Genomic DNA, 61268 nt, shown 5'->3' with positions numbered 1-61268 from the left:
TACATGTATCTTAAATAGAGTTTTTTTTTGTCTCCTTATTTATAAACAACAGTACAGATGACTTATATCCCGAATGTAGATATTATAAATGACATTCTGAATGATTTTAAAATATATCATTTACAGTAATTTAGGAAAACGAGCTGATGACAAAGTTTTTATAATATTTGAGGTTTTATTCTATAAAGTCAAGTTCCGATTATCTCATGCTTTTTTTGTTTATAAGTAAGCAAATTTAAAAAAAAAAATTCGATCAAAACGTCATGATTCAGAGGCTGACAGTGAATATGCAGATGGTAATCAAATGGGAAAATAAATTGTGACTGGTGTGGTCTGTATCACTTCACTTAAAATCAGAATTTAAATTCAACAAACTTTCTAAATGTAAATTGGATCCAGGAACGTAATTTGATATCCGGACACTAATTAGATAGTTTATAAAGAACGCATTCAAAAAAAAAAAAGAAAAAGAAAAGAAGGGAACAAACCATTAGCAGACAAAAATGTCAGATTTAAACACACTAATTAGATAGTTTATAAAGAACGCATTCAAAAAAAAAAGAAAAAAAAAAGAAGGGAACAAACCATTAGCAGACAAAAATGTCAGATTTAAACAGATACACATTTGTATGATAAAAGAAATCTGGTCCCAGATCCTATATCATATTAAGAATTAGATATTGTTGTCAATTTCAGAGAAAAATACGTTTTCACAGTAGCTTTACTTCCAATAACAGATTTTTATTCCAAAACTGTATCAAAAAATGTGTAAAGATCAACATATGTCCACTAAAAATGTTCAAAAACTAATGACAATTGATTTGTCGTGAAATAACATACCAGAGATCATTTTAAGATTTCTAGATTTTTATTTTATCAACATGTTCCCCTCATATCAATTAATTGGAAAATCTTCCTGCATTAAAAAGTATTGACGAGCCTCTGAAATGTCGAATCAGAGTCGACCTTTATAGTGAGTGTTGTCGTAATACAGTCAATATGAATGTGAAAAAGACGTCATATTACTACATTTTTTTGTACAATGTGATAGAGAAAGCGTTCATTTAGAGTTTATGAGCAGTGCATGTTATACAAATATCCAGTTAGGATGCTTACCTAGATTTTGAAATATGAGAAAACTCTAAATATTTCTCAATAATTTATTGCAATCGAGTCTGAATGGCATCAAACCTGATATGATTTCGTCTACACCCATTTGATAAAGTGGTACTTGGACGGATCGATTGGTATAATGCCGGTAGACGTATGGTTGAAGGATAACGGTAACGGTATTTCGATAATTTCAGCAACTCCCCCACATATCTTTGTCGCAATCTGGAAGAAAAGGCCAAAACAAAATTACCCATACAATTAATCATACTTGGACCTATTAGGCACGAAGCTAGAAAATGAAAGAAATTTGAAGGTGCTTTATCGATTATATTGTCTTCTTTTAACCTTTAACTACTAAAGTTGTCAAATGTGTACAGTGCAAAATTTATCGCGGTAAGCTTTTAACTACAAAGGTCGTCAAATGTGTACAGTGCAAAATTTTATCGCGGTACACTTTTAACTACAAAAGTTGTCAAATTGTATCATGAAAAAATGTATCGCGGTGCACTTTTAACTACAAAAGTTGTCAAATGTGTACAGTGCAAATTTTATCACGGTACTCTTTAAACTACAAAAGTTGTCAAATGTGTACCGTGCAAAATTTAATCGTGGTGCATTTTTAACTACAAAAGTTGTCAAATGTTGTCATGCAAAAAATTATCGCGGTGCACTTTAACAGTGACTGCAGTCAAAGGTGCACCATACAAAAGTGTAACGCGTTACATTTTTAAGTATAAAGTGTTTAAAGTGACCGACAGATATCGGCCTTCGTACGTTTCCAGTCAAAGATGTAGAGTAATACGTCATGATGTTGTCTTGTTATTTTCCGCCATTGTATCTCCTCTGTTTACTTCCATTAATCAACACTGACATAAAACCATTATTTGCCGACTATCTTGACGCACACTCCAGATCACATCAAACTAATGTCGATAATTTCCATAAATATCTGAAGGAATACGCGCGACTTTTGAAAAAAAAGAAAGAAAATGGTTTCTTTGAAAATATATGGTGGCATATTTCTGCCATCGAGTTGCCGACTTACGACTTAGATATGTCGACATATTTCTGAGTAGATGTCGACATCATACAAAAATATGCCGACATAAACCGAAAAATATGTCGACTTAATAGTTTACTTACCGAGATAATATTGCCGTGATAATTATCTAGGAAGTCGATGGCAGAAATATGCGTATTATAAATATGCCACCGTGCGATATAAAGCCGAGTTTCCGACTTCCTAGATAATTATCATGGTGTTATTATCTCGGCAATTAAGCTAATACGTCGGCACATTTATCGAATTATGTCGACATATTTGTTTATAATGTTGAGATCTTCTCGGAAATATGTCGACATCTTTAAGTCGTTAATCGGCAACTCGATGGCAGAAATAAAATATAACTAATTAATCCTAATTATTAATTGATAATTAGTTTTACCTTGAACCCGGTGTGTTGGGCGTTGCATCCAACGAATATCCCAGCGAATGCCGGAAAATTATCGCTTCCGTAGGTGTGTCCTCCAGTAAATGTCCCAACGGGCATGTATAAATGGCTGTCCATGTTCAGACAGCTGTGCAGAACCTGTTGGACACCATTCAATTATGTATGTTATTTTATTGTTTCTCGCTATAAAAACGATGGAGACGAAATGAAATGATTATTTTAATTAAAAAGTATGAGATTATCTGTAGTGTCTCGACTTTTTGTGCTTTATTTAGAGTCACGAAAGTTGACATCGCGGATTAAAAAAACAAAAACAAAAAAAGAAAACAGAACATTTTTTTCTTTTTCTCAAGGCGCATCCATCAGTTGACTTATTTTTACGCCCCTACGGAATATGATATTTTTTGTCGAATTATCCACAATATGTCTATACCGAAAATAATGAATGCTTGATAGAGTATATACAGGCTAGAGCAATCTCCATATAATACCTCGATTCCTTCATGCCATAGCTGTATATCATTCGGAGCGTTACAGTGCTGCATTAGGAAACCCTCTGTCTCCGTCGTCCAATTATCTAGGCACGTGACCTTTGAAGTGGTGTCGATTTCTGCAAGCGCGTGCAAAACAGATAGTTTGTCGCAGGGATGAATTGTTGGTCCTGCGTGAAAATGACATTGTTTTATTTTCATTCAACTGACAGGTAAACCACAAAAAAAGAAAAAAAAAAAAACCAATGTTCTACACTAATTCGTCAGATTTAAGCATTATACACATCTGTTCAACCAATGACTGATTACGGAGATAGAAATCAGCAGTCCAGGTTTCCGATCTTTGATTTCATCTTCGGGTATATCGTGTGCAGGCTTAGTCGTTTTTTTACACACACCCTCCTCCCCTTTACTCTGCAGCAATACATAGGTCAATGCATATGGAAATTGTCGGCTTTAAAAACCCTTTAATTTGTCACGAATTTCCATATTTTTTTTATTATTTATGAAGCCCTTCGACTTGAAAAAGAAAATTGTATACGAAAATGGCAGTGCCAAAGCGTCGATATGATTGGTTATCCGACATCCTACCAAACAAACCAAAGAACGACGTTTTTCATTGGTCAGATTTCCATAGCCATTTTCTAAGGAAAAAAATCAGATTAATGGATCGGGTTTAAAAACGATATCGAAAAACGAAACACTTTTTTTGCCTGTACGCCCACATAATTGACCGGAGCGGTGAGAAGACAGATCGCATTGGACCGGCGAAGTAATGATTAAAACGGTTAAGTCCAACATAAATGTTCCCTATATAAACCTAGAGATGATAAAATACACGTTAAATCTTTCCCCTGGGGCCTATACTGACTCTCGAGGAGAACTTATATCACGACTTCCTGATAAGGTAGTGATGAATGGTATTTTAATTCACGAATGGTTTGGTTTGGTTTGGTTTATTTAGTTTAACGTCCTATTAACAGCTAAGGTCATTTAAGGACGGCCTGCCGTGCGTGCGACACGCATACGTGTGGTGAGTGCGTATGTGTGTTTTGGGAGGCTGCGGTATGTTCGTCTTAAGTCTCCTTGTGATAGGCCGGAACTTTTGCCGATTTGAAGTGCTACCTCACTGAAGCATTGCCGAAGACACCCAGCAGCACACCCCACCCGGTCAAATTATACTGGCAACGGGTGAACCAGTCGTCCCACTCCAAATATGCTGAGCGCTAAGCAGGAGTAGCAACTACCATTTTTAAAGACTCTGGTATGTCTCGGCTAGGGGACAGAACCCAAAGCCTTCCTCACAGCGGCGAATGCTCAACTAAAGGCCAAAAGTGAGGCATTGTCAAGGGAAACATTAGGAAGAAGAAAGTTATTAAGAAAGACGAGTAAAGATAAGATCCCAAATTTAGTCGCCTCTTACGATCATGCAATGGGGACAGCAGGTACAATTCTTACGCCCTACCTGCAGGGCAGTTCACGAATGGTACTTATAAACGAAATAGGAACAATTCTAAAATGTTACAGGAAATATAAATCCGAATAAGCTTTATGCACATACATAAATCAATATAAAAAGCTTAAAAGCATTTGCTTGGCCTTTTCAAATAACAGGCTATAGAAATAGGTATATCATTAAATATCAACAAAAAAGTACACCAAATCAGCACAATTAGTCATGCTTGATTGATACTATTTTCATGTGAATTAAACATTTGTCAAATTAAATGAAACATTTAAGAAATTAAAAAGTAAATGATAATTTCTATGCTTAAAAAAGACAACAAAAGCTATTAATATTAATAAGACGTATGAATGAATGAATCTGTTAAAAGAGTGAAAACGTTGCGATCTATTGAGTATAAGCCCCCAAGTAAGAGGGCAAGGGTTGGTATTATAAACGTTTGATTAGTATTTTTTTAGAGAATTAAATATCTATGTGCTGAATTTTACCTAGTTTGTCTTACTATACTGTTAGTTTTCCGTATCATTTTTACACATTGGGCAGATATTTCACTTTGAAACGGAAAGTTTGTCTTTCTATACTGTTAATTTTCCGTATCATTTTTACACATTGGGCATATATTTCACTTCGAAGCGGGTAAAAATGGTGAACCCCCCTCAAAAAAAAAAAAAAATAAAATAAATATATATATATTGATAATATAGAAGTTTAGGACTGTATTTGTATTAGGAGTAAGTCGATTAGACTACATTGACTACATTGACTACGTTGACTATCAAGGTTATCCCTATGTTATCATGCCAGTTTAATGATACTCACTGTGGTATTAATTTGTTTAGCGGAATTATTTATTTATTACTAAATGGTTGTTTATCTAAGGGACCATTTACATTTGATAACTATGTGATAGATATGGCTGGAGGGAGTTTTGTCGGTAGGGATTGGCCCGACCACTCGGACTACCTCTAGCCATACCTATACGTAATTAATTAAAGTTACACTACTAATGATTTTGTTTAACATCACGGCCATAATAACAAAGTGAGAGTGAAAGAGAATGAAAGATATTCGAATTGAGAGAGAGATAATAAAGTTACAATATATATGTATGTGTAACAATAATAATGATTTGTTTAACACCACGGTCATTATAACAACGTGAGAGTAAACGGGAATGAAAGAAGATGTTCAGATTGAGGGAGATAAGGAGAATTTAATTACAATATACAATGTATATATATATACCCAATGTATATGTGTGTGTGTGTTTGTGTGCGTGTGTATGTACTTTTGAAAGAGCACGACTGAATTATAAACGTCGAGTGTGGAAAATTGATGTAAAGACAAAAACAATAACAAAAACAAAAACCAACCCCCCCCCCCCCCCCCCCCCCCCCCAAAAAAAAGAAGAAAAAACAAAACAAAACAGGTAGACATGAAAATAATCGAAAATAAATAAGTATATAATTTATATACGATGATGAAATGGCTCTAAGCACCAAATAAGACATATTACGATAAAGCAATAGCAAACGTAGGTGCACTAAAAATCACATTTTTACTAATTAATGCTAACACTCTAACTTTTGCTTCTTAAAGAGTTTATTTGATTGTTAAGTTTGACCAAGCCAAACTGTCAATGAGCCAAAGCTGAGTAAAAAAAAAAAAAAAAAAAAATCAAGGTTATCCCTATGTGATCATGCCAGTTTAATGATACTCACTTGCAATTGGTGGACACTGACTGCTGTTACTGGTACAAACGGCCCTATCCCAAGTGAGGCCGCTACAATTATGACCCCCATACTGTGGTGTAGGATTATCACAGACACGTGTTCGGGTCCGGTGTCCTGTTCCACAACTAACCGAACATGAAGACCAGTTCGACCACACACCCCATCCTCCTTGTACTGTATTAAAAACCATAGGAAATAACTAAAAAAAGTGAGAGTTATCTCCCTTACAATTCACCTAGAATAATGTAAAGTACAAAGGAACATTGGAAGTAAAGCGAACTTTTGTTGTTGTAGCAATGTAAGGTTTAAAAATGTGTCTTTTAACACACGTTGATGTTGCTAATGTAATTACTTTTTAGGTATAAATTGCTGTCCACATTGACACACTGTGTATTATGACTTTATCCTGATCTCAATGACTCTCTCGTTCATGCGCAACCGTCCTCATATGACCCTTGTTGTTGTGCGTGAAACCCCGTATAAACTGTATCAATATAAATAACAAATTGTACATTTAATAATTAGAGGAAATTACTTACTTGTGCAATTGCTACTAGTACAAGCTTCTGTGTCCCAGTTATGGCCATGGCAACTATGACCTCCATGTTGTGGTGTAGGATTATCACAGACACGTGTTCGGGTCCGGTGTCCTGTACCACAACTAACCGAACATGAAGACCAGTTCGACCACGCACTCCATCCTCCTTGTACTGTATCAACAACAGATAATATTTACTTGAAATAGTGAGAGTTACCAAACTTACATCCCTTCTTGACCTAGAATAACGTTAAATCCAAAGCGAACATTGGAAGAAAAGCGAACATGAAGATAGCCGAATAAATGTAAGGTTTGAAAAATGGTTGCCCTAAAACAAATTGATGTTTTTGTCGTTATTAGTTTGAGGTAAAAACTGTTGCCCACATTGACACACTCATAATATTGAATTTATCCTGATGTCAATGACTCTTCCGTACATGCGCAACCGTCCTCATAGGACCCTTGTTGTTGTGCGTGAAACCCCGTATAAACTGTATCAATATAAATAACAAATTGTACATTTAATGATAAGAGGAAATTACTTACTTGTGCAATTGCTAATAATACAGGTTTCTTTGTCCCAGTGGTGGCCATGACAACCATGACCACCATATCCTGGTGAAGGATTATCACAGACACGCGTTCGATTCCGGTGTCCTGTACCACAACTAACCGAACATAAAGACCAGATCGACCACGCACCCCATCCTCCTTGTACTGAATTAAGAATTATTAACCTCAAGCTGTCAGAGTGATCTCCCTTAGAATCTACATCGCAAGTGTTAAATGATGAGTCTTTAAATGACTTTAAGGTTATGTTTTGCAAGATGATGCTACGTTGATATAAGAAGAATTTCTATTGCCGATAACATTACCTAGTATCATATCATATTGCTTCTCCAATCGCAAACTTAAGAGTTCTTCACTTAATGATGTGCCCTTTTTGTCTCATAGACCTAATATTTTTTATAAGGTTGCCCGCTAGTCTCGACGGATCCCTTGCGACCTTCATCAAGTGATCCTGTTTCTTGTGAAGATACACAAACAAGCAACCGGTTCATTTTTTCTCCAATCAATTTCCCTGGCGTTTCTTTTACTACCGTATCAGTTCTGATAAATCAATTCCGTGGCTATAACCTCCTCTAATGCAAAAGGTACAAATACTGGTATATTCCCTTATCATCTGTTTTCTGTTCTATTTGTTCTGCAATTTTTTCCGACTCCAGATTTTGAAAGGAACAGTTACCAACTTCCCATACCGTAATGGTGGTGATATTGAAAAACGTGAAAAAAACATCTTTAAATTTCATTTTCTATCAACAAAATTCTTGATTGCTGGAAATATTTACTTGGACAATGACCGCTGGTGCACGCTTCTGTCTCTGAATTGATGCCATGACATCTGTGCCCTCCATGTTGTGGAATAGGGTTGTTGCAGACTCGGGTCCGTCTTCGATGCCCTGGACCACAATGTGACGAACACACCGACCAAGTCGACCACGCACCCCAACCGCCATTCACTGTGCGTGAAATTAAATGTAAATTGTATTGAATTGAAATTCTACATGGATACATAATTAAGCGGCAATTTTATTGTCGTGGATCTTGGCTGAAAACTTTGGTTTAAACTGTATTTTATTTGGTTATAACAATGGTACATACAAATAATACAAATATAAGGATACAGAAACAAGTACTTGGTACTTATATCAATCCGTCTCCTGATGTAGATATAGGGTATGGACCGATATTGACAAAATAAATAACACATATGCCATATATATTTATTTATATATGTGTAAAATGTGCATGGAAGAGAAAGAGAACGGGTACAGGGGTCGGGTTGGGGATTACTGGGTGGCATCGGGGTTGGCTTCAAAAATGCAAGAATGGAACAAACACTTGTTGTTTACCATCCGAGTTCATAATAAAAATGTACTTACACTATATGCTATAAGTATTGGGACTGTACATGTATTTCTGTAAATATTTACTATTAGTATATAGTAAAACAATACAAACACAAAATCTTAACGAAATCTGCGCCATACAAAGTGTATATAAGTATCGTGACGATAAATAGGATTTCTAGCATAAAGACAATGGTAATTTCAGAAACGTTTATATTGAATGATGAAACTAACACAATCAAAAATAACTTCGTTGAACTGAACAGGGAATTCCATGGAGTAAAAGGTTAACATTATAGTTAGGAGGAAAGCGATTAAAACATTGAAGTCTAAGATGCCGGTAATTAGCACAATGAAGGAGGAAGTGTTCAGTAGTTTCAGTAGACAGATTACACGAACACATAGGGCTATCAACTAAGTTTCGAGCGAACAGATGAGTATTCAATGAGCTGCAAATCATTCTTAGACGTGCATGATGGATCTGGTCGTGTCTGCTTCATCAGTGGTAATAGTGCTGAGGAACAGAATGAGCAGAAAGAGTGTCGGAGTTAAGAAAAAAAATTAAGTTAGTTATGGACGGATTGGATTTGATGTTTTCAGGAAAGTGTGTTCCATAAATCAACAGACGAGGGTATAAAATAATCTTTATAGGGTTTTGTTCGACAGTTTATTTGACAGAAATTATTAGCTCTTCTTGTGTTATGAGTATGCATATCAGATTGACGAGCAGGTAGGAAGTTATTCAGATAAGGAGGGCACTGACCAGGAACAATCCTGTGGAATTGAATAATTTTATGCTTTCTCCTGCGGGCACTAAGGGGGTCCCAACCGGTTTCTAAATAAAGTCTAGCGTGGCTTATGAGTTTAGTCACAATTCTAGCTGCTTCTAGCTGTATATTTTCAAGAATCTGGTTTTTGCCTAGAGTTAGGTTGTCCCATACAATATCACTATATTCTAATAAGGGTCTAATGAAAGTATAATAAATAGTTTGAAGAGACTTCCTGTCAATACTAAATTTGAGGTTTCTAAGTAAACTAATGTTTTTAGAGGCTTAACTAGTTATATATTGGATATCAGGCCAACTCCCGTTAGCAGATATTGATACACCGAGGTGTTTATGGCACGCTACTTCAGTTAGCTAAATGTTATTCATGATCAGGGGTGGATGGATATGTTTGTCAAGTTTCTTACTTACAGGCATAATAACAGTTTTGTTAGGATTAAAATTTACAAGGCATGTTTGAGACCACTCATGAATTTTGGTTAGATCGTTATTTAACAGATTTTTGGCCAGACCCGTCGACTCCACTTCGACATATAACGACGTATCGTCAGCAAATAGTTTTATATTACAATGGATGTCATGAACGATATCATTTATGAAAATTAAAAATAGTAATGGTCCTAAAATTGATCCCTGGGGAACTCCCGCTGTGATATATGCTAAATAAGATTGTTTACCATTTATAACAACACGTTGACAACGATTGTTTAAGTAATCCGTGAACCAAGTAAAAAGATTTCCTGTGATAACGATATTATTTTAGAAAGAAGGCCTCGATGCCAAACCCGGTCAAAGGCCTTGCTCATATCACAAAATACCATTCTGATTTCTTTACCTTTATCCAAAGCGGAGAAGATATCATTAGCAATAGATATGAGTTGATTAATAGTGGAGTCGCCGGATCTGAAACCAGCCTGACAGGGTGTTAGTAGGGACTTGTCAACGAGATAGTTGTAAACATATTTATATACACATCGTTCCATCATTTTACCAACAATTGACACTAGTGATATAGGTCGATAATTATTTAAAGTAGATCGGTCATCTTTTTTATATACTGGTGTAACATTAGCAATTTTTCAAGATGATGGGAATATACATGCAGTGAGCGTAAGGTTAAATACTGCTTGTACAGGATAGCTTAAATATCGACAGCTTCCTTAATCAAACGTGGACTTACAAGGTCGGGACCAGAGGCTTTCTTCGTGTCGAGGGAATGTATAGCATAGCATCAAGAACGTCCTGGCGAGATATTACAATATCAGAAAGTATATGTGTATGAGACTGGTTTAATACAGGAGGGTCAATGTAAGTGTCATCAATAGTAGATTGTGAATTGTGAAGAGAAAAAAGTGTTGAAAGCGTTTGCCTTATTCAGGTCGTCATGTAAAATATCGTTATTGTCAGAAATAGGAGGAATGTCGCTTTTCCTTTTGGAATTGGACATAAAACTATTGTCAATTTTCCACCATTCCTTAGCATCAGTATTATTACTATGGTTAAGTTTATCACAGAGTTTGTTAAAATAATTTCGTTGGAATTGCGAATGGTGTTGATACATGTATTTCAAAATTTTCTAAATTTGGCCCAATCGTCTATTTTACCAGATTTCTTTGCTTTCCGATGAAAATATTTTCTTTTACGAATCAATTTCCTTATAGTGTTGTTTAGCCATACAGGAGCGTTGCTTCTTACAGTTATAAGCTTATTTGGTATACATTCTCTAGCCGTCTTAAGTATAATGTCAGTTAGTAAATCAGTACTTTTTTCTACGTCATGAATGTGGAGAATGCTGTCCCAGTCAATTTTAGAAAGTTTGTCTCTGTAGTCGTCGTAGTCACCAATGTCATAAAGCCAGATATAACGTTGAAATACGATTGGACTGGTTTGGAAATATTGAGGCTGCCATAAACAGGACAATGATATCTAATGGGCTGGTCTAGGAAGCTTTCGCCGACATGACAGAAGTTTATAAGGGACGGATCATTAGCACATACAATATCTAGAAGGGAAGAAGAAGATTCGGTAAAGAAGGTAGGGCTGTCAACACTCTGGTTAAGGTTGTATGTAGTAAGTAGATTGCGAAGGTGAACAGAGTGGTTGTTATTGTTTAATAAGTTTGCATTGAAGTCGCCGGTTATGACAATATTAGGTATTCCAGTATTGAAAGCAAGTTCAATAGAATGAGAGATATGGTCCCAAGAAGAAACGGGTTCATCAGGGGGTCTATAAAATGTCCCATATAGAATTATTTTTCCTGATATGTTAAGTTGCACCCACACGCACTCAACTGAAGGTAATTCTAGGTCTGATCGACGCTTGGATATTATACTGTTACTGATATATACCGAAACTCCTCCTCCTTGTCTATGCGGTCTACAATAGCAGTAAGGGGGAGTAAAACCAGGAAAGTCATAAACGGAAGTTACCTCATCAGGGCTAAGCCATGTTTCGGTAAAGGATAGGAAACCAACCTTGTAGAGTTCGCTGAAGACTGAAGAGTATATCAATTTTTTGCTTGATACTTTGAACGTTAAGGTGAACAAAAGAATACTTGGCGTCGTCAAACAACGTTGTAAAATTAGAGGAGCATGAGGAAAGGGATGATAATTCGGAATCACTAGGCCCAGGATTACTTTCGATGTCTCCAGAGAGAAGGAATATTAATGTTATACACATGGTAGTGGAAAGAGAAATGACGCTCTTCACTTTGTAAGGTACATGCCTAAATCGGGTATCAAAGTCATGTCTAAGCTGAATTGACGCATGTAACATAACGTTCAATAAATGTGAAAAGCTTATGATACAATTAATACAAGTAAAATATCCACAAGTACAGACCCGGTCATGTATGTATAGTTACATGATCTATGATAGTAACGGTTATGAAAAGTACCTATCTGGACACAGTAAAGATAAGGACATACAGGCATTCAAGTTACAGAGGTTAACCATAGTAGGAAACTTAATATTCGTGTCCGGATATGGTATAATTGGAAGCCATCGATAAGATCAAAAACATGGTAACACAACATAAAATAGGTTGCAGTGTGCTTTTTCACGTGGGTAGTGGGGAAGGGGAGGTAACAGTGTAAGGAAAGTAAAGAGGTAGGACAGCGGAAGAGAAGGGTGATAGGGTGAACTAATTCGATGGGTAATATTTCCATCGTATATCTTGGGAAGGGTTGAGTAGGTACAAGGATAATGTTTTCAATTGATATACAAATATTTCAAAGTTTTATACACTTATTTGTATCCTGGGGTTGAATGTACATATTATGCACACAAATAATAAAAACTAAAATGCATTATTTAAATGTGAATGTACATGAAATTGTACAACATAATAATATGTATGTATACACGCATGTTTTAGATCTATAATTTCACGTTCATGTCTATTATATATATATGTTTATGTACAAACGTTCGCATACACAATGCTTGCAGATACAGTATACTACGTTGTCATGTGAATACTGTTAATTAATAGTAACGTTATCATTCAATGCTTACAACCACACATACATACAGCATGTATATAGGACACGACCAAATGTAAGCTTCCTTTTGAATGTGACATATGAAGCTAGCCTAAAAAATTACCGATCTAGCTAGCCATTGGCGAGATAAACCGAAGGATTCGTGGCGAGCTCCACAGATCGACACGAAATGCAAAGATCTAGTGATCAAGAATATGACGTCATGTAATTGACCTAGGCGTGACGTCACAATCGGAGCAAATTGTCCTGGACAACAGACCAATAATGTGATAAATATATGACATGAGTATGTTGTTTTCCAGACCGTTTAGGACTACACGGACTCTTAACAGTTATCAATTTCGTCTTGATCTTTACGTGATATTTAAACATTTTGCAGTAGCACACTTGCAAACATATATCATGTTTGCAATTTAAGTATACGAGGTGCGCAAGACAGATGTATATGATTTGCTATGTATTAACATAAGACATATACGAATACGTACATGCATTATGTTAGCTAACTCTGAAGTATGATATATTTCTACGTCCTGAACATAATATTTATTAAGAATTTATGTGAAATATACCAAATTACAAAGGGATATTTGGAGTTTACGATATCGAGGTGCATAAAAGGATTGGGAGGATGAGAATTTATCTTTAGTAGTATTTGCACATAATTGAACATCAGTAATATATGATTTCGTACATTTTTCTTACATCTGTATGATATGGCCTTTAAACAAATCCTGATGATAATAATAAATCGGTTTATACGTAACATAATGGTAAGTACGCATATACATAGGTTTACAATTGCAAGCTTAAGATACGTTTGCAAAAAATATGTATTTACTTGTTGTTGGATACATAAATTGAATATCGGAGTATCAAATTGCATGAATATGAACAGCTTTTTGCTACTTCATGAATGTACAAAAGCCATGAGCACATCCTGTTTGTAAAATAAACAAGATATTAAGAGGCATGTAAGTTTACGAGGTATGCAATCAAGATAGAAAAAGAAGGAAAAAAAACCGTTTCCTGTAAGCTTGAATTTGAATTGGATATTTATGAAATTCAACTTTCGCATATTTTACTTTGTATATTCTGTAAAATGGAGACATGTACAAAAAATAATGCGTGTATGACAATACAATTTGTGAATGGCTGTCAGTTGGGAAGACAATATATATATATAGAATTGGCTACATAGATTGAGTAGAATACGTTCATTACATCTGTAGTATAACCTATAAGCACTATATATATCAGATATCAGACAAAAACGAGACATGGACTGAAGAAAGGGCACACAGGGCCCGTGTTTATATATAGGCATACATCACCGTCGGGACGTTGGGATGCTGAAAACTTTCCGTTAAGTCTTTATTGTGCTAATTATTTCTACGAGAAATATTTCTGGTGCGCCATTTCATCATGACGCTAACGAATTTAAAAATTGTTTTAAACTTTAAACTTTGGACGCCAAAACAATTTGCTCGTTAAAAGGAGTTCTAATAGCAGAATACCAATAAGATAACGAAATCATTATTCTGCCTGAAAATCCATCAATGAAGGCACTGTATACTCCTCGTATTTATTTTTTCTTCTTATAGAACTGTCTGTAGCTATGACGCGTAAGGGAAAAGCATTGGTAATCCAGTATGCATTAAAACATGAGTATCTTATGATATTGAGAAAGACAGCACTTCGGTCGCTGCTGTGTAAAGTCTATACACGACTTTCGTACTAGTAATGCTCCACTTCGCTTTCAAATTCAATTTTTTGGAAGTCTGAAGTTAAGTGAAATACTAATACAAATGCGATTTCTTTCGGTGTATGACTTTAAAAAGTTATTTCCTGAATTCTTATTAATTCAGTTTATCTATTATTGCGATATTGAATTCATAAAGTTTCCACAACAGTACATTTTTATCACTTTTATCAATCATGGACCTTTGATATCTACAATTTATGAATATGAACAATAATTTTCATTGGAAAATTTTCATTAAAAAAAAAGACAATAAATAAATAAAAAAAAAATAGATAAATGCACTTGTAAATGTAAATCATATATTGTTTACATTTAAAAAGCTACATATAACCTTGTAATATATATCAGTGTATAGTTCTATAAAACAAACCAAGAAAAATATCAACAGAAGTCGCAATGCGAGGTCGATATTTTGCAAATTAATAAAACTATTTATCAGTCGAAATGTATTCTAGTTTTATTACGAAATGGTCATCTTTATTTAGGAACAATTAAATAAATGGATGTAAGTAAAAGATGAAAAAATTTGAATGTAAGTACAGTAACAGATGAAAACAAAAACACAAATGCACTTACAGCGACTACTGTTGAAGCTTGGTTTAGTTTAGTTAGGTATTGTTTAACACCCTTCAAACAGTTAAGGTCATTTAAGGATGACCTCCTCTGTGTGCGTGATCCCATCGTGAGCTGTAAGCGTGTGTATTTTGAGAGACAGTGGTATTTTTGTGTTTGTCTAGTTTTGATATCCCAATACGGATTCCGTCTTTGTATTTCTACCTCACTGAAGCATACTGCCGAAGACACAGGGTAAGGCACTCTACCGGGTCACATTACTAAAGAAAGCATCATGGTTTAAATGATTTACAATCGAAACGGTTAACTTGTGCGTTTTTGTTTTACATTTCGAATTTCAGAGGTATCGCTATTCTATGTTGCAATTGCCTGGGCAATATTGATAGTTGATTGACAATACCAAGGGAAAGTACAATGTATTTAAGATGATATTTTAGAAGCACTTAACCAACCGGCATTTTTCAAGCTTTCGTTACAAGATCAGTCAATGGAACCTTAACTATGAATAACGTAACATTAGTTTGATCAATCTGAAAGCATTGACTACAGCAACATAATAGACAACAAATGTCTGCCTCCATATGATGGATGGAACTCACTGAGAAGTGTTTTATTCAGGCTAGGGCATGCCAAGTTGTTGTTTACTCATAGAACAATGTTATTTCAGTACTTGACCAATTTACATTGTATATATGATATATTATTAACCTTATAAAGCACCATATATAATAAATAAGATAACTTTTAAAAATTAATGTCATGTATAATGTAGATAAATAGTGGATTAACGTTACTCATTGAATAAATAACAACTTGGTCTGTCATAGCAGGCAATACAGTGCTGTTACCAGGAATCTCACAAACAGAATTTTACAATAACTATGACAATTGAGTGCTGAAACAAAGGATTTCACACACTGGATTTTCCACTAACCAGGGGAAATTGAGTTCTAGAGCCAAGGATTGCACACACAGAATTTAACACTTACAAGGGGAATTGAGTTGTGGAGCCAAGGATTGCACACACGGAATTCTACTTAAAAGGGTAATTGAGTTGTGGAGCCAAGGATTGCACACATAGAATTTAACACTTACAAGGGGAATTGAGTGGTGGAGCCAAGGATTGCACACACAGAATTTTACACTTACAAGGGGAATTGAGTTGTGGAGCCAAGGATTGCACACACAGAATTTTACACTTACAAGGGGAATTGAGTTGTGGAGCCAAGGATTGCACACACAGAATTTAACACTTACAAGGGGAATTGAGCTGTGGAGCCAAGGATTGCACACACGGAATTCTACTTAAAAGGGTAATTGAGTTGTGGAGCCAAGGATTGCACACACAGAATTTAACACTTACAAGGGGAATTGAGTTGTGGAGCCAAGGATTGCACACACAGAATTTTACACTTACAAGGGGAATTGAGTTGTGGAGCCAAGGATTGCACACACAGAATTTTACACTTACAAGGGGAATTGAGTTGTGGAGCCAAGGATTGCACACACAGAATTTAACACTTACAAGGGGAATTGAGTTGTGGAGCCAAGGATTGCACACACGGAATTCTACTTAAAAGGGTAATTGAGTTGTGGAGCCAAGGATTGCACACACAGAATTTTACGCTTACAAGGGGAATTGAGTTGTGGAGCCAAGGATTGCACACACAGAATTTTACACTTACAAGGGGAATTGAGTTGTGGAGCCAATGATTGCACACACAGAATTTAACACTTACAAAGGGAATTGAGTTGTGGAGCCAAGGATTGCACACACGGAATTTAACACTTACAAGGGGAATTGAGTTGTGGAGCCAAGGATTGCACACACAGAATTTTACACTTACAAGGGGAATTGAGTGGTGGAGCCAAGGATTGCACACACGGAATTCTACTTACAAGGGGAATTGAGTTGTGGAGCCAAGGATTGCACACACAGGATTTTACACTTACCAGAGGAATTGAGTTGTGGAACCAAGGATTGCACAAACAGAATTCTACACTTACCAAAGGAATTGAGTTGTGGAGCCAAGGATTGCACACAGAATTTTACACTTACCAAAGGAATTGAGTTGTGGAGCCAAGGATTGCACACACAGAATTTTACACTTACAAGGGGAATTGAGTTGTGGAGCCAAGGATTGCACACACAGAATTTTACACTTACAAGGGGAATTGAGTGGTGGAGCCAAGGATTGCACACACATAAGTTTACACTTACCAAAGGAATTGAGTTGTGGAGCCAAGGATTGCACACACAGAATTTTACACTTACAAGGGGAATTGAGTTGTGGAGCCAAGGATTGCACACACAGGATTTTACACTTACCAGAGGAATTGAGTTGTGGAACCAAGGATTGCACAAACAGAATTCTACACTTACCAAAGGAATTGAGTTGTGGAGCCAAGGATTGCACACAGAATTTTACACTTACCAAAGGAATTGAGTTGTGGAGCCAAGGATTGCACACACAGAATTTTACACTTACAAGGGGTATTGAGTTGTGGAGCCAAGGATTGCACACACAGAATTTTACACTTACAAGGGGAATTGAGTTGTGGAGCCAAGGATTGCACACGCAGGATTTTACATTTACCAAAGGAATTGAGTTGTGAAGCTGAGTATCTAACACAGAGGGTTGTACACTTACCAGAGTAATTGAATTGTGGAGCCAAGGATTGCACACACAGGATTTTACATTTACCAAGGAAATGAGTTGTGAAGCTGAGTATCTAACACAGAGGGTTTTACACTTACCAGAGTAATTGAATTGTGGAGCCAAGGATTGCACACACAGGATTTTACATTTACCAAAGGAATTGAGTTGTGAAGCTGAGTATCTAACACAAAGCGTTTTACACTTACCAGAGTAATTGAATTGTGGAGCCAAGGATTGCACACACAGGATTTTACACTTAACAGAGGAATTGAGTTGTGAAGCCAAGGTTTCACACACAAGATTTTTACACTTACCAGAGGAATTGAGTTGTGAAGCAAAGTATCTAACACAGAGGGTTTTACACTTACCATGGAATTGAGTTATGGAGCCAAGGATTTAATACAGAGGGGTGTTCACTAACCTGTACACTGGTCTCCGGTACAATGTTCGAATGCCGCATTGTGTCCATGACAGTAATGCCCCCCATGTTGTGGAGTAGGATTGTCGCAGACACGTGTACGGTTCCGATGACCGGATCCACAGCTAACAGAACATGGGGACCAGCTAGACCAGGTACCCCATCCTCCATTCACATCTAGGTTAACAGTCGGGCATTATTACTCAATACATATTTTGAAAAAGATTAGTTACACTCCCTACGTACACACACATTTCTGATTACTATTTATAACATTCGCCAAAAGTTTAAGAAAATATCAAGAAACAAAATTTAATTAAACAAATATTACAGATATTTCTATGATAAAAAAATTCCTTATCTCCTTATCAATACAAATTAAATGCACAGTGCTAATAGTACAGCGAATGTGTGATTTGGTCACTGGAGCAAAATTGACCCGATATGTTGATAATACTACATTACGGCAATGAATAACTACAACACGATTGGTTTGGTTTGGAATTTTGTTGTCGGACTAACGTTTTTCACATGCCCCTTGGCATTTTTTATTTGCAGAAAAATCACATGTTCCACTTGTATCTATACACATGATTAAAAATATTGCAAAATTTTAAAGTTTAAAACTAGATCGCCAAGATAAGAAATGGCCGGATGTAATCGTCAGCGTAAAGTGATTAGTAGGCGAAGTAGGTGAAGCACGCGACGCTAAACTTCATCGGGAAATTAAGTGATCAAAGTGATTTAACTTCAATGAGGCGGAGTGAAGTTTAACTGTAAATATTGCAGGATGAATGTTACAATACTATCGGGGCACATCGATCGCTTTCTCGATATTGTAAACACACCAGCTCTTACAATACCTGATATCGGCATTACGAGGGCTGATTGATAAGTTGTGAGCCTCGAATTGAAGGAGGTACTCAAGGATGTTCTTTTTAAGTCCTACTACTCTACCTATATCGGCCGTGTACACAAGGCCTGGTCTCATTTGGTTAGTTTATATCGGCGAGGTAGCACTCTAAAGCAAACAAGTCAAGGCTTTTGCAAAATGGACAAAATCGGTTAGGGTTAGGGTCAATGAGTCTGTCATTGCCATGGCTTCCATTCACGATTGTGGCCTTAAATTAATTGAGAACCTGATCTCGCTCAATCAGCCTTTCATCTATTTCCAAAACTGAAAACAGCTATTCCAGGCACCCTATCTTTAACCATATCCCTTTCTGAACAGCCAAGGAAAGGAGTTATATAGAACAAAGTGACAGTGAGGCCCTTAAACACCGCTGGCAAAAGTGTATTGATACTGAAGGGAATTGTGTTGAAAAATAATACAATATGTCCGGCAAAAATTCAAATCCTTCAATATGAGGCTCACAATCAATCAGCCCTCGTGCAATCAATATTAAGATATTGCTGAGGAACCTCATTATTTCGATATTACATCGGCAACGAGCTCAATTCGTGTAATGGTACCTCGGTATCCCGATATCACAATGATTGAATCCTCATAACTGGTATATTATACTACTCAGTAAATATTACAATATTACCTTTATTGTGCGTTGAACCTTGTCATCCTGATTTTTCTATATCATAGTACTCGGTAAATATTAGCTTACTTGTTATGGGACCTCGATCCTGATTTTTCTATATAATATTACTCAGTAAATATAAGACTACCTGTTCTGGGACTTCTTGATCCCGATTGTTCTATTTGATATTACTCAGTAAATATTAGCCTACTTGTCGTTGTACCTCTTGATATACCAGCAAATTAATTTAAATTTACTTGTGGTGTTGCATGGTTGTGTGTTGCATTGTTGAACATCCTCTGGCATGTGTTGCTGGGGACAGTTTGATATACAGTGTCGGTATTGGTTTCCACCACCACAATTTACGTCACACGTCGACCATTCCGAATATACTGAAAAAAAGTCAATTACCATTCTTTTCAGGCAGGTATCAAAATCAAATTGAAAATCAAGGGAAAAAGTAATAGGTAATTTAAGTAATCCAACTAATGTATTCAGTAGACAGATCATATTAACCTCAATGGTATTAACCCAGAGCACAAGCTTTTTCAATTTCATCCAGGTACCTTGGTCTTTCCATGCAACATTCAAAACAGGGATAGCCTACAACCAGCCCGTATGCCTTAACAACCTTTTGACCCCGGTTTCATTTGTAATCATTCAACAAACGACATTTCCCCCTAAAGTTTCCCATAGAAAATAATTACATAATTACAGGAAAGCGTTTTTCTCTTAAATTAAATGTTGCGCTGCAAATTTCCTTTAAGTTAATGTTGATAAATCTGGGACCTAATATCTTTTCTCTTTTTTTTTCTTATTACCCAACCAACAGTGTTTACCTGATATACATACATCGAAGGGTTTCAAAAAGATGCAATATGATGGCGGATATATGAAGATTTTCTAGCTTTTATGGAAATAGAATAATGGTTTGTCCGATGAAAAGTTCGAGAAGAACAATGTGTGGTAATACTGGTACGCATGGCATTATTTGGACTTATGTGGCGGTATCATTCAATTCCTTTCTACAGCGTCAACGACAGAAATGCTTATGTTGCCTCGATATGGCTGCCGTGTTACAAAGTAAACATTGTGATGCATAATCCTTTTTTTTGGTTCGGAAAGGGAATGCGAAGTCAAATTGGTATTCAAATCCGTCAGGCTAAAGAGTTGGTACTCGGAATGAAATATAGTCTACGAGGAATGCTAAAATGAAATCGGGCATGAAGGAGAATAATATAATACTTGCCAATCGGACCGGCGGTCGAATGCACTGGAGCCGGCGTCGTGCAACAATGGGACACACAGATTGAGCAATCTAAATAGGAAAAACCTCTTGCGGTCACGTGTTTTGATCAAAATTCTATAAGAAATAGGTGGTTTATAACAGAACGCACTAAGTCATTAATTGTCAATATCGGTCTTTAATTGACTAAGTTAATTACGATAAACATTAACCTATTGCACAGTATGGAAAACGAACGAGACTCCCGACATCAGTCGCTTACCTCCTTTGTTTTATACAAAATTACGTAAGTAACTCTGGGATGAACGACTTGATAAACATAATTTAATTCCCCATCCTTTTAATATCATGTAATCTATTGGTGGTTATAACAAACTAAAGATCTCCCTTCCTTCTCAATTAACTCTTAGGACATACAGAGAGCCGACGGGACATGAAACTAATTAAGAATATAAATATGTTTTTTTTAATCGTCATACGATCTTATAAAACCATTATTCACTCTTTAGAAGAAACATAATTTCACTGCTTAAACAAATTTCCTTATGTGAAATTTGCATATACCAGTTCGTGAATTTCAAAAGGATATTTCACCTACAGCTTTATCTTGTCCTACTTCATCAACATTCCTTAAAACTTCCTTAACTTAATTGTTTCATTTAAAAGAAGTTTTGGATTAAAGGAAAACATCTTAGTAAAGAAAAAAACCCTTAAAAAAAAGTTTACAAATGTCCTTATGTTAAGGTATATCGAGGAAACTGTGGCCTGGTGTTAAAAAAAACCTCACCATGAACGTTGTGATGATGCCAAGGACAGCAGTGGTCGGTGCAATGACTATCACAATGGTGCTTTCCGGTAACTAGGGTTACTGCTGATAGCAGCAACAAACAAAGCGACAGGAGCATTTTTGTGTTGGTTAAGATGACAGATATCACTGAAATGTAGAAAAATATGATGTCGAGTTGGAAAAAAAGTCATAAGAAAACAAAACCAATGACACAAAAGCTTCCATCTTCGTGTCGAAGAGGGGAAAGCAAGGGCGAAATGCTTTATATCCATGAAGAAAATCAAATGTGATACTATTTCCCCGGGCCAGTTCATCTACTTAAATCAAGTACATTGTATCTATAAAGTTTATGTCTGAATTTCAATCAACATGCGGGGTGTATTAACAGTATGTATAGTACTTTATATAGATTCAAACAGAAACTCATTATATGTATATGATTATGTATAAGATTAACGCATTATTTCCAATAGTAGCTATCAGAGACATCAGGTCGAAATTCATGCAATACTCGACTAGGGAAAACAACACCTGTGATTGTCAGATTGTGTGTAGAATCTGATACAGAGCTCAGGGGCGTAGACCGCATGATTTCCTGAGTGACAGAACAGGGAAAGTATCACTCCAATCTTAGATGGTATTGCTATAGTCATGATAAGCGATGACAATAATGAATAGGTTACTGGGAGGGGAGCAATGATCAGGTACATTTGCTGTCGCACGTGCCTTGTAAGTTATATGTAAAGAGGCAGGGCGGAATGAAAGTTGATTTACTTAAGTACACGGGATATTAGGTATTAGAGGGAGAAAGCAAAAGGTGAGGAGAGAGAACAAGAGGAGAACACTGGAGGAGAGGGAGCTCACCCTGACGGGTAAGGGAGAGCTCCCTTGGGGAAAACACGAAAGGGAGAGGGGAGAATAGAGGACACGCGGGGGTGAGGGGACAGATACCACTGGTCATGGGAGACGGAGAGAGTAAAAGGAGTGGGGAGAGCCGATGTATAACCATCGGGGAGAATTGATGAACTGTATACAAAAGTAAACACAACGTAATAAACTATTGTAAACCATATGGTGCCATTGTGTTTCATCGCACTGCGCTGAGGATGAACCAAGTGATTGTGATTGAGAACAATTGAGTTATGGCGTTGATTTGGCACTTTATTACACTTGATTTTAATTACGGTGGGTCCTTATACTGAGTGTCAGATAAATTGCGAATCAATCACAGAAATTAATTTGAATTGAAGATATCATACAAATTCATGCTAAGAAATAGGTACAAATAACGCAAATACTTAAAACACAAATTAACGAAGAACAGAGCTTAACCTATGTTAAATATAACAATTAAACGCTTGTTTGGTTGCACGTAACGTCAATGCAATCTATAAATATTCATTGCACCCTATGTCAAAAAGATTGCATATATAAATTGACAATAAATATGATCTAACTTGTGGTTAATTAACTTAAGTGCTACATTCGATGGTGAAACTGACTTAAAGACATCATAAACTCAACGTTACGATTGCCTCCATGACACTGAATCATTTTGGTCCTTTCAGTTCCTCATTCACCTCTGCAATTAAGGTTACTTTTTCCGTCCCCGAGCCATTCCACAATAAAGTCAATAGTGTAAACTTTAACAATATCCCTATGTATAGGAATCGTGATAGATGTGCAAGCGACATTACATCTCAGTTATTCAAATGACACTTTACAATAGGACCTTAGTTGTCCATTTCAGGTAAGCACCGTTCTTGCATGGCCTAAATAGTGTTTACATGACCTTAATCAGTACCAACCAACCGACGTACTATCCGTTCATTGCTGTGGCCCAAAACATGTATAGAAAGGCGTTTTTATAGTGTGTTTAAACATTTCCCCATTTTATTGATACAAGCACGTTTTTGTTATAAGTAGTAAATAGTTTTGCTGAACTTACCCCGTAATGCCAATCCCTTCCACTTCACGTACGTCTAAACTGTGTATCCTTATCTATGGTCAGATATCGTCTGCAGTCATCTAGTGTCATTTTATATACGTGTGTACTCAGTGCCATATCTTTGTCCCCAAGCCAGTGCAAAGTGTATATGGTGGCTTGAAATGATTTATTTTTAGAAGTTATGAACTTTCCATTACCTTAATTTGACACTAAAGCAGAAATTGATTATTCATAGCAATTGCATTATGTTGTTACGTAGCGTTAGGAAGATATGTTTTCCCTGTCATCAACTGTAAGATCATTTCAGTTCTGTGGACAAGATTGATGACATAAGAACTAATACATCGAAGATTGAATATAAAATATTTTTATGCAGATGCAACGACATTAAACTAACAAGAATTGAAAGCCAAACATAAATGAATAAAACAAAAAATGAAAGAAACGCCTGGGAGTCTTTGTGAATAAGACGCCATGCAATTATGACTCATCGCATTAAACAAAGATATACGGAGGCCACGCAGATCACCTCCAAAGAAACGTGAAGGCAGTGCGTTATACGTCATAATCTTATCATGACCTACTTTCAATCTGAACTTTTATTCACAAAGTCTATTTTTGTATTAGTTATGATTTTTTTTTTGAAATCATGATCGCATAAAAGTTGTTTACTTCCTGTATTGTTTTAACAACTGCTGACAAGCTAAAATCAATTAAAAGTTGCTCGATATATAGACCGAAATATAAGAATGAACACTCAATACTCAGGGATTTACGCAAGAAGGAAACATTATGCGTTCGAAAACCACAACTATTTATATATTATTTCACTTTTTAAGAAAGCAAAGAAGATACTAATGCTATTTCTTGCTGAATTTTGTTATTTTGCTAAGGGCGTCAAACTCCGTATACCAGTAAATACTTCCATTTTTATTGATTTCCCTTATGTCTCCGTGCTTATCTGACACCCATTGTTATTTAAGAGACTAATATCCCATTTTATAGTATTGTGTTACGATTAGTATATATATATATATATATATAGATATTTTTTTTTTTTTTTGGTCAAATTTTCATTTTATTTAAGTCTGATTAGCATCACAAATAAATAACAACATAAAATATGGCTGATTCTAATCATGGACTTTGTTTCAGTATTTCAGATTTTGTATTCCCAGTTTTGATAAAGAATCACAAGAGGATTAAAACAGTAACGGGCAGCTATATTTTCTAAAACTTTCCCCCATCTATCCTTCCAATATCAAAGACAACATAAGTTATTTATAATTAGATACCAAACAAACAGGAAAACTTAAAGTTGTGATAACGAGCTTAACAGGACAACACAACAATTATACATAGACCTATATATAGGACATGATAATATAAGACAAATATATTGGAACTCGTCTGCATTCAGAAAACAGCTTTGCCTAAAGTAATGACAAATATTCAATTTGTGTTTTAAGTGTTTTGTGTAATTGCATGAATCAGTTTACATTATCAACAAGGGTCAACATAATGACACCATCAATTCAAACTCACAATCATTTAAATGAGGATAAAGTTTAATCGGTGGGCTCATCTGAGAAATTTAATGTCTTAATCATTTACTTTTTAATTTTCTTTCTTTTCGTATCTTAAGTGTGAGAGTGAGCTTGCAATTAGTTCATAAAAAAATCATTCCAAAATATCTCTTCATGAAATAAGTTAAGAGAAGCGTTTTCAGTCTGATATTCCCTTATGTTCTAATTACTGTCCAATGTTCAATTTAAATAACTGAACTTGGGAATTGTCTTCACTTGATAGAAGTTATGTGTTGTAGAAAGGTTAATTTTAAGTTACAATAAAGGTGAATTAATTTTGATAACAATAAACTTCATTCAATCTAACAGGAATTATCTCTAAGAAATAATATCTAATATAATATCTTATAGAGTAGAAATATTTACCATTACAACAATGAGACAATTTATTACTTAGAACCTTTGAAGACTAAACATTTCATTACCTTGCATTTTTTATGTAAACAATACTTCTTTGTCTTCATGTATTTTTGTGTATTGATGTTTTTGGAATGAAAATAAAAAGATTTCTAAATGAAAAAAAAAGTATAAACATAAATATAGATTTGATCGGACAAAAAGTGAGACAATGGCATTCCGGAAGACTGAGCGTCCTCTGCCACATCGACGACATCCGCGGTACACATCTTGGTCAAATGCGGTTGTATACCGGTAACATACATTAAACAGTATTCGATATTCGTTTTTCATGACATTGAATAAGCTTTTCTTACTTTGTAACTCCTAGATCTTAGTTTTTTTCTATGTACTATAAGTATAGATCATAATTAAAATCGAAATCAGAATATCAAAGAACAAAGAAAAGCTTTCAATATTGTACTATTTCAACAATTTCACTAGTGATTACGCTTTGATTTTCCCTTTCTGCATAGTAGTATGCAAACTGCTATTTTTATTTGACATATGCCATCATAGTATACCTTAAAAAGAAACGAGTTGTAACCGAAAACAGCTGATGCTTTTTGCTTTCTGCATTTGTTGTAAATTATCCATAAAGTTACATTGAACAGCAGAAATAAAGTTATATGTTATAAGTTAAACTACTGAATTAAGATAAAATAACGACATATACATACGTATATGTGATTTGGACATGTGTTTTATAAATAATAGAAGGGTTTGTCGAGCGTGCAATCTGCTGTTTACAAATGCTAGCTAATTACACAAAAAACAATTAAAGAGTTTCTTTATCATTTATTAGAGTTTTATTTAACACCACAGAACTATACTTTTTATGAAAGATACACCTTCGCTGAATTGTGCCTTTAATAATCACTAGAGGCACGATTATACAAAAGAAATATCAAAATAATTAAATGTCAATATAAAAACACCCTTATGTTTCACAAAGATCCCATTGATAACTTTAACGCTTCAAGTCCTGTTCAACTATCTTTATTTCTCAAACTTATCCTGCACAACTTGATCTAGGTTCGATTACCATTCAATGGTAAAGTAACTCCTTGGGTTATTGGAGATGATAGCGTCACTAGCGAAGGTAGCATTGGTATAGTGAGGAATATCGATTATTTCCGCCCCTCCATCACAAGCTTTAGTTGCCATCTGAAATTCAAAAAAGAAAAAAGAAAGATAATTACGTTAATCCTTTGTCATGCCTACCTAACTCTCTAAAACCTGTCTATTTATATGAAAACTTAATAGAAGCTGTGATATGCGAACATGTCTTCGAAATCAAAATAAACAACCGGATGTGACGTCACGATGAATGTATGATGCTTTACCTTAAACCCAGTTGAAGTACATCCAAGGAATATGCCGCTGACACCCCCATGGTCTTGTTTTACCTGATTGTATGTACCATGTCGAAATGTTCCGATCGGCGTAAACAAGCCAATAGAATGTGAAAGACAATCGGACATCACCTAAAATGTTTTAATTATTTAATGAATATTATTTTCAATCATGATTAAAATATACATCTTAACATATTTTCCTCGATATTGCAAATATCGTAAAGTCATGCACACGTTAAAAGGATCCATCACAGTAAGGGATGCAGAATCGCAAATAGTACAGATGAAGCCTTTTGATACTGACATACTGAAGTACTAGGTAAAATATGATCATCAATCGATAAACGACAGCGAAATTGACATTCCCGACCCTTCTGAAGTAGCTAGGATCCCCGGCTGATATATATGGACACTATTGCCATCAGCAAAGTCCGTCCTACGTGACTATGCTTCAGAGCCGATACGTATTGACAATAATAGTATCCCAAACCTTGCCGTGATCCTGAGCAAATAGGTATTGGCAATATTGACATCACTATCAATTCCTATGTGGCTATTTTCCTTGTATTTTCAAGTATTGACAATATTGATATCACCACCTTGACTGACTCGGATGATGAACGATGGCAACATGACCCGGTTAATGGTGTGGTAGTTGTTTTCTTTTTTATCATCTTAATTTTTGCCACAATCAGGTTGCAGATAATGCAAAGTCACGTATATTACACAATGGTGTATGTAGCAGGTGATGCGGTCGTTATTTTTGCTGTCCTATAATCTTGCGCCCGCTGCTAGATAGTCCATAAGTTACGATCACTTTCGAAGTTTGCATCATTAGAATATATCATGGGAGAAGCAAGGGCTTATTCTTACCTGTTTTAATTGATGTCGGCAAAACCGTAGTAATCACTTAGCTAATTGCGTTTATTTTGAAGATTATAGGGGTCAACAACACATTTAAAAGCCAGACAGTGTAGCAGTTTAACAGAATGGAGATCCCGAGATTTGATTTTAATACATGAAATAATCACACTTGCATATCAGGGTTTTTGAGAGCGAAAAAAAAGAAAAAAAAGAAAGGTATTTATTAATCAAGTATGAGCATATCACGAGCACATTCGCGTTTTATCGCGTCAAGGTTAATGACAAAGTCAAGGTTGCTATCCATAGACAATATTTTTCAATGCAACAGTGACCTCATTACTCAATGCATTTTAATTAAACTTCATATATTAGTGAAGTGTGCGAACCCTCGCTCTAATAAACATGTCGAGGTATTAAAGTTAAAGGCAAAGGCACACGAACTAGTGAGAGAAAATCGTTTATCATCCCTAACGCGACACATCTTAATATATTTTGACCAAACTTATTACTGAATATTGGTCAAGTGTGAAAACACCTAGAACGACTTGGTAACACGGCTTACTGTCAAATACTTTGCTGGCTACAGACATAAGTATCATATGAAAATATAAATCTAGATAGAATTCAAGTGGATAACAGGTCGATTGTATGAAAGTACATCATGACAAAACGTAACCTGTCGATCAGTAACTCTTTTGTTGGCATTGTTTGTATAACCATTCATGTCGTTTATAGACTGTTATTTTTCGTACATGATACATACTGATCCTCCCTGGTGCCAACCATATACATCCGCAGGGATCCCATGACAGTGGGTATGCAGAAAATTGTCTGTTTCAGAACTCCATCGGTCGTCACAATGAACTTTAGATGTGACATTGAGCTCTGCCAATGCCTGGATTGTGCCAAATTTGTCACAGAAGTGAACGCCTGGAACGATACATGTAATGTTAGCGCTAAAAGTTCCAAAACAAACGCAAATATGTTTATCGGATTGTAAGCATGTAGTGTTGATAGTGCAATTGTACCGCGACGTGTGAGGGTCAATACACAGCTACCTTGAACGTGCCAAATTGATTACTGTACGTTCCACTTAATAACTTGCACGTACCACGTAGGATCTTGTACGTAAATCTGGCTACCTTGCTCGTACCACGTAGAATATTGTACGTAAATCTTGCTAAAGTGTATTCGTACAAATTACTATCGTGTACGAATAACTAGCGGATATTTGTCATGGTTAAGAATTTAATTATGATTACACTGGATGTTAATGTGTTTGAAGGTGTGATTATTTGTCTGAGCTTGTGGTTGTGAATGGGTGTGTGTATGACGGTTTTTGTTTCAGCTTATGTTTGCGAATGTAACAGTGTCTATGTTTGAAGAGTTGATATCGTAATTTATACAGTTCAAATATTGGTGATAATACCTGACTCATACAAAATCTTATTCCAGTTGTATTCATATTATTCAATTGAAAATCTACAATCCTAATGTATCCTATGTACAATAATGGCGCCTATATCCAGGTAATGTATATATTCATTATTTTAGCCCTAGATTCCCGAGAAATAGAGCGATAAAGATATTTTGTTCGTGACAGCTTTGTCCCCCATGTCGTGGTATAGGATTGTCACAGACGCGGGTCCGGCTTCGATGACCTGTTCCACAACTAGTGGAACACGGAGACCAGCTCGACCACGAACCCCATCCTCCATCAACTGTTTAAAGTAAAGTAGTTTCAACAGGATAGGTAATGTGTCTTTTTGTCTGAATTGTTTGTGTATATGATGCCTAGCGAGTAAGTGTGACCTATCTTATTAGTTTGGAATCGCTTTCTGCTAAGATTAACCGAATAGATACTCAGAGTAGCCGAATCGACTTATGAAATCATGTAACTGAATCGACTTCTACTCAAAGAGGCTGAATCGACTTCTACTCAGAGTAGTCGAATCGACTTTTACTGAGAGTAACCGAATTGATTTGTCTCAGAATAACCGAAGTGATTTTTTTCTCAGAATAACCGAATGGACTCTACTTAGATTATTATATAGACTTCTACTCAGAGTAGCCGAATCGACTTCTACTAAGGGTAACCGAAACGGCTTTTCCCCCATAATGACCCAATCGAATTCTACTCGACCTGTTTTTCATCTGAGTGTGATAAGATTGTAATGTAAAACACCGCTGCACTGGCCTTTTGTCATATGCACATGAGCATTATCACTAAAACCTTGAACTAAAATTCAATACTGGTCGTGATGTTATGTTCCATAATTCATTTTGCCAGCACTTAATCTGAATGTATATCCTCCGTGAGCCAAGCAAAGGTGAGGCAAATGAGTGCAGCGCTTCATTTCGGAACATTTACATTACTTTACTCACTTGGACACTGGTTGAAGGCACACGATTCTGTGTCTATATTGTTTCCATGGCAGCCATGGCCCCCATGTTGTGGTATAGGATTGTCACAGACGCCGGTCCGGCTTCGATGACCTGTTCCACAACTAGTGGAACACGGAGACCAGCTCGACCACGAACCCCATCCTCCATCAACTGTTTAAAGTAAAGTAGTTTCAACAGTATAGGTAATGTGTCTTTTTGTCTGAATTGTTTGTGTATATGATGCCTAGCGAATAAGTGTGACCTATCTTATTAGTTTGGAATCGCATTCTGCTAAGATTAACCGAATAGATACTCAGAGTAGCCGAATCGACTTACGAAATCATGTAACTGAATCGACTTCTACTCAAAGAGGCCGAATCGACTTCTACTCAGAGTAGTCGAATCGACTTTTACTGAGAGTAACCGAATTGATTTGTCTCAGAATAACCGAAGTGATTTTTTTCTCAGAATAACCGAATGGACTCTACTTAGATTATTATATAGACTTCTACTCAGAGTAGCCGAATCGACTTCTACTAAGGGTAACCGAAACGGCTTTTTCCCCATTATGACCCAATCGAATTCTACTCGACCTGTTTTTCATCTGAGTGTGATAAGATTGTAATGTAAAACACCACTGCACTGGCCTTTTGTCATATGCACATGAGCATTATCACTAAAACCTTGAACTAAAATTCAATACTGGTCGTGATGTTATGTTCCATACTTCATTTTGCCAACACTTAATCTGAATGTATATCATCCGTGAGCCAAGCAAAGGTGAGGCAAATGAGTGCAGCGCTTCATTTCGGAACATTTACATTACTTTACTCACTTGGACACTGGTTGAAGGCACACGATTCTGTGTCTATATTGTTTCCATGGCAGCCATGGCCCCCATGTTGTGGTTTGGGATTGTCACAGACGCGGGTACGGTGTTTGTTTCCTGTTCCACAACTAGCCGAACATGAAGACCAGGTTGACCAGGTGCCCCACCCTCCATTCACTGCGTAAACAACCAGCGTAATTTAAAGAATTATCTATTTTAGAGTCTAAATATATATTGTAGGCGAATTGCATATGTATGCATCGCTGCTTTCAGTAGCCGTTATTAACCAAGACAGGATCATACACCAAGCCTTTCAAAAATATGTTTTAGCGATCACATACATGCCATACCTCCCGGCGTGAGACAAAATCTCCCTTGTTTTCAAGTCATTAATTTCCTCCCGGGAGGAGAGCCCAAATTCCCGTATTTTGTAATTCCCTCCGGTATTTTTGTCAACGCCATTTTTGTTTACAATTCAGTAGTTTTTCTCGCGACATCTGGCTAAATTTAGCGATCACGTGATCCATCTGTTCACGTGATCACTCAATCAAAATGGCGCCTGTTGGACACGGCTTTCACACGAAGCTGTGGCAAGTGTAATGTTTGCGCTAGAATATCTATCACCATGAAATAAAGGCAAGTCGCTTACAAACAACTTGAACCCCCTTAGCTAACAGACTTGAAATATTGTTTGTTTTCTTTTAGGACCATACTTTGATGATGGTAATTGATACAGAGTCTGGTCAGACGCAAAATCACACGTGTTTTTCATTTACCATGTGTATCGTTGATCAGTGATAGCAAGATGAAATCCGATATTTTCTTTTAGAAAACTATCAAAATTAGCACATCTGTTGGTCGTTACAAAGTGGTCAATCATGGTGTTTACAATGACTGTACAGTCCATGACAGAGACTTTTTTTCTTTTTTCTTAAAAATTCTTGCATTTAGGAATTACATATTACAGTTTTATCTTACATATTCTTCTCACAACTTCCATCCAGACACATTACAAAATCTTTGATTGCATAAGGTTTCATTGTAGAAATGTTTGCTTATACAGTATGTACACATTTATATTTGATTTAATCAAATTTACAGTGTATTTTCTCAAATATTTTTGAGGCTTAATAATCTTGAACTTTAATGATTTTTGAAAATGATATACATTTTACATGGTCTATGTGTCAAATATGTTTTTCAATACGTCCCATACATAGTAAAATTTCTTTGAAGTTTTTAAGCATAAACACAATATTTTTGTGTATAGCAAAAACATTTCATGGATTCAATCATATGACATGATAAGGATTCATTACTTTCCAGAATCATCGTGATATCTATTTCCCCTTCGAAGCAATTTGTACTAAAATCCATCAATTTAGACATTGTTCGAAGAGAAAGACTATGCACATGTTCGATAGGGTAGGGCGCCACCAATGTTAAGATTTAGTATCTACCTGGAAGGTTCTATAAAGTACAATCAACATTGACATTGTCAAAATTGCAATCTATTTTAGCATTGTTCTAATGAAAGGTATACCTGCACATTTTTGGCCATCACAGACTCTTATCTCGTAGTCGTGGATACATTGGCCTGTACAATATCGAGTTTGCGTTCCCTGTCCGCACGTCTCACTGCATGCGCCATAGTCTGTCCACTGAGCTACAGACAGAAATGTTAAGACAGAAATGTTACTATCTTAATAATCTAAAGACTCATTGAAAATTACAATGCATACTTTCAAGTTCCTATCAGATCTGTTATTGGAGACCCCGAAATTTCATTAAATTTAAACTATTTTCGATGTGTTGTCTTTAGATAATTGTTATAAATGACATTGACCATTTAGGTCGGATATACCCCATCAACTTCAAATCAAGGACAAAACTGTCTCTTCAGCATCAGGCGATTTCTTTCACAACATAAGTAACTGGTTTAGATAAATAAAAAAAACGAGGTTTCAATTTCCGTATAGTCAAATTTTAAGTCGTAATACTTTTCAACATAGCGAACATCATTATATTGAACAGCTTCTCAATGTTTTGTGGTACAATAGTTTGTCAATATCAGTGGTTATGCCGTTATCACTGCGGGTCCATGTAAGTATACCATCCCTTAATTGCAACCAAATGGTATCAAATGGCTACAAAGGTCGTGTATGCTTCCGGTGGTGTTTTAGCTACTATCAGAGGTGCTGTCTAAATGTTAACAAATGTGTTTTCTTTAGAGCGAATGGATATTGGTGAGTTGCTGGAATTGTTTGCGACCTCACTACGCATGCCATATATCTGTCCATTCAGAAAAGGTATGGGATGCAGATTGCAATTAGGACCAGGATAGCAGGGATAATAAAGGCGATGCACAGAAAAAATGAGAATGTCATGGCCGGATAGCCGGCCAACACATCAGGAGAGGGAAACACATGTAACTCATGATCAGGTTTCGATAACATTGCCACAAGGTATTGAGCATTAGAATCATATGTGTGCTGACAGAAGGACGTCCATGTTATGGTACATTAGGGTGTAGGTCACTTTAATGTTAGCTGAGAGGTAATCTAGTCCTCTAGATATGCCCTTTTTGTAACCACATGTGGGATTATTAGAGCAGCTATTCACGACAAAGGCTTCTGTACAGTATACTTTCCATATACTCTATACACGGTAAAATACATTGTGTATATCATTTAATCTACTTATTTTTAGAAATTCATATTCACTTTGCATACATTTTTGATTGCTTTATGACTTGGGTGCTCCTTTACACCAGACATAGTTGGATTTGGACTGCGGCTGACTATAAGAGTTCGCTGGCCGGAACGGTCGGTATGGGCATAACATGACTATTACAGTTTATTGACTTTATATTAGACTTACTTTATGTAAGAAAATACCTGTATGGTCAGTGTGTCCGCTGTCGTGTTGGTGACTGTCACAGCAATTACTGCCACACGAATGACAATCTGGTGAAACACGTGAACAACATTTTTAATATGAAATATATATAAGCACAAAAATGAATCAAATAATTGAATAATTGAAAAAGGTAAGAAGTGGAGCGGGGAATCAAAATTGCCAACTCCAGTATTCTAATCTAGTAATAGCGGCGTATTTACCAAATACAATTTACAATCATACACTGGTATAAAGGATTGCAGTGATAAGGACGCAATCACATACTGTAAATAATTACGACCACATATACACACTGGTAAATATTTAAGAACACATTAACACACTGGTAAACAATTAGGACAACAGCCACATACTGGTAAATAATTATGGCCCGAGGCACAAATTGGTGAATAATTAAGACCACTTTATTACTTATATGAATAGTTCATTATCTTTACATGGTGTCAGAAGAAATCCGGAGATCCAGACAACCATAAGGAACCATGGATCATAAACTGCCAGCGCCTAAAAATCTCGTGTTGGACGGCAATGTTGCGGAAAACTGGAGACGTTTGGTTACAACAATACAGGCTATTCATGAGTGCAATGGCGGGAGATGAACTTGAGGAGCCAAAACAATGTGCTACATTTCTGACATTAGCGGGTGAGTCAGCAATTGAAATATATAACACATTTACCTTCGCTGCAGAAGACAAAGATAAAATTGATCCGTTGATAGAAAAAAATAGAGACTATTGCACACCGAAGAAAAACGTAACTTATGAAAGACACGTGTTTCACAAGAGAAACCAGATGAAACATTTGATCAATACCTAACCGATCTCAGAATTTTGTGTAAAGACTGTGAATACGGAAATCTGAAAGAGGGTATCTTGAAAGATAAGATTGTAGAAGGAATAAAGAATGATACACTGAGGGCTAGATTACTGAGAGAACGTAACCTTGATCTACAGAAGTGTATTGATATGTGTAAAGCAGCCGAATCGACAGAGAAACACATGAAAACCTTGTCGTTATCAGAAAATCCAGAACATGTAGATACAGTGAGCCAAAAATATGCTTCAAACAGGGGTAGGAGTAAATACAGGAACACAGGAGGCCGAGGATGTGAATTGTCAAAACACAGAGAGAAATCCCAACCTGCTACTCAGTCTACTTGTTCGTATTGTGCTACAACACATCCAAGAGGAGCTTGTCCTGCAAAAGGAAGGACATGTCGCGCATGCGGTAAGCAAAATCATTTCGCGAAAGCTTGTTTTTCTACGAAAACTCCTAAACCGAGCTCGAGAAACAAAAAGGTAATGAGTGTCGAGGAACATGAACTGTTTATTGACTCTGTAGATTCTAAACATACCCAAGAGTCGTGGATGGCACCATTACAGGTCAACGGTAACATCATACCATTAAAGCTAGATACCGGTGCTGATGTAAATGTTTTACCTATGACCGAGTTTGAGAAGCTACCTAGTAGACCAAGATTGATGTAAGGTTAAAGGCGTACAACGCAGGAGCTATTCCAGTATCTGGTCAGGTTATTCTTAATATATCACACAAGGGACATGACTACAAAACTATGTTCATAGTAAGCCCAGAAAATGTGAAACCAATTCTTGGCAGAAAAAGTTGTGAAACCTTAGGACTTATTAAACTGGTCTTGGCTGTAGAACAGGAACACAAAAACATAGAACCACTTGACAAATCAACAGTTGAAACAGAGTACTCAGATCTGTTTACTGGCTTAGGCTATTTACCGGACAAAGTGAAAATAGAACTTAAGTCTGATGCGGAACCTGTGGTAGAGGCGTGTAGGAAAATACCGTTCGCGTTACACGACCAGTTGAAGGTGGAGCTGGATTATATGGAGAAAATGAATGTGATTCAGAAAATAGAGAAACCAGTTGAGTGGGTCAACTCTCTAGTAGTCGTACAAAAACCCAATGGGAAATTGCGTGTCTGTTTAGATCCCAGGAATTTAAATAAGTTTATCAAACGTGAACACTATAAACTCCCAACTAGAGAAGAGATTATGTCCAGATTTGAAGGAGCAACCATTTTCTCAAAACTTGATGCTGCAAGTGGATTTTGGCAAATCCAGTTGGAGGATGAAAGTGCAGATTTATGTACATTCATCACCCCATTCGAAAGGTATCGGTTCAATAGGCTTCCCTTTGGAATCAGCAGCGCACCCGAGATATACCATCGGATTATACACAACCTATTTGAGGATATACCAGGAGTTGACACTTCCATGGATGACATCATCATATGGGGAAAGAACAGACAGGAACATGATGAACGTGTTCGGGCGGTGCTTCAAAAAGCTAGAAACTCAAATCTAAAGTTGAACAAGGAGAAATGTGAAATAGGCGTCAACAGCTTAACATTCCTTGGAGACACAATCACCTCAGAAGGGGTTAAGCCAGATCCGCGTAAAGTTGAAGCAATTGTTGACATGGTGAGACCTACAAACAGGAAAGAGCTACAAAGATTTCTTGGCATGGTGAATTATCTTGCAAGATTCATCAAAGACTTGTCGAGGAGAACAGAACCACTTCGAAAACTTCTGTTGGAAAAGAATGTATGGCAATGGAATCCTGAACAGGAGACAGCTTTCAACAAACTCAAAGATCTAATCTCGCAGGAACCAATCCTATAATTCTATGATCCAGATAGTGAAATCAGGATATCATGTGACGCATCACAGCTGGGATTAGGAGCCGTACTCCTACAAAAACATGGCAATGACTGGTGTCCAGTAGCCTACGCATCCAGGTCAGTTACTGATTGTGAAAGCAGATATGCCAACATTGAGCGAGAAACACTCGGATTGACTTTTGCATGTGAGCGCTTTCACCAATATATCTATGGCAGATCCTTTGAAGTAGAGACAGATCACAGGCCATTGATCGCTATCTTTAGTAAATCGTACAATGCTTGTCCCCCCAGGATACAGAGACTGAAGCTTAGATTACAGAAGTATGACTTCACATTATTTCACACGCCAGGAAAACTAATGTACGTGGCAGATACATTTCGCTTGATGATGAAGTTGAGATATTTGTGAATGCAGTGTACGAGTCCTTGCCAGTATCAGGAGTTAGACGAGAGGAGCTCGTAGAATCTACTCAGTCAGATGAAACCTTAAGGAAATTGTCTGAAGTTATCACTGCTGGTTGGCCAGAAACACAACATGAATGTCCGTCTGAACTGAAACCGTATTGGACATTTCGTGAGGAACTATCGGTCATTAATGGCTTGATATTGAAAGGAACACGCATTGTTGTACCTAATGACATACGTACTGCTATGCTTAAGAAGATTCATCATGGTCACTTGGGTCGCGAGAAGTGTAAAACCGCGCCAGGCAAGTTGTTTATTGGCCAAATATGAACTTTGACATAGATAATATTGTGGATAATTGTGAGGTTTGCAGAAAATACAACCCAACCCAACCGTCTGAACCGTTGATACCTCATGCGATAGCAGATTCTCCATGGGAAAAAATATCAACATATTTGTTCTCGTTTGCTGGAAAAAACTACATCGTGATGTGTGATGCTTTCTCAAATTACCCAGAGGTCCTAACATTGTCAAGTCAGACTACACATTCTGTTATTCAAGCACTCAAAAGTGTTTTTGCGAGACATGGCGTCCCAAAAGTAGTTGTCAGTGATAATGGTCCATGTTATAGCAGCAGAGAATTCAAAGATTTTGCGTTTGAGTGGAATTTTCAACATGTGACCAGCAGTCCACGCTATCCACAGTCAAACGGACTCTCTGAAAGAACCTTTCAAACTGTCAAAAAATATGTTCAAAAAATGCAAGGAAAGTGGAGAAGACGTCAACATGGCATTGTTAGTCTACAGAAGTACACCTATGGATAATGGAAAATTCCCTGCTGAAATGTTGATGGGAAGAGAACTTGTGTCAAACTTACCTTCGAGTGAACTCAAGGATAAAGCTAAACACCCCGATGTTAAACTCTTGAGAAATCAACAGAAAATGAAACAAAAGCATTTCTATGACAACCGTAACCATGTTAAAGCATTGACCACATTGGATCGCGGGAACCAGGTACTCATTCAAGATTCAAATGGTTATTGGAAAGACCATGCTACAGTCGTGGGAAAAGTGAATCCTAGGTCATATATCGTCCAAGGGAATCAAGGAGTTTGTTACAGAAGGAACAGACGTCACCTGAAAAAAGTGTCGTTCCAGAAGGAAACACCGTCTTCAGATGTATATACTGAATTTGATGGAAATGGTCAAAATTCTGATGATTCTGAGCTGATTGAGAACTATGAATCAACATCAAACACTAGAATTGAACCCAAAACCTCATCTAGTGTCCAGGAACCTGCTGGATTGTGCTTCAGAACCAGTTCCGGAAGAGTTGTGAAAAGACCTGATCGATAAATTGAAACTGTGTAATTATATCGGTATTCCGTGGAATTAAGAAGTTATGATAAGAGTTATGTTTCCATTATATGAACTGTAATGAAACAAACACTGATAATTATAGTTCTATTCATTGTTCTTTATTTCAAGAGCTAATCTCTTGCATGGACTTGGTTAAAACTGAGTTAAAGATATATAATTGTCTTTATCACTAGGTAAATGATAATTTAATTGCTTAAAGTTAGTTAATAATAATGTTGTGAAAGTGTCCATCCTATGTTTTGTGTTTGGCGACTTTAAAGTTAATTCCTTTAAGTGTGGGGATGTAATGATAATGTATAGTATAGTCTATCAGGTTTGATCCGGATCCTTATCCGTCATTATATCCGGATATTAGTATTCCCCCGAGTAGCCCGGATGTCGCCGCCATATGTGAAACACATGTAACTCGAAGTTAATACAAGAGATGACACTTTATTACTTATATGAATAGTTCATTATCTTTACAAGTCACATGCTGGTAAATAATTAGGAACCCGGGCACAAATTTGTGAATAATAAGAACCACAGTCACTTGTTATAAATTAAGACCATAGACATATACTGGTAAATATTTACATATATCTCTTGTTCCGCTTAATAAACTCGGACTGTGAATAAATTAGCATATACGCCGTGAAAAAAGTTCAGCGGATTGATAAGCGCGGGATCGTCAACATGATTATAACGTCGTCTATTTGTGACGTTACCGGACCGTAAACTAGACAGTGCCATTTTGAAAGGACTGACCAACGCAATTTTCTCTGCACAAAAATGCTAACGTCAAGTGAGTATTTTGTCAAAAACTGAACTGAATTTTGCGGAATGGGTACATATTTAACTTTCCCAGGGGGTAAGCTAACAACAAATGACTGCAGCGTACAGTTATGATAGAGCATTTTACCACGTCACAACTAAATCTATGTCAATGCACGCTGTCTTGATAACCATAGTTAATCTGAGACGGAAATTGTGGATTATGAATATATCAATTAATTAAAAACGTAAAAGGTTTTAACAAAAAATGTTGAGTTATTTCTATTAATTTTGTTCACACTACTGTTGTATTTACGTAGATTCACTGGAACTATTTTATCTTAGCAACCACGGCTGCCGTAGTTACCAACACACCCTGAATCTAATTTTTTCATCGTACTGTATCTAAAGGATTTGTTTGGTATGAATATAGGGATTGCACCTCATTTTGACTGCGTATACGGTAGTATGCCTGCAGTTGGCAACTAACATATCATATCGAGCTCGAACTAAATGTTAGTTCTTATTACCTCCCTTTGATCATAAAGATAATTATATTCATAAAAGGTGCTTCAGCTCCATAAATATTTCATCTCCATTCACTAGATTTATATACATATTTCTTACACTTCTTCACTTTCAAGTTTTAAAGTATAATTCTACTATTGTTCTGTTTATATTGAAGGAGACTAATATAGGCCAAGCCTGCTGTCTAACCCATTTTATATCAATGTTATACAATAAAATATAATGAAATGAAAATATGATTAGGACCAGTCACATAATGGTTACTAAATGTAATTAGGATCACAGTCACATACTGGTAAATAATAAGGACTACAGTCACACACTGGTAAATAATTTCAGTTAAACATATTTTATTGCAAATCAAAGGGATTGAACATCAGGCTAAGCCTATATTAAAGTTCTCTCCATAACATATTACATTTATTTCAAATAATTAGTATCTGGTTATTAGTGAAGAATGGAAAGTATAGTAAATATATAGAAAGAGTATTTGTGAATAATATATAATGATAATCTTATGTATTTTCTTTTCTTTATGATATTTTACAAATCATTGTGAAATATATATTAGAACTCGGTTACTACGCAGGAGAGAGACAAGTGTTTGACCAACAACAGAGTTTCCGACTACAATGTCCATTTGGTAAATACCAGTAGTCTTCTACTCATGTGTTAACCAAACACGCATCTTCCTACCGCATATAAATTGGTACCATATAAGAATTTAAAATAAAACTTACAATTGTCTAATTCTGGATAAGCCCAAATCAAATAAGATTATCAATTGAGATTGTTCTTAGTAAGGAGATAAATCAATTATACATAACTAGCAAGTCAACACATCTCACTCAACTTTATAACTTTATAACTAGTTAATAATTAGGACCACAGTCACACACTGGTGAATAGTTAGGACCACGGTCACACACTGGTAAATCATTAGGACCACAGTCACATACTGGTAAATAATTAGGACCACATTCACACACTGGCAAATAGTTAGGATCACATTCACACACTGGTAAATCATTAGGACCACAGTCACACACTGGTAAATAGTTAGGATCACAGTCACAAACTGGTAAATAGTTAGGATCACAGTCACAAACTGGTAAATCATTAGGACCACAGTCACACAATGGTAAATAGTTAGGATCACAGTCACACACTGGTAAATAGTTAGGATCACAGTCACACACTGGTAAATAATTAGGACCACAGTCACACACTGGTAAATAGTTAGGACCACAGTCACACACTGGTAAATAGTAAGGACCACAGTCACACACTGGTAAATAGTTAGGACCACAGTCACACACTGGTAAATAGTTAGGATCACAGTCACACACTGGTAAATAGTAAGGACCACAGTCACACACTGGTAAATAGTTAGGACCACAGTCACACACTGGTAAATAGTTAGGATCACAGTCACACACTGGTAAATAATTAGGACCACAGTCACACACTGGTAAATAGTTAGGACCACAGTCACACACTGGTAAATCATTAGGACGACAGTCACACACTGGTAAATAATTAGGATCACAGTCACACACTGGTAGATAGTTAGGACCACATTCACACACTGGTAAATAGTAAGGACCACAGTCACACACTGGTAAATAGTTAGGATCACAGTCACAAACTGGTAAATCATTAGGACCACAGTCACACAATGGTAAATAGTTAGGATCACAGTCACAAACTGGTAAATCATTAGGACCACAGTCACACACTGGTAAATAATTAGGACCACAGTCACACACTGGTAAATAGTTAGGACCACAGTCACACACTGGTAAATAGTAAGGACCACAGTCACACACTGGTAAATAGTTAGGACCACAGTCACACACTGGTAAATAGTTAGGATCACATTCACACACTGGTAAATAATTAGGATCACAGTCACACACAGGTAAATCATTAGGATCACATTCCTTCACTGGTAAACAGTTAGGACCACAGTCACACACTGGTAAATAGTAAGGACCACAGTCACACACTGGTAAATAGTTAGGACCACAGTCACACACTGGTAAATAGTTAGGACCACAGTCACACACTGGTAAATAATTAGGATCACAGTCACAAACTGGTAAATCATTAGGACCACATTCACACACTGGTAAATCATTAGGATCACATTCACTCACTGGTAAACAGTTAGGACCACAGTCAAACACTGTAAATAATTAGGACCACAGTCACACAATGGTAAAGAATTAGGACCACAGTCACACGCTGGTAAATAGTAAGGATCATATTCACACACAGATAAATCATTAGGACCACAGTCACACACTGGTAAATCATTAGGATCACAGTCACAAACTGGTAAATAGTAAGGACCACAGTCACACACTGGTAAATCATTAGGATCACAGTCACACACTGGTAAGTAATTAGGACCACAGTCACACACTGGTAAATAATTAGGACCACATTCACACACTGGTAAATAGTTAGGACCACAGTCACACACTGGTAAATAGTAAGGACCACAGTCACAAACTGGTAAATAATTAGGACCACATTCACACACTGGTAAATAGTTAGGACCACAGTCACACACTGGCAAATAGTTAGGACCACAGTCACACACTGGTAAATCATTAGGACCACAGTCACACACTGGTAAATCATTAGGACCACATTCACACTCATAAATAGTTAGGACCACAGTCACACACTGGTAAATCATTAGGACCACAGTCACACACTGGTAAATAGTTAGGACCACATTCACACACTGGCAAAAGTTAGGACCACAGTCACACACTGGTAAATAATTAGGACCACAGTCACACACAAGAAATAATTAGGATCGCAGTCACACACTGGTAAATAGTTAGGACCACAGTCACACACTGGAAATATTTAGGACCACATTCACACACTGGTAAATAATTAGGACCACAGTCACACACTGGTAAATCATTAGGACCACAGTCAAGCACTGGTAAATAATTAGGATCACAGTCACACACTGGTAGATCATACTGATCACAGTCACAAACTGGAAATATTTAGGATCATATTCACACACTGGAAATAATTAGGATCACAGTCACACACTGGTAAATCATTAGGACCACAGTCACACACTGGAATTATTTAGGATCACATTCACACACTGGAAATAATTAGGATCACAGTCACACACTGGTAAATAGTTAGGACCACAGTCACAAACTGGTAAATCATTAGGACCACAGTCACAAACTGGTAAATCATTAGGACCACAGTCACACACTGGTAAATAGTTAGGATCACAGTCACACACTGGTAAATAGTTAGGACCACATTCACAAACTGGTAAATCATTAGGACCACAGTCACAAACTGGTAAATCATTAGGACCACAGTCACACACTGGTAAATAATTAGGTCCACAGTCACACACTGGTAAATAGTTAGGACCACATTCACAATCGTAAATAGTTAGGACCACAGTCACACACTGGTAAATAGTTAGGACCACATTCACAATCGTAAATAGTTAGGACCACAGTCACACACTGGTAAATAGTTAGGACCACAGTCACACACTGTTAAATCATTAGGACCACAGTCACGCACTGGTAAATAATTAGGACCACAGTCACACACTGGTAAATAATTAGGACCACAGTCACACACTGGTAAATAGTTAGGACCACAGTCACACACTGGTAAATAGTTAGGACCACAGTCACACACTGGTAAATAGTTAGGACCACAGTCACAAACTGGTAAATCATTAGGATCACAGTCAAGCACTGGTAAATCATTAGGATCACAGTCAAGCACTGGTAAATCATTAGGATCACAGTCACAAACTAGTAAATAATTAGGACCACAGTCACACACTGGTAAATAATTAGGACCACATTCACAAACTGGTAAATCATTAGGACCACAGTCACAAACTGGTAAATCATTAGGACCACAGTCACACACTGGTAAATAATTAGGTCCACAGTCACACACTGGTAAATAGTTAGGACCACATTCACAATCGTAAATAGTTAGGACCACAGTCACACACTGGTAAATAGTTAGGACCACATTCACAATCGTAAATAGTTAGGACCACAGTCACACACTGGTAAATAGTTAGGACCACAGTCACACACTGTTAAATCATTAGGACCACAGTCACGCACTGGTAAATAATTAGGACCACAGTCACACACTGGTAAATAATTAGGACCACAGTCACACACTGGTAAATAGTTAGGACCACAGTCACACACTGGTAAATAGTTAGGACCACAGTCACACACTGGTAAATAGTTAGGACCACAGTCACAAACTGGTAAATCATTAGGATCACAGTCAAGCACTGGTAAATCATTAGGATCACAGTCAAGCACTGGTAAATCATTAGGATCACAGTCACAAACTAGTAAATAATTAGGACCACAGTCACACACTGGTAAATAATTAGGACCACAGTCACAAACTGGTAAATAGTTAGGATCACAGTCACAAACTGGTAAATCATTAGGACCACAGTCACACAATGGTAAATAGTTAGGATCACAGTCACAAACTGGTAAATCATTAGGACCACAGTCACACAATGGTAAATAGTTAGGATCACAGTCACACACTGGTAAATAGTTAGGATCACAGTCACACACTGGTAAATAATTAGGACCACAGTCACACACTGGTAAATAGTTAGGACCACAGTCACACACTGGTAAATAGTAAGGACCACAGTCACACACTGGTAAATAGTTAGGACCACAGTCACACACTGGTAAATAGTTAGGACCACAGTCACACACTGGTAAATAGTTAGGATCACAGTCACACACTGGTAAATAATTAGGACCACAGTCACACACTGGTAAATAGTTAGGACCACAGTCACACACTGGTAAATCATTAGGACGACAGTCACACACTGGTAAATAATTAGGATCACAGTCAAGCACTGGTAAATAATTAGGATCACAGTCACACACTGGTAGATCATACTGATCACAGTCACAAACTGGAAATATTTAGGATCACATTCACACACTGGAAATAATTAGGATCACAGTCACACACTGGTAAATCATTAGGACCACAGTCACACACTGGAATTATTTAGGATCACATTCACACACTGGAAATAATTAGGACCACAGTCACACACTGGTAAATCATTAGGACCACAGTCAAGCACTGGTAAATAATTAGGATCACAGTCACACACTGGTAGATCATACTGATCACAGTCACAAACTGGAAATATTTAGGATCACATTCACACACTGGAAATAAATAGGATCACAGTCACACACTGGTAAATCATTAGGACCACAGTCACACACTGGAATTATTTAGGATCACATTCACACACTGGAAATAATTAGGATCACAGTCACACACTGGTAAATAGTTAGGACCACAGTCACAAACTGGTAAATCATTAGGACCACAGTCACAAACTGGTAAATCATTAGGACCACAGTCACACACTGGTAAATAGTTAGGACCACATTCACACACTGGTAAATAATTAGGACCACAGTCACACACTGGTAAATAGTTAGGACCACAGTCACACACTGGTAAATAATTAGGACCACAGTCACACACTGGTAAATAATTAGGACCACATTCACAAACTGGTAAATCGTTAGGACCACAGTCACAAACTGGTAAATAATTAGGACCACATTCACACACTGGTAAACAGTTAGGACCACAGTCACACACTGGTAAATAATTAGGACCACATTCACACACTGGTAAACAGTTAGGACCACAGTCACACACTGGTAAATAGTTAGGATCACAGTCACACACTGGTAAATAGTTAGGACCACATTCACAAACTGGTAAATCATTAGGACCACAGTCACAAACTGGTAAATCATTAGGACCACAGTTACACACTGGTAAATAATTAGGTCCACAGTCACACACTGGTAAATAGTTAGGACCACATTCACAATCGTAAATAATTAGGACCACATTCACACACTGGTAAATCATTAGGATCACATTCACTCACTGGTAAACAGTTAGGACCACAGTCAAACACTGTAAATAATTAGGACCACAGTCACACAATGGTAAAGAATTAGGACCACAGTCACACGCTGGTAAATAGTAAGGATCATATTCACACACAGATAAATCATTAGGACCACAGTCACACACTGGTAAATCATTAGGATCACAGTCACAAACTGGTAAATAGTAAGGACCACAGTCACACACTGGTAAATCATTAGGATCACAGTCACACACTGGTAAGTAATTAGGACCACAGTCACACACTGGTAAATAATTAGGACCACATTCACACACTGGTAAATAGTTAGGACCACAGTCACACACTGGTAAATAGTAAGGACCACAGTCACAAACTGGTAAATAATTAGGACCACATTCACACACTGGTAAATAGTTAGGACCACAGTCACACACTGGCAAATAGTTAGGACCACAGTCACACACTGGTAAATCATTAGGACCACAGTCACACACTGGTAAATCATTAGGACCACATTCACACTCATAAATAGTTAGGACCACAGTCACACACTGGTAAATCATTAGGACCACAGTCACACACTGGTAAATAGTTAGGACCACATTCACACACTGGCAAAAGTTAGGACCACAGTCACACACTGGTAAATAGTTAGGACCACAGTCACACACAAGAAATAATTAGGATCGCAGTCACACACTGGTAAATAATTAGGACCACAGTCACACACTGGTAAATCATTAGGACCACAGTCAAGCACTGGTAAATAATTAGGATCACAGTCACACACTGGTAGATCATACTGATCACAGTCACAAACTGGAAATATTTAGGATCATATTCACACACTGGAAATAATTAGGATCACAGTCACACACTGGTAAATCATTAGGACCACAGTCACACACTGGAATTATTTAGGATCACATTCACAAACTGGAAATAATTAGGATCACAGTCACACACTGGTAAATAGTTAGGACCACAGTCACAAACTGGTAAATCATTAGGACCACAGTCACAAACTGGTAAATCATTAGGACCACAGTCACACACTGGTAAATAGTTAGGATCACAGTCACACACTGGTAAATAGTTAGGACCACATTCACAAACTGGTAAATCATTAGGACCACAGTCACAAACTGGTAAATCATTAGGACCACAGTCACACACTGGTAAATAATTAGGTCCACAGTCACACACTGGTAAATAGTTAGGACCACATTCACAATCGTAAATAGTTAGGACCACAGTCACACACTGGTAAATAGTTAGGACCACATTCACAATCGTAAATAGTTAGGACCACAGTCACACACTGGTAAATAGTTAGGACCACAGTCACACACTGTTAAATCATTAGGACCACAGTCACGCACTGGTAAATAATTAGGACCACAGTCACACACTGGTAAATAATTAGGACCACAGTCACACACTGGTAAATAGTTAGGACCACAGTCACACACTGGTAAATAGTTAGGACCACAGTCACACACTGGTAAATAGTTAGGACCACAGTCACAAACTGGTAAATCATTAGGATCACAGTCAAGCACTGGTAAATCATTAGGATCACAGTCAAGCACTGGTAAATCATTAGGATCACAGTCACAAACTAGTAAATAATTAGGACCACAGTCACACACTGGTAAATAATTAGGACCACAGTCACAAACTGGTAAATAGTTAGGATCACAGTCACAAACTGGTAAATCATTAGGACCACAGTCACACAATGGTAAATAGTTAGGATCACAGTCACAAACTGGTAAATCATTAGGACCACAGTCACACACTGGTAAATAGTTAGGACCACATTCACACACTGGTAAATAATTAGGACCACAGTCACACTGGTAAATAGTTAGGACCACAGTCACACACTGGTAAATAATTAGGACCACAGTCACACACTGGTAAATAATTAGGACCACATTCACAAACTGGTAAATCGTTAGGACCACAGTCACAAACTGGTAAATAATTAGGACCACATTCACACACTGGTAAACAGTTAGGACCACAGTCACACACTGGTAAATAATTAGGACCACATTCACACACTGGTAAACAGTTAGGACCACAGTCACACACTGGTAAATAGTTAGGATCACAGTCACACACTGGTAAATAGTTAGGACCACATTCACAAACTGGTAAATCATTAGGACCACAGTCACAAACTGGTAAATCATTAGGACCACAGTTACACACTGGTAAATAATTAGGTCCACAGTCACACACTGGTAAATAGTTAGGACCACATTCACAATCGTAAATAATTAGGACCACAGTCACACACTGGTAAATAGTTAGGACCACAGTCACACACTGTTAAATCATTAGGACCACAGTCACGCACTGGTAAATAATTAGGACCACAGTCACACACTGGTAAATAATTAGGACCACAGTCACACACTGGTGAATAGTTAGGACCACAGTCACACACTGGTAAATAGTTAGGACCACAGTCACACACTGGTAAATAGTTAGGACCACAGTCACAAACTGGTAAATCATTAGGATCACAGTCAAGCACTGGTAAATCATTAGGATCACAGTCAAGCACTGGTAAATCATTAGGATCACAGTCACAAACTAGTAAATAATTAGGACCACAGTCACACACTGGTACATAATTAGGACCACAGTCACAAACTGGTAAATAGTTAGGATCACAGTCACAAACTGGTAAATCATTAGGACCACAGTCACACAATGGTAAATAGTTAGGATCACAGTCACAAACTGGTAAATAATTAGGACCACAGTCACAAACTGGTAAATAGTTAGGATCACAGTCACACACTGGTAAATAATTAGGACCACAGTCACACACTGGTAAATAATTAGGACCACAGTCACAAACTGGTAAATAGTTAGGACCACAGTCACACACTGGTAAATAGTTAGGACCACAGTCACACACTGGTAAATAGTTAGGATCACAGTCACACACTGGTAAATAGTTAGGATCACAGTCACACACTGGTAAATAATTAGGACCACAGTCACATACTGGTAAATAATTAGGACCACAGTCACAAACTGGTAAATAGTTAGGATCACAGTCACACACTGGTAAATAATTAGGACCACAGTCATACACTGGTAAATAATTAGGACCACAGTCATACACTGGTAAATCATTAGGACCACAGTCACACACTGGTAAATAATTAGGACCACAGTCACAAACTGGTAAATAGTTAGGATCACAGTCACAAACTGGTAAATCATTAGGACCACAGTCACACAATGGTAAATAGTTAGGACCACAGTCACACACTGGTAAATAATTAGGATCACATTCACACACTGAGAAGTAATTAGGACCACAGTCACACACTGGTAGATAATTAGGATCACAGTCACACACTGGTAAATCATTAGGACCACAGTCACACACTGGTAAATAGTTAGGACCACAGTCACAAACTGGTAAATAATTAGGACCACAGTCACACACTGGTAAATCATTAGGACCACAGTCACACACTGGTAAATCATTAGGACCACAGTCACAAACTGGTAAATCATTAGGACCACAGTCACACACTGGTAAATCATTAGGACCACAGTCACACACTGGTAAATAATTAGGACCACAGTCACACACTGGTAGATAATTAGGACCACAGTCACACACTGGTAAATAATTAGGATCACATTCACTCACTGGTAAACAGTTAGGACCACAGTCACACACTGGTAAGTAATTAGGACCACAGTCACACACTGGTAAATAGTTAGGACCACAGTCACACACTGGTAAGTAATTAGGACCTCAGTCACACAATGGTAAGTAATTAGGAACACAGTCACACACTGGTAAATCATTAGGACCACAGTCAAACACTGGTAAATAATTAGGATCACAGTCACACACTGGTAGATCATACTGACCACAGTCACACACTGGAAATATTTAGGATCACATTCACACACTGGAAATAATTAGGATCACAGTCACACACTGGTAAATAGTTAGGACCACAGTCACACACTGGAAATATTTAGGATCACATTCACACACTGGAAATAATTAGGATCACAGTCACCCACTGGTAAATAGTTAGGACCACAGTCACACACTGGTAAATAGTTAGGACCACAGTCCCAAACTGGTAAATCATTAGGATCACAGTCACACACTGGAAATAATTAAGATCACAGTCACACACTGGTAAATCATTAGGACCACAGTCAAGCACTGGTAAATCATTAGGATCACATTCACACACTGGTAAATCATTAGGATCACAGTCACACACTGGTAAATAGTTAGGACCACAGTCACACACTGGTAAGTAAGTAGGACCCAGTCACAAACTGGTAAATAATTAGGATCACATTCACTCACTGGTAAACAGTTAGGACCAGAGTCACACACTGGTAAGTAATTAGGACCACAGTCACACACTGGTAAATAATTAGGACCACAGTCACACACTGGTAAATAATTAGGACCACAGTCACACACTGGTAAGTAATTAGGATCACATTCACTCACTGGTAAACAGTTAGGACCACAGTCACACACTGGTAAATAATTAGGACCACTGTCACACACTGGTAAATAATTAGGACCACAGTCACACACTGGTAAATAATTAGGACCACAGTCACACACTGGTAAATAGTTAGGACCACAGTCACACACTGGTAAGTAATTAGGACCTCAGTCACACAATGGTAAAGAATTAGGACCACAGTCACACAGTGGTAAATAATTAGGATCACAGTCACACACTGGTAAGTAATTAGGACCTCAGTCACACAATGGTAAATAATTAGGACCACAGTCACACACTGGTAAGTAATTAGGACCACAGTCACACACTGGTAAATAGTTAGGACCACAGTCGCACACTGGTAAATAGTTAGGACCACAGTCACACACTGGTAAATAGTTAGGACCACAGTCACACACTGGTAAATCATTAGGACCACAGTCACACACTGGTAAATCATTAGGACCACAGTCACACACTGGTAAATCATTAGGACCACAGTCACACACTGGTAAATCATTAGGACCACATTCACACACTGGTTAATCATTAGGATCACAGTCACACACTGGTAAATCATTAGGATCACAGTCACACACTGGTAAATAATTAGGATCACATTCACACACTGGTAAATAGTTAGGACCACAGTCACACACTGGTTAATCATTAGAATCACAGTCACACACTGGTAAATCATTAGGATCACAGTCACACACTGGTAAATCATTAGGATCACATTCACACACTGGTAAATAGTTAGGACCACAGTCACACACTGGTAAATAGTTAGGACCACAGTCACACACTGGTAAATCATTAGGATCACAGTCACACACTGGTAAATCATTAGGACTACAGTCACACACTGGTAAGTAATTAGGACCACAGTCACACACTGGTAAATCATTAGGACCACAGTCACACACTGGTAAATCATTAGGACCACAGTCACACACTGGTAAATAGTTAGGACCACAGTCACACACTGGTAAATAGTTAGGACCACAGTCACACACTGGTAAATAGTTAGGACCACAGTCACACACTGGTAAATAGTTAGGACCACAGTCACACACTGGTAAATAGTTAGGATCACATTCACACACTGGTACATAAGTAGGACCCAGTCACAAACTGGTAAATATCTAGTTAGATAGTAACAGTTACATACATCAATGTGTAATATCACACTATGCTAAACGTAAACTTCACATAGGACTACAATACAGACACTTATGATAAATAATTTTTCATGGGCCAAAATATTGCAATTATATCGTAAGTAAACTATGCCACATTGGAAATTGATGTGTTTTATCATGACTAAAGTAACAGAGTAAATAGTTTTCATTTTTCATATGCCACAGTTATAGTGTCGAAATGAGCGTTACGTTACCATGATTGTGGTGATGATTTGACAGATGTCCTGGACAGCAGTACTCCATGCAGTGAGAAGCACATTCTCTTTTTGATAGATGAGAGGCTGATGACGAAAAAGTAAGTTATTTTGTTATTAAAATAATGTAATGACCAAGCACAAGTCTATCTAATGTATTTGATATAGATTATTACGAAATATCAGAATATTAAAAAACAAATTAATTTAATTTCTGAAAACAATAATATAGTAATTAGAAACACATTAATTGTTTTCTTCCAGATGCCAGAAATATTTTCAATTAATATAAAATTATGCGATTTGGGTTAAAGGGACACCGTTGAAGTGTAGTTTCTGCCCAGATGTAAAACAAAATGTCCCGATAAAAAGTGATTTCGAATGATTTTTATAACCGCTTTCAGGACTTAAACAACTTACATGTGCAGTTTGTCAGTTTAATTCCATTAGTATAATGAAGAAACCCATCCTGTGAAGAATATTCATAATGAAGGTCAATCATGAAATGTCACTTTCAAAACATACATTCTGAAAGGTAACTATTGAAATATATTGAAAAATTCAAATCCTAATAAAACATAATACATAATATAATATATATATAATAAATACATATTGCTTTTATCTGTTTATTTCAGTTTAATACGGGGTTTAAGCGAAACAATATCTTGTATTTGGGTAAGATTGGAATTAGAATATTGACTGTTTTATTAAAAGGAAGGATCGGAACAGTTCCTATGTAGCTCTAAATATAAAAAAAATATTAAAGGAGAAAACATGATATAGTTACCATGTACAAACCTTCTCAAATGATTTAATTTTTATCCATGAACCATGCTTCTCCAACTCGGAATTTCTCAGACAGGAACCGGAAGTTAGCACATCTACAGGAAATGCATCAAGTGATGGTGCTGTCAGTATAGACAGATCAGAATCTGTGCACCAGCACTGTTCATTGGCTAGTGTAAGGTCAAATGTCAGGCAACAGACTAGGAATACAATGGACCGCATGCTGAGGAAGAAAAACATCATTTTATGCCATTGCAAACGATACATATATATGCTGATGTTAAGTATAATTTAATGATAACCAATTGATATAATGTTTTTCATCGATTATTGTAAATGAGTTTTGTCTAATATAAATTATTAGGGATGGATGTATGAATACATATATATACATTTTCCACATATATTCTAATAGTTCTTCCTAATGGGGCCGCGGTGGCCGAGTGGTTAAGGTGTCCCGACACTTTACCACTAGCCCTCCACCTCTGGGTTGCGAGTTCGAAACCTACGTGGGGCAGTTGCCAGGTACTGACTCTAGGCCGGTGGTTTTTCTCCGGGTACTCCGGCTTTCCTCTGGCACGTCCTTAAATGACCCTGGCTGTTAATAGGACGTTAAACAAAAACAAACCAAAAAGTTCTTCCTAATTGACTGCCAATTAGGAAACTTAATATGTCAAACACACACAGATGACATCTTTATAGAATTTTGTAGTCAATCGTTATACTGACTTTAATATGATTATGTTAATAATTAAGGGTACACGAGATTACAGCATCTGAAAACATAAACACTGTAACCAACATTGTATAGAAATATACTATTTGATTGCTTTACGGTATCATTGAATTACGCTACTGTTTTTTCACATTGAGCAATATCTAACTAGTTAATGTCACGATAAATGGTGGTATAGAGGAGTTTCCCAAACATTATACGCGTCCCATATATGTTCTCATTTCACAGCTTCAAAAATATATATCCTGTAAAATTACCTTTTTATAACTTGATCACATCTGTAGATGTGTGTTATGGTTTCTCCTCGTAGTTGTTGCGCTTGGATGCCGTTATCTACCAAAATGAAAGTATCGTGATTCCGAGACACGTTACAATGTGAAGGTCATTCCTCTCACGCTTTACATACTTACTGCTATGGCCACCTGTCGTAATCAGTTCTATTTTAGATCTCGATAAAGGAATTGTACAATGAAAAGTTTGCTTCAATTGACCTGTTGCTTTACCTATTTACTCACTTATTTATTTATAATTGTTTTTGTTTGTGTTTGTTTTTATTAATAATTTTAATAAATAGGAATTTTTTAAAATGCGATTTTTTTTTCAAAAAATGATAACGGTTTACAGAATATTCAATGTGATATCGTAATGCATCATACTATATATGTGTTTATGTCCTTTTATCAGAGATACTTTATCTTTGAATCGAAAAATACGATGCAAATACAATGATGATATTTTTACTGACCAAAATGAACGGTGCTGTTTGTTATACGCATTGAAATATTTCAGGACAAAAGGAGTCCCTAAGGGTCTTTTCAAAACGTTTAACATACACAGAATTTTGAAAAATCTGAGAGCTGTTGGTCAGAACCACAAGATTTGGGTAAACTTTTATCTTTTGTTTTTGTTTTTTTGTTTGTTTTTGTTTATTTTGTTTAACTTAGCTTGAGTGTACCAATATACAAATGTACAAGGGCTGCTGATATGTTGTGAGCCTTATATTGAAGGATTTGAATTTTGCTGGACATATTGTATTATTTTTCAACATAATCCCCTTAGGTATCTATACACTTTTGCCAGCGATGTTTAAGGGCCTCAATGCCACTTTTATAGAACTTCTTTTTCTTGGCTATTCAGAAAGATGTCCACTGCATGTATGAAATCGTCATCGGACTGAACGTGGGTGCCTGGAATAACTATTTTCAGTTTTGGGAATAGATGAAAGTCTGATGGAGCGAAGTCAGGTGAATAAGGCGGATGCTCAATCAACTTAAAGCCTCAATCGTAAATGGCAGCGCCATGACAATGACAGACTTGTGAACAGGAGCATTGCCCTGATGGTATAACACACCTTTAGTGAGATTTCCACTGCGCTTAAGTTTAACATTTTCCTTTAACTGCCTCCGAGGTGAAGCATAGTGTGTGTCATTGATTGTTTGTCTCTGTTGGAGATAATATATCAGCAGAATGAGTCCTAGAAAACCGAGAAATAACCTCCACAGCTGATGGAACAGTCTGTGCCTTCTTTTGCTGGGGAAAGCCAGGGTACTTCCATTGTTCGATTGTTGTTTGGCCTCTGGGGTAAAATGATGGACCCATGTTTCATCCATCGTGACAAATCTTTGAAGAAATTTGGCAGGATCCTCCTCAAAAAGGTTAAGATTAGCACGTGATAATGCGTGCCTGGTGGGCTTCTGATCAACTGTCAGAAGTATTGGTATCCATCGGGCCGAAAGCTTTCTCATTGCATGATCCGTGGTCAGAATGGAATATACTCTTTCCTTTGAAATGCCAACTGTACTGGCTATATATCCTTCTGTGACTCGTCTGTGAGTCATAAGAATAACCTGATGTATTGACCATTTCTGGGTTTGCAACATTAATTGACGGGCCTTCCAGGACGGGAGTCATCCTCATTGGCTCTGTCGACCTATCTTTAATTCCGCCACCCTCCTTTTCACTGCAGCATATGAAGGGGCATCTTTCCATATTGTTACAACCATATCATTGTTGATATCCTTATGTGTAAAACATTTTTATGCAAATATTTCATCACTGATCTTGTTACCGATTTTGTTCATTTCGTAAAAGCCGCTTGTCCTGTTTATTTTCAAGTGTTACCTCGTCGATATAAACTAACCAAATGAGACCAGTCCTTGGGTACACAGGGGACGCGGTGGCCGAGGGGTTAAGGTGTCCCGACACTTTATTACTAGCCCTCCACCTCTGGGTTGCGAGTTCGAAACCTACGTGGGGCGGTTGCCTGGTACTGACCGTAGGCTGGTTGTTTTTCTCCGGGTACTCCGGCTTTCCTCCACCTCCAAACCTGGCACGTCCCTGGCTGTTAATAGGACGTTAAACAATTTTACATGTTTTGTTAGTTTGCTGTTGTTTCGTCTTTTACCCATTTTACTCATCATGTTATGTCCTAATTACTTTACGTGGTTGATGGGCCGTTAAGAATTTAAAATTAACAATTAACTAACTAACTAACTAACTAACTACCTAATTAACTTAACACAAGGCATCAAGTAGCATTGCCGGCTTCTCCGTTTCTTGATTGATGATATTCCCTTAATTAATCTTTCTTCCAATTTCTTAGGATATTTTCTGTGCTATATTGGGTTTTATTTCTTTATGTCGCGGACTGAGTTTCTATAGCAGTATAACATGGTTAAAACCTTTATTCAAAAATGTTAGCTTATGCAAAATTATGAACAAACGGGAGGCCGTCTGTCTGTATCACAAGATGTGACTAACAATGGCCACGTTGAACTCTTTCAGTATTTACGTGTGTGTACCAAAATATGTTTACATATGCAGTTTGTTCCATATTGTTTCGTTCAAAGTTGTTTTTTCGTAAGCAACTTATATTTTCTCTAATGACCTGTTGAGTGTTAATAGGCCTTTAGTAACGATAAAAGGGTAACTGCGCCTATTTGTATATTTTGGAATTTCGTTTTGTCTTTATTCTGACATTTCTCATCTATTTTCCCCCTTTATTCTTTTGGTTTTGTTTTTAGCTCGTCTCTTCGAAGAAGAGTGAGAGCTTATGTCGTCACTCCGGCGTCGGCGTCGGTGCCGACGTTGGTTTTCTAAATGTTAAATTTTTGGTGCAAGTGTTGAAAGGCAAAGCAATTTATGGTAATATGGTCCCTGTGAGGGTCAAACTATCCCCTGACAGAGTTAAACTAAAAGATTTTTTGGAAAAAACACAGATTTTTGAAAATTTTTGGACTTTTTTTTTTTGCGTTAAGTTTTTGGTGCAAGTGTTGAAAGGTATTAATACATCACTTTATAATTGTACTAGGGTGCTGATAATTGGCAATAGAGTCCCTCTGGGGTTAAACTATTCCCTGCCAGAGTAAAACTGAAAGATTTTTTTGGGAAAAAACCAGAATTTTCAAATTTTTGTACTTAGAATATTTCTGCGTTAAGTTTTTGGTGCAAGTGTTGAAAGGTATTAATACATCACTTTATAATTGTACTAGGGTGCTGATAATTGGCAATAGAGTCCCTCTGGGGTTAAACTATCCCCTGCCAGAGTAAAACCGAAAGATTTTTTTGGAAAAAAACCAGAATTTTCAAATTTTTGTACTTAGAATATTTCTGCGTTAAGTTTTTGGTGCAAGTGTTGAAAGGTATTAATACATCACTTTATAATTGTACTAGGGTGCTGATAATTGGCAATAGAGTCCCTCTGGGATTAAACTATCCCCTGCCAGAGTAAAACTTTAAAAAAAATTGATTTTTTCTTTTTAAATCTGATTTTTGTTTTTGCTTTTAAATCTTTGGACTTTGTGTTAAGTTTATGTTGTGAGTGTTGAAAGCCATAGTAATACATGGTATTAGGTTCCCTGTGGGGGTTAAACTATCCCTTGCCGGAGTTAAACTGAAAGATTTTTTGGGGAATAAACACATTTTTAAAAAATTTATGCAAATGTTGAAAGCTATTAACACGTCACTTTATGATGTACTAGGGTGCTGATATTAGGTAAAAGAGTCCCTATGGAATTACACTATCCCTTCTTGGGGTGAAACTGAAAATAAAACAATGTCGACAATAGCAATAGACAATTTATACTGGTCCACATTTTTCAAGGGAGACAACTCTCATTAGGATAATATTTTGTCAAAAAATTGAAGAAATATGTCCAAAAGCAATTACATTTGTATTTAATATATTCATTTAACAACAGCATAGCTTGTCTACCGAATGTTTGTCAATAAATAATTTATATATATATAAAATGGTATGGTTTTGAAAATTGCATGAATTCACAAAACATAATCTGATCAAGTAAACAATATAAATATTATTAATGCAATTTGCGAAACCATTCCAATTAATATATTTTAATTATTTATTGACAAACATTTGCGAGACGAGCTATGCTGTTCTCCAACAGCTCTTGTTCTGGGTTTTTTTTGTTTTGTTTTTTGTTTTGGTGTTTTTGTTTTAAACCAGCCCTTTTCATTTCCAAAGAAAAAAGAACCCCGTACGAAAAAAGTGCTAGAGATAGAAATTGCCTAAATTTCTAAACTTGGATCGACTGGATACTGGATATGACATTGATACCGAGGTAGATGAAGACGGTGGATATTGGAAATAAGATTGTGAAATTGCTTAAAATCTGAAAATATGACCAATAAGCTTTTTACCATGAAGACAAACTGAAGTCCTGTTGAAATCCAACAGCGGTGAACATAGGTACTTATATACTGATGAGTTTTACTGCAGCGAGTGACCTTAATCTTGATAATTGCAAAGGACGATAAGACATCCTACTTTGGGGAAATTGACTGGAAACCATAAAAACTTGACAGCATCAATTTTTAACATTTGCTCCATGTCAAAAGACACTAATGATCGCTCGTTCGACAGTATCGGGAATTCAAATTAAAGAATAAAACTATATTTCAGGATGTGGGAACAATGAAATAGTGTAAGGCTCAACTTCCCGTGGACAAACAATTCAGAATTCCAAAAGCCAGTCATAGTTAAGGGGTTATCGGGAAGGGGCTTACCTGAATTTATGTCGCAGGGTATCATAAGTAAAGTATGCCGGGCGATTGGGTCACATCGATTATAGTGGTTCTATATCCGGTAATTTGATGATTTTAAACTGACTATAAAGATAATTGTCTTGTCGAACAATGGTACCATCTACCGAATGTTGTCGACAGGGTGCGAACCATGATAACTTGCTGCTGTATAATTACTTGAATATTACCTCACAATTGACGATGGTCTACCTTTGAATAAAAAACATCTCAATAGACTTTGTCGATTGGATATACTTGATTCGAGAACACTACAGACTAAAAGTAACATTAGCTACCTCGATTTTTATGTTCAATGTAGCAAGCAGTCACAACTTTAATTCAACTAAAACGTTTGGTAACGTAATGATTTCATTTTCGTAAATGATAACTTTTCATTTCTAGATAGTAGCATTCATACTTCCCATACGTAAGACATTTTGTTTACATGTCAAACTTGATTCGATATTCAAGGATTTGCTTTCATTATTACTTTTTTCCTGGAAATTTTAAAGTCAACATCATAATTACACTGGATGTGTTCTTGGCGCGAAATGAAGTTAGAAGCGTTCGATATCAGATGATGTGTCATATGGTTTCGTTGGAAAGACGCTTACCATTCAGAATCTCATGTATGATAATATTTGCATCTAAATCTATGAAATGTCCATATCTTGTCCTTGTTGTGTCAAAATTGGCTTATTTTTGAGATCTAATCGAAACTTATATCATCAGAGAATATTTATTACGTTGCATGCCAAAACTTCAAACAGAATATGATAAAATTCTTGGATGTATTTTTCTTTATATTCTACCATCTGACAGTAAAATATCGACTTGGAAGGTTTGGATGTTTAGAGTCATCTGTAAGATGTGTTCCAGTAACGTAAGGAATGTCCAATACTGTAGGTACTCCGGAGCATGCCTGGATGGCCATCTGAGAACATAAATAAAAAACGAAATTACAGAAGGAAAGAAAGAATGTCCATCTTTGAGAAATATCAAATGATAATTTCATGACAAAGTGAAATAAAACAAATTACCGGGAAGTAACCCTCTTGTGACAAATACAAGACAAAAAAAATCAGATCAACCTGTGTGTGCAATGTCAAGCAAAAATGAATGAAATAACTAAAAAATTTGTGTGTAGTTTGTTTTCACAGCTCCTATACCTTAAACCCATTTTGAGTGCAGGCGATAAAGATACCGCTGTATCCTTCATGTAGCCTGTCCTGTTGATAGGTGTTGTTCCAAAAGGTTCCTACCGGTGTGTAGGCGGGTAATTGTCCAGTTGTATTGCATTTAATAGCTACCTGTAAAAGAGCCAAAAAACAAAGCGCTGAATTATCTATATTTCCTTGTTATTGACACGGCCCGGCACGATATACACTTAAACAGAAAAAGAAGTGTGTTTGTTAAGGTTGCATCTTGTATATTCGTGGTGACGTCAACGGTCTAGCTATGAAGAATGCGAAAATCATCTGCATAATAACTATGCAAATTACGGGATTACATCGATATAAGTTAATTTATTCGAATTTTAAATCGAATAAGAATCTTGATAACATATGTTATATTAAACGGGAAACCATTCAATTTTCTTGTTATTGCATTTTTATATTCTTAATAACAAAATTATTAGTAGTGTCAAAAAGTACGGGAATCAGAAATATAATTTATGACGTCATCTCGTTGTGACATAACTCCACGTCAACTTGACGGTGTCATTATGAAAGGACTGATCAAAGCAATTTAAGCGTTTTTCGCTGTTATCAGAGAATCTGTGGAGGAATACCTATCGTCAAGTGAGTATTTTGTCAAAAACTAGTCTGAATATTTCAGGAATACAATAAAATAACCAATTGATATATCATCGTTTCAATTAGAAAAATCGTCAAGTTTCAATAAGGTGAATACAAAGGTTCCCTCTGATTGATCAAAAACGAAAAACTGAAAAACTTATATTTTCATTGAAATTATTAGTTTGATAAATTTCTATATTTTACTGGCAAAACATCAATTAATATTGTTAATATATAATGTCAAAGATGATGGATCCTTGTATTTTAATTCTTTTCAAGACATTTTTCTGTTTTCTGCACCTCAATAAACTTAATTTTTGACGTGTTGTACACGATATACCCAGGTAAATTACACCATCAATATGAACTTCTATACGGTGTATGACTGAAATTAAAGAAGTTCAGAGCAATGACGTCATAAGGTAGAAGCAATTATTTTGGGATTTTTTTCCCAAATAGTGTATTCATTCTCAAGTCGTTCTCATAATTTAATTCTCAGAATTAGCATACCTATTTGATCTGCTATGAAGGACGGATATTGAGCCTAGTTTTCAATAATGATTCCATTTCTTAATAGCAAACTCTAATATCATAAACCACCTGTCATGACTATCTTATCATATCTTACCGATATTCCTTTATACCATAGGCTTGTATCTGAAGGTATTCCGAGACAGTTTGACATTAGGAAGTTCTCGGTTTTTGACGTCCATGCGTCTGGGCAATATGTAACGGATGTCGTGTTTATCTCGGCAAGAGCATGCAGCACAGCCATTTTATCACATGTGTGAGCTGATCCCTGAATTAAGCCTGGAAATGGAAAACATTTTTATTTGTTAGGGGTCTGATGTCCTCGCAACAGTCAGGGTAGCACACCACAGACGACTGGATGGCCATGGGTGTGTTTGTTAAGCATACTACTGCATTATGATATGCATAACAATATGAATGTACACTATAATTGGTATATTAAGAATTGGGCATTTTGACTGCATACTGCTACCCAGGATCATT

The 61268-nt window shown here is 36.7% G+C and overlaps 4 protein-coding genes across 5 annotated transcripts in view; all 4 read right to left on the bottom strand.

The window, feature by feature from the left end:
• Positions 1 to 1146: 1146 nt before the first annotated feature.
• LOC117317602 (hemicentin-1-like) lies at positions 1147 to 23997 on the bottom strand. 2 transcript variants are annotated; one of them, XM_033872449.1, is made up of 12 exons: positions 23919 to 23997; positions 21971 to 22117; positions 21187 to 21255; positions 20195 to 20329; positions 18409 to 18582; positions 8141 to 8311; positions 7338 to 7508; positions 6793 to 6963; positions 6242 to 6427; positions 3056 to 3225; positions 2559 to 2702; positions 1147 to 1335 (listed from the first exon to the last, which is right to left on the bottom strand). In XM_033872449.1, the coding sequence occupies exons 2-12, from the start codon at positions 22086 to 22088 to the stop codon at positions 1207 to 1209; spliced, it is 1638 nt and encodes a 545-aa protein (XP_033728340.1). In that variant the 5' UTR covers positions 22089 to 22117; positions 23919 to 23997; the 3' UTR covers positions 1147 to 1206. The 2 variants fall into 2 exon arrangements, with proteins under 2 accessions (XP_033728340.1, XP_033728342.1); XM_033872451.1 differs by lacking the exon at positions 7338 to 7508 and having other exon boundaries at positions 23919 to 23996.
• A 2886-nt stretch (positions 23998 to 26883) lies between these two features.
• LOC117318060 lies at positions 26884 to 31074 on the bottom strand. The gene is made up of 5 exons (XM_033873062.1): positions 31020 to 31074; positions 30508 to 30678; positions 28886 to 29052; positions 27247 to 27387; positions 26884 to 27067 (listed from the first exon to the last, which is right to left on the bottom strand). The coding sequence occupies exons 1-5, from the start codon at positions 31072 to 31074 to the stop codon at positions 26942 to 26944; spliced, it is 660 nt and encodes a 219-aa protein (XP_033728953.1). The 3' UTR covers positions 26884 to 26941.
• A 223-nt stretch (positions 31075 to 31297) lies between these two features.
• On the bottom strand, positions 31298 to 51968 carry LOC117317605 (thrombospondin-2-like). Its single transcript, XM_033872454.1, has 4 exons — positions 51885 to 51968; positions 34234 to 34302; positions 32880 to 33002; positions 31298 to 31513 (listed from the first exon to the last, which is right to left on the bottom strand). The coding sequence occupies exons 1-4, from the start codon at positions 51931 to 51933 to the stop codon at positions 31335 to 31337; spliced, it is 420 nt and encodes a 139-aa protein (XP_033728345.1). The 5' UTR covers positions 51934 to 51968; the 3' UTR covers positions 31298 to 31334.
• A 7212-nt stretch (positions 51969 to 59180) lies between these two features.
• Positions 59181 to 61268, bottom strand: part of LOC117317603 (A disintegrin and metalloproteinase with thrombospondin motifs adt-1-like) — a 9696-nt gene continuing 7608 nt past the window's right edge. Inside the window, exons 9-11 of the mRNA XM_033872452.1 lie at positions 60883 to 61064; positions 59625 to 59765; positions 59181 to 59389 (exon numbers count right to left, since the gene is read on the bottom strand). Coding sequence (XP_033728343.1) covers positions 59264 to 59389; positions 59625 to 59765; positions 60883 to 61064 — 449 coding nt within the window. The 3' untranslated portion in view covers positions 59181 to 59263. The remainder of the gene's footprint in view (positions 59390 to 59624; positions 59766 to 60882; positions 61065 to 61268) is intronic.

Source organism: Pecten maximus, chromosome 19 (assembly GCF_902652985.1).
Source record: "Pecten maximus chromosome 19, xPecMax1.1, whole genome shotgun sequence".
NCBI lineage: Eukaryota > Metazoa > Mollusca > Bivalvia > Pectinida > Pectinidae > Pecten > Pecten maximus.
The sequence above is the reverse complement of the archived record's forward strand: the minus strand, read 5'-3'. Positions and strand labels throughout refer to the sequence as shown.

Excerpts from the sequence above, each read along its gene's own strand:
- LOC117317605 (XM_033872454.1), bottom strand. The coding sequence starts at position 51,933 with ATGGAGTACTGCTGTCCAGGACATCTGTCAAATCATCACCACAATCAT. Across the intron at positions 33,003-34,233 it reads CGGACACACTGACCATACAG|CTCAGTGGACAGACTATGGC; the intron begins GTATTTTCTTAC and ends TTCTGTCTGTAG. Across the intron at positions 31,514-32,879 it reads TGATGGCCAAAAATGTGCAG|TGAATGGAGGGTGGGGCACC; the intron begins GTATACCTTTCA and ends TTGTTTACGCAG.
- LOC117318060 (XM_033873062.1), bottom strand. The coding sequence starts at position 31,074 with ATGGGGAAAAAGCCGTTTCGGTTACCCTTAGTAGAAGTCGATTCGGCT. Across the intron at positions 30,679-31,019 it reads AGTCGATTCGGCTACTCTGA|TTGATGGAGGATGGGGTTCG; the intron begins GTAGAAGTCTAT and ends TACTTTAAACAG. Across the intron at positions 27,068-27,246 it reads GTACTTCAACTGGGTTTAAG|ATGGCAACTAAAGCTTGTGA; the intron begins GTAAAGCATCAT and ends TTTGAATTTCAG.
- LOC117317602 (XM_033872449.1), bottom strand. The coding sequence starts at position 22,088 with ATGCTCCTGTCGCTTTGTTTGTTGCTGCTATCAGCAGTAACCCTAGTT. Across the intron at positions 21,256-21,970 it reads GCATCATCACAACGTTCATG|ATTGCTCAATCTGTGTGTCC; the intron begins GTGAGGTTTTTT and ends TTTCCTATTTAG. Across the intron at positions 2,703-3,055 it reads TATGGCATGAAGGAATCGAG|GTTCTGCACAGCTGTCTGAA; the intron begins GTATTATATGGA and ends GGTGTCCAACAG.